Raw genomic sequence first — 71,699 nt, forward strand, 5'->3', positions numbered from 1 at the left:
GAGGGGAGAGGGTGAGACGGGGGGAGGAGGGGGTGAGACGGGGGGAGGAGAGGGTGAGACGGGGGAGGAGAGGGTGAGACGGGGGGAGGAGAGGGTGAGACGGGTGGAGTACAGGTCCTTAAGGGAGGGGAGAGGGTGAGACGGGGGGAGTACAGGTCCTTTATGGAGGGGGAGGGTGAGACGGGGGGAGTACAGGTCCTTTATGGAGGGGAGAGGGTGAGACGGGGGGAGTACAGGTCCTTAAGGGAGGGGAGAGGGTGAGACGGGGGGAGTACAGGTCCTTAAGGGAGGGGAGAGGGTGAGACGGGGGAGTACAGGTCCTTTATGGAGGGGAGAGGGTGAGACGGGGGAGTACAGGTCCTTTATGGAGGGGAGAGGGTGAGACGGGGGGAGTACAGGTCCTTAAGGGAGGGGAGAGGGTGAGACGGGGGGAGTACAGGTCCTTTATGGAGGGGAGGGGGTGAGACGGGGGGAGTACAGGTCCTAAAGGGAGGGGAGGGGGTGAGACGGGGGGAGTACAGGTCCCGGGTTCGATTCCCACCAGGACGGGGCCTTTCTGTTTGGAGTTTGCTTGTTCTCCCCGTGTCTGCGTCGGTTTCCTCCAGGTTCTCCGGTTTCCCCACCACTAAAAACATGTACAATAGGTGAATCCTCCAGCGAGCTGATCCTGACCTCCAGCCTGGCTCCACTGCTCCTCACGAGGCGCCTCCTCGAGGGGCGGGTTAAACGCTGAGGACACATTTCCCTACGGGGACAATGAAGAAACAAACAAATGTCCTTAATGGAGGGAGAGGCTCTGCAGATGTTCTCCGCTCCTCCTACTTTGAAATTCAAAGATAAATCCAAAACATCTGGCGTGTTTATAGGACGGCCTGTAGTAGAATAATATATAAAGTATATTATTAATATATAAAGATATGTAAAGGACGGTATCGGATCAGTATCGACCAGGATGAAGAGTCAAAGGGCAGATCAGGGCATACTTAATATAATGTTCCTCCTGCTGTTCCTCCTCCTCCTGCTCCTCCTCCTGCTGTTCCTCCTGCTGTTCCTCCTCCTGCTGTTCCTCCTGCTGTTCCTCCTGCTGTTCCTCCTGCTGTTCCTCCTCCTGCTGTTCCTCCTGCTGTTCCTCCTGCTGTTCCTCCTGCTGTTCCTCCTGCTGTTCCTCCTCCTGCTGTTCCTCCTGCTGTTCCTCCTGCTGTTCCTCCTGCTGTTCCTCCTGCTGTTCCTCCTCCTGCTGTTCCTCCTGCTGTTCCTCGTGCGTCGACTTTAGTTTGGCTTTAGCTCCGGCCCACAATAGCCGCGTGTCTCGGGGCGTTGTTGGTCCGGCCTGACCCACATTAGCTCCGTGTCTCCCTGTTCACTACACGTGGAATTCACAAAGGAGCTTTCTACAAACCCCAATCCAAAAGCTTCTGGAAACAAGGTGTGAAAATAGCAACAAAACTGAGACGAAAACAATGATGGAAATGTGACAAAAAAGTGACGAAAAATTGATTAAAAAATAGCAAAAATGTGACCAAAAAATGACAAAAAAATGGACAAAAAATCGATTAAAAAAGCTCACAAAAAATGACAAAAATGTGACAAAATTTGACAAAAAATTACAAAAAAATTACAAAAATTTGATAAAAAACTGACGAAAAAATGACAAAAATATAAAAGAAATTGATAAAAAAAATGACGAAAAAATTACAAAAATTTGATAAAAATTTGATAAAAATTTGACAAAAAATTTGACAAAAAATTTGATAAAAATTTGATAAAAATTTGACAAAAAATGAAAAAAAAATAAAGAAATTGATAAAAAATTGATTAAAAAAACCGGACAAAAATGTGATAAAAATTTGACGAAAAAAATGACGAAAAAAATGACAAGATATGGCAACTTTTGGAGGTTTTTAATGCAGGCGACGAGTTACCATAGACATGCACTAGCCTAGCACTAGCCCAGAACTAGCCTAGCACTAGCCCAGAACTAGCCTAGCACTAGCCCAGAACTAGCCTAGCACTAGCCTAGCACTAGCCTAACTCTCTCCGTATAATCCGCAAGTTTCTCTAGTGTTTTGAGTGACTAATCAGCAAACAAGAAAAACATCACAAACGATTCTTGATTTTCCTTCTGGTCTCGGGTCTGAAAGTGTGTTTGTGTTGCAGGCGGATCCGCAGTACGCCAGCTCTGTGGCCGAGAACCTCCGCAGCCTGTGAGTCTTTTACCCCAGATCCACACTTTGGTCAGGCTTTAAAGGGGGGGTATTATGTAAAATGTACTTTTTCAAGCTTTCCATCCTGTTATTCTGTCACTCCCTCATTAAAAACATGCCTGAAGTGTTGCCTTGGCACATTCACGTATTTCTGAGTAATCTGTAAAAACTCTGATGGCGGCCATTTTAGGGATAGGTTTGAGATGAGATGATTTTGAGGAATATTATGACCCAAATCAGAGATCAGACGCCTGTTACAATACATAGAAATGTGAAAAATACTGTCTTAGCAGAGCAGCCTTTAAGGTCATAATCGTAAAAGAATAATCATTGCAAAGGAAGACATGCTTTAACCCCTTAACTCCCACCTGAATCGAGCACATTTTCTCCAGTTTGGCTTTACCCCAATCCAAAAGCTTCCGGAAAAAAGGTGAGAAAATAGCAACAAAACTGAGACGAAACCAATGATATAAATGTGACAAAGAAGTGAGAAAACATTGATGAAAAAGTGACGAAAATGTCACAAAAATGTCACAAAAAATGACCAAAAATTTATTGAAAAAAAAATTGACGAAAAAATTACAAAAATGTGACAAAATGTTCAATTTTTTTTTTTTTTTTTAAATGATAAAAAATTGACAAAAAAAATTGCGAAAATGTTCCAAAAAACGAAAAAAATATATATATATATAAAAAATTGACGAAAAAATGAAAAAATGTGACACCAAATGACAAAAAAAATTACAAAAAAATGACAAAAATGTGACTAAAATGTGACAAAAAAATTGATAAAAAATGTACGAAAAAAAATTAAAAATGTGACCAAAAAAAATGACACAAATTTGATGAAATATTGATGATTTTTTTTTTTAATTGACAAAAAAAATTACAAAAATGTGATAAAAATTTGACAAAAAATGACTAAAAAGTTACAAAAATGAGTTGAATTCCCAACAAAAAAATGATGGAAAAAAACTCTGCTGACGTGAGGAAAAAGCTCCTCTCGGTTCAGGCGGGAGTTAAGAGGTTAAAACAGCCCAAACTCTCTTTGTGCTGTTTATTCTCTGAGATGAATCCAGGAAGTGACTCTGGCTCTTTCCCCACGCTCATTCACTCACACTCACATGTTTGGTATCCACGTGTAGCACGAAAGGCTGTGATCCAAATATGGTCATTTCCTTTGTGGGAGACAGTTTTGGAAAATAAATGTTGCAGATCTAATCCCTGATTTATTGAGCTTTAACTCAAAAAAGGAGGAATTAGATTTGTTTTCCTGCTAACTAGTTTCTCCCAAAACTGAACCAGATCCAAAATCCCTCTGAGCAAATTCTTATGTTACAAAACAAAACCACACATTTAAACCTGGCTCTGTTTTTGCAACACATTTTTCCTGTTAATTTAAAGCAGAAGTTTCACATTAATCTCACTGTGATGATCCTCTCTTTAAAAGTCCTGAATGTTCCTTAAATGTTCCTTAAATGTTCCTTAACCTCTTACCCGCCTTAATGCATTGTCCTCAGTTCAGCTTTACCCAAATCTTAAAGCTTCTCGATTGGAGAGCAACATCGTTTCTCATTTGAAAGCTAAGATTTACAAAACTGATCGGAATTGTTTTTTTTTTGGGGGGGGTCCAGTTTTTTCTTAGTTTTTTTTCTTAGATTTTATTTTCTTTTTTTCTTTATTTTTCTTTATTTTCTTTATTTTCTTGTTTTTCTTTGATTTTTTTTCTTGGGTTTTTTTTTCTTTGTTTTTCTTTTTTGTTGTTTTTTTCTGTTTTTTTTCTTTGATATTTTTTCTCTTATTTTTTCTTTGTTTTTTTTCTTTGTTTTTTTCTTGTTTTTTTTCTTTGTTTTTTTCTTTGTTTTTTTTCTTTGATTTTTTTTCTTTGATTTTTTTCTTGTTTTTTCTTTGTTTTTTTCTTTTTTGTTTTCTCACTTTTTTTCAAGTGCTTTTGTGCCTTTTTTGTGTCGCTTTTTTGCCGTGTTTTTGTCTCTATTTTTCACCTTTTTTCACTCACCTTTGTTTGTGTGTTTACTTTATGTGTCCTCTGCACGGCCCAACGCAGAGAACTTCTAGAATTCATTTGTTTAAATCCAAACTGGAGAAAAGTGCTGGGTTGAGGCGGTGATAAAAAGGATAAAAGCTCCTAAATGCTCCTGTGTCTCATCTCCGTTTCTCGTGTCTCTCGTCGACAGTTTCCCGGCGGAGATCCAGTCCGGTCTGCTGGAGGTGGTCTCTCCGTCCACTCACTTCTACCCGGACTTCTCCAAACTGCGGGAGTCGTTCGGCGACCCCAAGGAGAGGGTGAGGTGGGTCGAGAGCATGTGACCCGACGTGACCCCTGACCTCGGGGATCACGCGCCGCAGTCACGGGTTCGCTTTCAATAAGTGGATCTCTGTGTTTGGAGACTTTAACCCTGAGGTGTTTTTTTTACAAAGAAAAGAGAGTTTGTTTCTGAGCCAAAGCCTGAGCAGCAGCGCCCTCTGCTGACGGGAGGCAGTGTTACATGGAGCTCTTCTTCTTCTTCTTCTTCTTCTTCTTCTTCTTCTTCTTCTTCTTCTTCTTCTTCTTCTTCTTCTTCTTCTTCTTCTTCTTCTTCTTCTTCTTCTTCTTCTTCTTCTTCTTCTTAAAAAGCAGCGATAAACTTGTCTTTGTGATGATTTTACTTTAACCTCTTAACTCCCACCTGAACGGATCCCGTTTTCTCCAGTTTGGCTTTACCCTAATCAAAAAGCTTCTTGGGGAAAAAGCACCAAAATAGCCACAAAAAATTAGAAGAAAACAAGGATGTAAACGCAACAAAAACGTGACAAATATTCAACAAAAATGTGACAAAAATTCAACAAAAATTCAACAAAATAGCAACAAAAATGTGACAAACAATGATGGAAATGTGACAAAAACATTACAAAAATTTGACAAAATGTGACAAAAAAAATTACAAAAATGTGATGAAATTTAACAAAAAATGACAAAAAAAAGGACCAAAAAAACGACGAAAATTTGATAAAAAATGGATGAAAAATTGACCAAAAAAAATAAAAAATGTGATAAAAAATGTTTTTTTTATCTCGGTTCAGGTGGGAGTTAAGAGGTTAAATCTACTTGAATTTAGAGATTAAATCTATAGTTTGAGGAGATTTGGTCTGGCCAGATCCTGATCCAGATCCTGATCCTGATCCTGATCCTGATCCAGATCCAGATGATTGTGTGAAGTAACTGAGGTGTTTGTGCAGGTGGAGGACGAAGCAGAACATGGACTACAGCTTCCTCATGATGTACGCTCAGTCCAAAGGAACCTACTACGTCCAGGTCAGAGCTTTGTGTACATGTTGTCCTGGTTGTTTCTGTACGTTGTTTCTGTACGTTGTTCATGTACGTGTTACTTTCTCGTCTCCGCAGCTGGAGGACGACATCGTGGCTCGTCCAAACTACTTCACCACCATGAAGAACTTCGCGCTGCAGCAGCCGTCAGAGGAGTGGATGATCCTGGAGTTCTCCCAGCTCGGATTCATCGGTGAGACTTTGAGAGAGGAGAGAGAGAGGAGGAGAGAGAGGAGGAGAGAGAGGAGGAGAGAGGACAGAGGAGGAGAGAGGAGGAGAGAGGAGGAGGATAGGAGGACAGGTGGAGGAGATCTCCATGAGCACTCACTCTCTTGTTCCTGTAGGGAAGATGTTTAAGTCGGTGGACCTGCCGATGATCGTGGAGTTCATGCTGATGTTCTACAAGGACAAACCCATCGACTGGCTCCTGGACCACATCATGTGGGTCAAAGTCTGCAACCCTGAGAAGGACGCGGTGAGTCTCAGTCCGTCAGAACCACACTCAGGGTCTGCAGAGCTTCACCTTCACCTTCACCTGTCCCTCAGAAACACTGCGACCGACAGAAGGCCAACCTGAGGATCCGCTTCAAACCCTCGCTGTTCCAGCACGTGGGCGTCCACTCCTCCCTGGCCGGGAAGATCCAGAAGCTCAAGGTACAGCTGGAGTGTTTATGTCAGGACCTGGACCTGCTCAGACCTGGTTCTGCTCAGACCTGGTTCTGCTCAGACCTGGTTCTGCTCAGACCTGGACCTGCTCAGACCTGGTTCTGCTCAGACCTGCTCAGACCTGGTTCTGCTCAGACCTGGACCTGCTCAGACCTGGACCTGCTCAGACCTGGACCTGCTCAGACCTGGACCTGCTCAGACCTGGTTCTGCTCAGACCTGGACCTGCTCAGACCTGGACCTGCTCAGACCTGGACCTGCTCAGACCTGGACCTGCTCAGACCTGGTTGTGTTTCAGGACAAGGACTTCGGGAAGCAGAACCTGCACAAAGGCCACATAAACCCGGCGGCCGAGTTGAGCTCCAGCCTGAAGACCTACCAGCACTTCACCCTGGAGAAGGCCTACCAGGGCGAGGACTTCTTCTGGGCCTTCACGCCCGTGTCCGGGGACTTCATCCGCATGCGCTTCTTCACGCCTGTGCGCGTCGAGAGGTTTGTGCCGTGACTCCGCCCCCTCTGATACATGACTCCACCCCCTCTGATCCCTGACTCCTCCCCCTCTGCTCCACGACTCCGCCCCCTCTGCTCCACGACTCCACCCCCTCTGCTCCATGACTCCACCCCCTCTGATCCCTGACTCCGCCCCCTCTGATCCCTCAGACCAGGATGAATCCCCTGGCACATTTCCTCCAGTTAGGCTTTACCCAAATCTAAAAATAGCAACAAAAATAAGACAAAAAAGCAGGAAAACAGAGAAATAGATAAAAGAAAAAAGGGAAAAAAGGAAACGTTGATGGTTTTTTTCTTTTCTTTTTGCCATTTTTTTGTCTTATTTTTTCATTTTTTTCTTGTATTTTCGACACTTTTTTCTTTTATATTTGACACTTTTTTCTTTTATTTTTGACACTTTTTTCTTGTATTTTTGACACTTTTTTCTTGTATTTTTGACACTTTTTTTCTTTTATTTTTGACACTTTTTTCTTTTATTTTTGACTCTTTTTTTCTTTTATTTTTGACACTTTTTTCTTTTATTTTTGACAATTTTTTCTTTGATTTTCGACACTTTTTTCTCATATTTTTGACACTTTTTTCTTGTATTTTTGACACTTTTTTCTTGTATTTTTGACACTTTTTTCTTTTATTTTTGACACTTTTTTCTTGTATTTTTGACACTTTTTTCTCGTAATTTTGACACTTTTTTCTTGTATTTTTGACACTTTTTTCTTGTATTTTTTTCACTTTTTTTCTTGTATTTTTTACACTTTTTTCTTGTATTTTTGACACTTTTTTCTTGTATTTTTGACACTTTTTTCTTTTATTTTTGACACTTTTTTCTTGTATTTTTTTCACTTTTTTCTTGTATTTTTTACACTTTTTTCTTTTATTTTTGACACTTTTTTTCTTTTATTTTTGACACTTTTTTCTTGTATTTTTGACACTTTTTTCTTTTATTTTTGACACTTTTTTTCTTTTATTTTTGACAATTTTTTCTTTTATTTTTGACACTTTTTTCTTTTATTTTTGACATTTTATTCTCGTATTTTGACATTTTTTTGACGCTTTCTTTTATTTTCCCTATAAAAAAAGAGAAAAAAGAGGAAAAAGAGGAAAAGCAAAAAAAAAAAGGTACAAAACGGTAAAAGAGTCACTGAGCTCAGAGGACATGAGGTCACTCTTACACCTGAAACACGGCATTACCCAAATCTAAAAACCTCATGAAAGAAATGTCAGAATAAAAACAAAAAAACAAGGTTGAAAGTGAAACAAAAAACGGCAACAAAGCGAGAAAAGGATTCATGCAGGTCTTAGCTTTCAAATGAGACGCTCCACAGGCCTCTCTCTGTAGATTTGGGTAAAGCCGGACTGTGGTGTTTTGCAGGTTCTTCTTCCGCAGTGGGAACATCGAGCATCCGGGAGACAAACTCTTCAACACCACGGTGGAGGTGCTGCCCTTCGACGTGAGTTAAACTCCGCATGTGGCGCCCCCTGGTGTCGTGAGTCTGTTCTCCGCATGTGGCGCCCCCTGGTGTCGTGAGTCTGTTCTCCACATGTGGCGCCCCCTGGTGTCGTGAGTCTGTTCTCCGCATGTGGCGCCCCCTGGTGTCGTGAGTCTGTTCTCCGCATGTGGCGCCCCCTGGTGTCTCCGCATGTGGCGCCCCCTGGTGTCGTGAGTCTGTTCTCTGCATGTGGCGCCCCCTGGTGTCGTGAGTCTGTTCTCCGCATGTGGCGCCCCCTGGTGTCGTGAGTCTGTTCTCCACATGTGGCGCCCCCTGGTGTCGTGAGTCTGTTCTCCGCATGTGGCGCCCCCTGGTGTCTCCGCATGTGGCGCCCCCTGGTGTCGTGAGTCTGTTCTCCGCATGTGGTGCCCCCTGGTGTCGTGAGTCTGTTCTCCGCATGTGGCGCCCCCTGGTGTCGTGAGTCTGTTCTCTGCATGTGGCGCCCCCTGGTGTCTCCGCATGTGGCGCCCCCTGGTGTCCGCCGGAGTCATTGTCATGTGATCATGTGATGTCGTGCAGAACCTTCAGGCTGAGAAAGAGGCGTTAACGGACGGGAAGGAGAAATCACCAAAGTACCAGCGCACAGAGGACGGCTTCTACAGGATAGGTCAGTACTGCAGTACTTTTACACACAGTACTACAGTGCCTCTCGAAAGTATTCATACACCTTGAACTTTTGCACATTTTGTCACGTTTACAACCCTAAACATAAAGATTTTATTTTGATTTTTTTACTGAACGTCCACACACAAGTAACAGACGACTGTGAAGTGAAAGCAAAATGATACATGATTCTGTTGTTTTTCAATAAATAGAAAAGTGAAAAGTGGGGCGTGCATAAGTATCATACAGTATTTTCTGAGTGCATTAAATCGCCTTTAAAACATTCCTAATGACTCCAGAATGTTCACACCTTGGCCTAACGGTTAAATAGAGGCACCTGTGTGTAATCTACTCTCAGTATAATTTCAGCTGTTCTTTCAGGCCCTCAGAGCTGTGGTCACTAAACAACATCATGAAGGTCAAGGAGCACCAGAGAGGTCAGGGATAAAGCTGTGGAGAAGTTTAAAGTAGCGTTAAGTTATACAAAGATTTCCCAAGATTTGAACATCTCCCGGAGCAACTGTTCAATCCATCATTCAGAAATGGAAAGAGTAAAACACCACTGCAGACTTACCAAGGCGTGGTCGTCCACCTAAAATATCAGAGCGAACAAGGAGAACACTGGTCAGAAATACAACCAAGTGTCCCATGATAACTCTGGAGGAGCTGAAGTCGTACACTATAAGTCGTATCTACACAAATCTGGCCTTCATGGACGAGTGGAAGAAGAAAGACATTATCGAAAGGAGGCCATAAGAAATCCAATATGGAGGACACAGCTCCATGTGGAAGAAGGAGCTTTGGTCAGAGGAGAGAAACGTTATGTATGGAGCAAACCTGACACTGCTCATGGTCCTGAGTGCACCATCCCCAGTGTCAGATATACGGGGGGGGAGCATCATGCTGTGGGGCTGCTTTTCCTCAGCGGGGACTGGGGAGATTGTAAGAATAGTTGTGAAGACGGAGCCAAATACAGAGACATTTTGGAGGAAAACCTGCTGGAGTCAGAAAGAGAACTGAGGCTGGGGCGGAGCTTCACCTTCAGCAGGACAATGACCCTAAACACAAAGCTAAATCTACAATGGAATGGTTCAATAAAAACATATTAATGTGTTAGAATGGCCCAGTCAAAGTCCTGACCTAAATCCTATTGAAAATCTGTGGAAAGATCTGAAAACTGCTATTCACAAACGCTCTCCTTCTAATGTGACAGAGCTTGAGTTGTTTTGTAAAGAGGAATGGGCTAAAATGTCAGTCTCTACATGTGCAAATCTTGTAGAGTCAAACCCCAAAAGACTTGTGCTGTTATTACAGTAAAAGTAGGTTCCACAAAGTATTCATTCATCTGTATGAATACTTATGCAAGCCCCACTTTTCACTTTTCTATTTTTTGAAAAATAACAGAATCATGTATCATTTTGCTTTCACTTCACAGTTGTCTGTTACTTGTGTGTGAACGTTCAGTAAAAAAATCAAAATCAAATCTTTATGTTTAGGGTCGTAAACATGACAAAATGTGCAAAAGTTCAAGGTGTATGAATACTTTCGAGAGGCTCTGTATGTAAACCAGCGACAGCCCGGCTCACGCTGCTCTTGTATTATGTTCCTGTACGATGTTCCTGTACGATGTTCCTATACGATGTTCCTGTACGATGTTCCTGTACGATGTTCCTGTACGATGTTCCTATACGATGTTCCTGTACGATGTTCCTGTACGTTGTTCCTCTGCTTCAGCCTGGTTCCATAACGGCGTGTGTGAGGGCGAGGTGGAGCCGTCCTTCGGGCCCCTGGAGGCCGTCAGGCTGACGGTCGTCACCGACTCCCCGGTCTGGGTCATCCTCAGCGAGGTACGAGAACACAGACTTACCCTCCACTGCTCAGCTTTATCCAAATCTACAAGCTTCTCCACTGGAGCTCACAGCCTACAGTCCAGATCAACGCCTCATTTGAAAGCTAAGACTTAAACGGATCTTTTTCCTGGCATTGTTGCCGTGTTTTCATCCATTTTTGACGTTTTTTTTTCTTTTCTTTTTGCCATTTTTTTCTCTTATTTTTGACGTTTTTTTCTCGTATTTTTGACACTTTTTTCATTTATTTTTGACACTTTTTTCTCATATTTTTGACACTTTTTTCTCGTATTTTTGACATTTTTTTCTTGTATTTTTGACATTTTTTTCTCGTATTTTGACACTTTTTTCATTTATTTTTGATGTTTTTTTCTCGTATTTTTTACGTTTTTTTCTTGTATTTTTGACATTTTTTTCTCGTATTTTGACACTTTTTTCATTTATTTTTGACGTTTTTTTCTCGTATTTTTTACGTTTTTTTCTCGTATTTTTGACATTTTTTTCTCGTATTTTTGACACTTTTTTCATTTATTTTTGACACTTTTTTCTCGTATTTTTGACACTTTTTTCTCGTATTTTTTACGTTTTTTTCTCGTATTTTGACACTTTTTTCATTTATTTTTGACGTTTTTTTCTCGTATTTTTTACGTTTTTTTCTCGTATTTTTGACATTTTTTTCTCGTATTTTTGACACTTTTTTCATTTATTTTTGACACTTTTTTCTTGAATTTTTGACACTATTTCGTGACGTTTTGTTGCATCTTCGTCACACATTTTTCCCTCTGTCATCGTTTTGCTTCGTTTTCATCCTTGTTTTTCCGCTTTTTCAAGAAGCTTTTAGATTTGGGTAAAGCCAAACTGGCGTGAATGTGCTCGGTTAAGGCGGAGGTGAAGAGCTTAAGCTGGACTTTGTTTTTTAACCTGACACGTGTTTGTGTTTTTCCCAGATTTTCATTAAAAAGGCCGAATGAAGAAGCCCCGCCCCTTTTCCCCTGTTTTTATGAAGATTACCTCAGAGACTCTCACAGAGCTCCGCCCACTGGTCACTCTGCGCCGCTGCAGCCGCCGGGTCACGGGCAGAAGGAGGAGGAGGAGGGAGACGTTTTAAAGCAGAACTCTGTAGCTCCATCACGGCTTCATCACCTCACGAGGAGCTGTGGAGCCTCGTCCTCAGGCCTCCTCAGAAACATCACCTGACGAGGAGCTGTGGAGCCTCGACCTCAGGCCTCCTCAGAAACATCACCTTCACCAGACAGTAGGTTCAGCCCCGGCCGACGCTGCAGGAGACGTTCTTCTCGTTTCTCCATGACGATTTACCCCCAAAATACTTTTTCTGTGGATAAAACCTCTTAACTCCCGCCTGAACCGAGAGTGTTTTCTCCAGTTCAGCTTTACCCAAATCCTGTAGGCCAGTGTGACGCCTCATTTGAAAGACCTACAAAACTAAATGGATCTTTTTCCTCACATCAGATTTTTTTTTCATCACTTTTTTTGCTGGGCAGTCGACTCATTTTTGCCAAATTTTCGTGATTTTTTTGTCCATTTTTTGTCACTTAAAAAAAAAAAAATCTAAATTTTTTGTCACTTTTTCGTCCATTTTTTCTCCATTTTTCGTCAAATTTTTCTATTTTTTGGTCCCTTTTTTGGGCACTTTTTCGTCAAATTATTCACATTTTTTTTCAAATTTTTTGTCACATATTCGTCCATTTTTTCTCAATTTTTCGTCAAAAATTTCTCATTTTTCGTCAAATTTTCCTTTTTTTTTGTCCAGTTTTTCATCACTTTTTTTGCTGGGCAGTCGTCTCATTTTTGTCAAATTTTCGTGATTTTTGGTCACATTTTTGTGACTTTTTTGTCAATGTTTTCTCACTTTTTTCACATTTCCATCCTTGTTTTCGTCTCAATCCAAAAGCTTCTGGAAAAAAGCTGTGAAAATAGTGACAAAACTGAGACGAAAACAATGATGGAAATGTGACAAAAATGTCACGAAAATGTCACAAGAAAATGACAAAAATATAACAAAAAATTGACAAAAAAATTACAAAATGTGATTAAAAAAATTGATGAAAAAATGACAAAAAGTTACAAAAATGAGCTGAATACCCAACAAAAAAATGATGGAAAAAAAGTCAGAAAAATCTGATGACGTGAGGAAAAAGATCCTCTCGGTTCTGGCGGGAGTTAAGAGGTTAAATCATGTGAAGATCAAGTCTATAATCTCACAGCAAATTAAAAACGTTATATTTTCAAAATAAAATGGGCTGTAACAATGTGGAAAATACTGTGTTTCAAAAGAAAGATCTAGTAAAATATAATTCATCCACGACACAAACCTGCCGACCCCCACGCTAATGGAGTCACGAAGAAGCTAACAGGCTAACGGGCTAAGCTAACTGTGGGCTAGCGCCGCTTAAACAGTATTTACAGCCAAGTACAATATCCCTCTGTCCCGTTGTCTTTTGTCAGCGTAGGATTCACTCTCACGGACATTAATGAGTAAAAAACACAACATGTACAATGCCTGCAGTCCCACTTACGGCCACTAGGGGCATTAGTTACTTAGTTCTGCTTTAATTTCCAAGTAACAATCGAGTTAATAAATGATTTGTGTTTGTTTTCCGCCTGCAGCGTCTGGCCTGAGGTAAAGTAGCAAAACGTGAGCTTTAAAACGAGTCTCGCCCTGGTCTCCCAGAATCCTTCACTTCTGGCCCCGCCTCCTCCGCACATGAACTACTGACGCTCCTCCCGAGGCCTTTCTCTGCTGCGCTCTCTCACTTTTCTACTAAACTACGGAAACACGCGTGGACAAACGCAGCGAGCGAGTGTCTTTCCCCTGTAGCGCCCCCTGCTGGAGCCTGAGTGCGTCTGTACAGTTTTTATTTGAAAGCACTGGATCGATGCTGTTTCTGTTTTAGGATTTCAATTTGGTCCAATGGTTGTAATAAAGAATATTATTTAAATCACGGCGGCCGTCGAGTCTTTCTGTCGTTTTAGGAACATGTTTTAAAATCACATCTGTTTCTTTCTCGTCCGGGGAGAATGATCTGGAGAAGTGAGGAATCAAAGTTATACAAATCACGTAGATAAAGTAATATTTATATAGTTCAACAAAGTGAAATATGCTTCAGTTTATTTAGTGATACAAATGTGTCTTTGTATCAAGTAAAACACATTTTCACTTTGTCAGGTACCGAGAGTTAGTCAATAAAATAATAATCATAATAATAATTAAAAATAAAAATAATAAAATAATAATACAAAAATATTACAAATAATAATAACAACAATTAAATAAATAAAAACATTAAATTAAAAATTAATAATAAAAAAATATTACAAAATAAAAGTAACAAAAAATAATAAACAAATAATTAAAATAATAATAATAATAAAAATAATAGTAAAATAATAATAAAAAATATTACAAAATAATAAAGAAGTTAAAAAATAATAATAAAAATAATAAACAAATAATACAAATATAAATAACAAATCAAAAAATTAATTAAATTAAAAATTAATTAGAAAAAATATTACAAAATAATAATAAAGAAGTTTAAATAAAATAATAATAAAAATAATAAACAAATAATAATAATAATAACAATTAAATAAATAAATAAATAAAATTAAAAATTAATAAAAAAATATTACAAAATAAAAACAAAGTAACAAAAAATAATAAAAATAATTACATTTAAAAATAATAGTAAAAAAAACCCAATTAGAAAATAAAGAAGTTAAAAAATAATAATAAAAATAATAAACAAATCATACAAATATAAATAATAACAAATACAAAAATTAATTAAATTAAAAATTAATTAAAAAAATATTTAAAAAAAAATAATAATTACAAAATAATAATAATAATTCATAAAAAAAAATAAAAAAATAGTAATACAAAAATACAAAATAATAATTGCGTTTTTGTCACATTTTTGTTGAATTTCTGTCATTTTTTTGTTGAATTTTTGTCACATTTTTGTTGCGTTTACATCCTTGTTTTCTTCTCATTTTTTGTGGCTGTTTTGGTGCTTTTTTTCAAAAAAGTGACAAAAATTCAACAAAAATGTGACAAAAATTCAACAAAAATGTGACAAAAACTCGACAAAAAAGTGACAAAAATTCAACAATAAAATGACAAAAATTCAACAAAAAAATGACAAAAATTTAACAAAAATGTGACAAAAACTCGACAAAAAAATGACAAAAATTCAACAAAAATGTGACAAAAACTCGACAAAAATGTGACAAAAATTCACACAAAAAAATGACAAAAATTCAACAAAAAATGACAAAAAATTCACCAAAAAGTGACAAAAATTCAACAAAAATTCACAAAAAAATGACAAAAATTAAACAAAAATTAAACAAAAATTTAGCCAAAAAGTGACAAAAATTCAACAAAAATGTGACCAGTTTTGTGGGTCTTAGCTTTCAAATGAGGTGTTACACAGGCCTATATAATGGCCAAAGAGGACAGAATGTATTTGGTGTTAAGAGGTTAATCCCTGTCAAACAAGGATCAGGGAAACATTTTACTTGTAGGACTTCTTTGTAAACACGTTCCTCTCCCGTAGATCAGTATCGGCGCCTGCTCCGATAATCGGCGCTTCGCTTTCACACATAACATGTTTTTACAGCCGTTTATTTCACGCTCTGGGACAAAACTCCATTCATCTATCTGACAGCTCCGCTCTCCACCCTCCCTCCGCCAATCCCCGTTCACTTCCTGTGCCACTCCGGCCAATCAGCGCCGTCCACGAGGGTCAGCTCCGGGGGGCGGGCCCAGCGCTGCTTAACGGACGGCTCGCTCTGTCCAATCAGCGGTTGACATTTGCCAGCACGCGTCCGCAGCTTCCCGGCTCCGGACCAATCGCAGCGGAGCGGAGGCGGGCCCTGTTCACCCCCACTGTAGCACCACGTGACCCCCCTCGGTAGTTCCCAGTCGTCTGTTCACGGAGAGTCGGAGGTGAGGAAAAACGCTCCCATTTCCCATTTTTTAACGCATGAATCTTACGCAAATGTTACGTTTCTCGTGGCGCCGGGCCTTCTGTAGACGTCCGCGCGGCAATGTCTCGGATTTGTTTCAAAATTCATTGTGAATTTGCCCGCGGACGCGCCGAAAGCGTGCGGGAGTGTTGGCGTAAGCGGCTAACTCGAGCTAATGAGCCCACAGGACCGCGATAAATCTCTAGATATGACGTTGTTGCTATAGTGACGCATTGGGGCTCGTGTCCAGCTCCGGCCGCCATGTTGTGATGGTCTGTCCGTGTCACAATCTCATCAAAACGCTTCATTTTTGGGTTTTATCTGAACTAGCGGCCATGTTTGAGGGAAAACATCCAAAAAAATAATAAAAAGTGAATAATAACAACTAAATATGTTTGAAACTGTTCGTCGACTGTAATATTTAGTCTTAATTTTAGTCAAAGTGATGTTTTTGACGAGTAACATTGGACTAAAACTAAATTTAAAGTTTCTCATAGGGCTGCTCGATTATTGAAAAAATAATAATCACGATTATTTTTGTCATAATTGAAATCACGATTATTCAAACGATTATTTGTTGCCTTTAAAAAAAATCCAGCAGAAAAAAAGACAAAAATCCAGCAAATAAGTGACAAAAATCCAGCAAAAAAATGACTAAAATCCATCAAAAAAGTGACAAAAATCCATTAAAAAAAAGACAAAAATCCATCAAAAAAGTGACAAAAATCCATCAAAAAAGGGACAAAAATCCAGCAAAAAAGTGACAAAAATCCATCAAAAAAATTACAAAAATCCAGCAAAAAAGTGACAAAAATCCATTAAAAAAAAAGACAAAAATCCAGCAGAAAAATGACAAAAATCCAGCAAAAAAAGTGACAAAAATCCATCAGAAAAGTGACAAAAATCCAGCAGAAAAATGACAAAAATCCAGCAGAAAAAAGTCAAAAAAATGACAAAAATCCAGCAGAAAAAAGACAAAAGTCCAGCAACCACCACCGGTATTATACATTCTTTTTCAGATTTTGCATATCTGGACTATTAAGTTATATATTGTATAGTAATAAGTGTTGCTTGTTCCATATTCAATGTTAAAGCAAATCCATATTAAAAGGTTCATTTGTTCAAGGGTGGCGACTTTGTTCAGGTTTTACATTTTGGCCCACTGTGTGTTGGAGTTTGACACCCCTGTTCTTACATTAGGACATGGCTGGAACATGTAGGGGGAGGAAAATACTTCATTTTAACATAAACTCCGTATAGTCCCTTTAAGTTTAGTCGACTAAAACTAGACTAAAATTGAAACTTTTTTTTTTGACTAAATCTCGACTAAAATTAAATTACATTTTAGTGAAAAGACTAAAACTAAAATAAAATATGTCGTCAAAATTAACACTGGTTTGAAATAATCAAAATAACAAGTAATAGGGCTGCTCGATTATTGAAAAAATAATAATCACGTTTTTTTTTGTCATAATTGAAATCACGATTGTTCAAACGATTATTTGTTGCCTTTAAAAAAAATCCAGCAAAAAAGTGACAAAAATCCATCAAAAAAGTGACAAAAATCCATCAAAAAAGTGACAAAAATCCATCAAAAAATTGACAAAAATCCATCAAAAAAGTGACAAAAATCCATCAAAAAAGTGACAAAAATCCAGCAGAAAAAAGACAAAAATCCATCAAAAAAGTGACAAAAATCCATCAAAAAAGTGACAAAAATCCAGCAGAAAAAAGACAAAAATCCATCAAAAAAGTGACAAAAATCCATCAAAAAAAGTGACAAAAATCCATCAAAAAAGTGACAAAAATCCAGCAGAAAAATTACAAAAATCCAGCAGAAAAAGACAAAAATCCAAAAATTACAAATTAGAAAGAAAAAATTGAAAAAAAAAAAATTATAATCGATTTTTTGCGATTATGCTAATTTTGTAATCGTTTACTGTTGTGATCGAAATCGTAATCAAATTTCGATTAATTGCACAATCCTAACAAGTAATAATAAATAAATATTATCGTCCCTCGCCGCCCGCCCGGCCTAAAGCCAGGGAGGACTTCGCTCTGTTTTGTCTCCTTCAATCTTAAGTTACAGTTTTGCTCCTGCCTTTGTTGTTGTTTTTGTTTGTTTCTTCCCCGGCGTCTTAGTTTAAAGCAGGGGGGGCAAGTCTGTGTCGTGGAGGCCGGTTTTCATCATTGCCCGATCACAGATGCCAATGTTTTACATTATATATGACGTAATGGGACGTTCTGTCAGGATTTCTTTAAAAAAAACAACAGTATAACGCCTCATTTGAAAGCTAAGGCCTACGAAGCTTTTTTGTCACATTTTTGAAGGTTTTTTTTTTTCATGTTTTGTCTTGTTTTCTCATCACTTTAGTCTCGCTCTTCAGTCACTCTTTTGTTCTATTATTGTTGCTTTTCTGGCAGGTTTTTGTCGCTCTTTTGTTGCGTTTTTGTAGGGCTGCTCGATTATTGAAAAAATAATAACGATTATTTTTGTCATAATTGAAATCACGATTATTCAAACGATTATTTGTTGCCTTTAAAAAAAAGTCTATCTTTATTTATTTATTAATGAAAACACTACACTACACTTACAGTACAAATGATTTCAAGTACGCCTTTATTAAAGAGAGGTCCCTGTTTCACACCTGCCCCCTGCTGGCCGGCCCTCACACCTGCGCAAGTAAACTGAGCAGCGCGGCCTGATGACATCATCACACAGCGCCGTTTGTTTTAATGTCAGACAAAAGCGTGAGCCATGGCACGAGAAAAGCGAAGGGAAGATAATCCCAGCGGCCTGAAATAATGCAAGTCTGCTTTGCAAAAAAAAAAAAAGGCCAAAGAAAGAAAATGAAAGAAGAAAAAAAAAAATTATAATAGATATTTTTGCGATTATGCTAATTGTGTAATCGTTTACTGTTGTAATCGAAATCGTAATCGAATTTCGATTAATTGCACAGCCCTATGTTTTTGTGTCTTTTTTGTCACGGTGTTGTGTTTTCATCCACATTCTCGACGCCATTTTGACGCTTTTTTTCAAGTAGCTTTTAGATTTGGGTAAAACCAAACTGGAGATAATGTGGGGGTTAAGAGGTTAAAAAACAGGAGATTCTTTAATCCAAAATGTATACGAGTAGTAACATTTTGTATTTATATTATACTGTTTTTACTCACTAACCACCAAAGCAAAAATGTGCTCATCTTCCCCCCGACTTTAGAAGCTATTTGATCTCTTATTTCCTCAATAATATTTATCAAAGTCATCTTGAGGGCCGGACGTTTAAGCCGGACGTTGCTTGTTTATAGTTTTTGCAATGCGATACCAGAGATTTTCACTTCGGTGCCAGACGAAGTGAAAATGTGCTCAGTTTTAGGTGACCTCATACAGAACTATTCACGCCATGTGCAAACTGATCGCTACGGCAACACCGTGAAAAATACGGCCTGGGTGTGATTGACTTATTTGATCGGCACAACCACGTGGACTTTCGCGCCAAACTATTTCAATTTCCGTAAAACTAAAATGTGTGCTCTCCATGTAATTCCAAGTGTTTACTATAATCCTGCTGAAGGAGCCAAGTGCAGTGGTTGATATTCATATTTTTCAGTGTAATTATATCCTAACACAGATGAATGGATTACAAAATGGCCACAGTGTGTGTTTATTTAAAAAAAAATCATTAAAGAAAATGTCTTCCATTGTTTTTACATTACTTTCCATTCCATTCGGCTCACGGGACAGTCCCAAGATGGCCGCCGCTTTAGCCGCGCTGACGGTTGGAGCGTCTTATCTTGCGTGTGATGCTAGCGCTGTGTAATAAACCCCCGGTTGAAGTTAGCTGCCGAAATTAGCCACGTTTTCTTGAGCAAACCTGAACTAACAAACGGTACGAGTGTATTTGTGTCGGTTTAGTTCACACAGCTCAAACCTTCCGCTGTTTTTGTGTCGCTAAAGTAACGACGTGAAGCGTGAGGAGCGCGTGCAAGGCTAACCGTGAGCGGCTAAAGGCTTTTGGAGGTGAATCGCGTCGCCTCGGTTCGCGCAGGCGGTCGATGAGTAACAGAGGAGCGGGTTGTTGAGTGAGAGACGCCGCGGACACCGGTCCTAATCCGCTCTCACGCTGCCGTCTCGGCGCGTTGCAAATTAACTCCGCCGGATTCCTCAATGTAAATAAATGTCCCGAAGGTGTGGCGTCTTCCCAGCCCCCAGAACCCAGAACCTCCCCCCCCCCAGACCGGAGGATTCTCAGGATTAAAGCGTGTCGAATGTGCCACACGTGTTGTTAACCTCTTAGCACCCAGTCTGTCCTCTTTGGCTATTATATAGGCCTGTGTAACACCTCATCTGAAAGCTAAGACCCACAAAACTGATCTTTTTCCTCGCGTTGTTGCTGTGTGGTGTCACCTTTTTTATGTATTTTTTTTAGTTTAGAGCTTAGAGTTTTTGTAATTTTTTAGTTGAGTTTTTGTCACATATTTGTTGAATTTTTGTTACATTTTTGTTGAATTTTTGTAATTTTTTGGAAAGTTTTTGTCACATTTTTAGTGAATTTTTGTCACATTTTTAGTGATTTTTTGTAATTTTTTTGCTGAGTTTTTGTCACATATGTTAATTTTTTTTAATTTTTTAGTTGAGTTTTTGTCACATTTTTAGTGATTTTTTGTAATTTTTTTGCTGAGTTTTTGTCACATTTTTGTTGAATTTTTGCCACATTTTTGTTTAATTTTTGTCACATTTGTAGTGATTTTTTGTAATTTTTTAGTTTAATTTTTGTCACATTTTTAGGGATTTTTTGTAATTTTTTAGTTTAATTTTTGTCACATTTTTAGTGATTTTTTTGTTTAATTTTTGTCACATTTTTAGTGATTTTTTGTAATTTTTTAGTTATATTTTTGTCACATTTTTAGTGATTTTTTTGTAATTTTTTTGTTTAATTTTTGTCACATTTTTAGTGATTTTTTGTAATTTTTTAGTTATATTTTTGTCACATTTTTAGTGATTTTTTTGTAATTTTTTTGTTTAATTTTTGTCACATTTTTAGTGATTTTTTGTAATTTTTTAGTTATATTTTTGTCACATTTTTAGTGATTTTTTTGTAATTTTTTTGTTTAATTTTTGTCACATTTGTAGTGATTTTTTGTAATTTTTTAGTTTAATTTTTGTCACATTTTTAGGGATTTTTTGTAATTTTTTAGTTTAATTTTTGTCACATTTTTAGTGATTTTTTTGTTTAATTTTTGTCACATTTTTAGTGATTTTTTGTAATTTTTTAGTTATATTTTTGTCACATTTTTAGTGATTTTTTTGTAATTTTTTTGTTTAATTTTTGTCACATTTTTAGTGATTTTTTGTAATTTTTTAGTTATATTTTTGTCACATTTTTAGTGATTTTTTTGTAATTTTTTTGTTTAATTTTTGTCACATTTTTAGTGATTTTTTGTAATTTTTTAGTTATATTTTTGTCACATTTTTAGTGATTTTTTTGTAATTTTTTTGTTTAATTTTTGTCACATTTTTAGTGATTTTTTGTAATTTTTTAGTTATATTTTTGTCACATTTTTAGTGATTTTTTTGTAATTTTTTTGTTTAATTTTTGTCACATTTTTAGTGATTTTTTGTTGTTTTTCAGTTGAGTTTTTGTCTCATTTTTGCTGAATTTTTGTCACATTTTTATTTAGTTTTAGCCACACTTTTTTTGTTGCGTTTACATCCTTGTTTTCTTCTCATTTTTTGTGGCTGTTTTGATGCTTTTTTTCCCATTAAGCTTTTTGATTGGGGTAAAGCCAAACTGGAGAAAATGAGATCTGTTCAGGTGGGAGTTAAGAGGTTAAAGACGTTTTATTACTGGACGCGTTTTATTGCCGTACTATCTTTGATGCGCTTTAAATGTGTCCTGTATTTTTAGACCGACTGAAGCCAATTCGGTTTGAGCTGCTTTAGTTTCTACATAACTCTGCTCCAGGAATTCAACCCATGACCTCCTACCAGGGTTTCTATCCATCATGTACCATAACAGAGAAGAAATAATAAAAGCCAAAGTGAAGGCTTCAAACGTAACTGACAGAAACACTAAATTTGCACTAAATCCTAATGTTTTGATCTTTTATCCCACATGTGACTTTTGTTGTTATGGCGGCCATTTTGAATACCAAAGTAGAATTATGCAGTACTACAACATGTAGCAATATCTCTGCTCAGGATATAAAAGAAAGACGACTGACTGACAGAGGCTCAAGAAGACGTTAGCATGCTACCGGTTAGCATTTAGCCTCAACAGCTCAGCAAGAGAAAGCCCTGAACTCCAAACATCTAGCCTTGGATACAATCTGCTGTTACTGTTGTTTTGAAGCTGTTACTGTCGTTGAAGCTAAATGCTAGCCGGTAGCATGCTAGCGTGTTGAAAAGCTTAACCCCTTACCTCCCGAATCGAGCACATTTGCTCCAGTTTGGCTTTACCCCAGTCCAAAAAAGCTGTGAAAATGGCAACAAAACTGAGACGAAAACAATGATGGAAATGTGACAAAGAAGTGAGTAAACATTGACAAAAAAGTGACGAAAAATTGATGAAAAAGTGGCAAAAATGTCACAAGAAATTGACAATAAATTGCCGAACAAATGGACAAAAATTTGCCAAAAAATTACAAAAAAATCACAAAAAAATTAGAAAAATGTGACAAAAAAATTACAAAAAATTTACAAAAATGTGACAAAAATTTACAAAAAAATCACAAAAATGTGACAAAAAAATGACAAAATTACAAAAATGTGACATAAAATTACAAAAATGAGTTGAACACCCAACAAAAAAATGATGGGAAAAAAATCTGACGTGAGGAAAAAGATCTTCTCGGTTCAGGCGGGAGTTAAGAGGTTAAACACTGACTCAGACTCTGTTGACATGTCAAACAGTAAAAATCACAGGGAAAGGTGTTCATTTAGTCTTCAGAGTGAAGCAGATCTTTACGTGCGTCTCTGGGGCCGTGTTTATCTTCTTGAGCAGTGATTACGAGTTCATAAAAAAGCCATTGTCGATCAGTGGTCTTCTTTTATATCCTGAGTAGAGATATTGTTACATGTTGTCGTACTGCATAAATGTACTTCAGTATTCAAAATGGCCGCCGGAACTATGCGTGATGTCATTGGAAACATTTCCAATGACAATGGGTTTTGTGTGATAAACCTCTGATGGAGCGATATCATTTTATAATTTTTATATCACCGGACTCGCTGATATAGTTTTTGTTTCCTCTGTATGTTCTGACTGTAGAACACGAACAGAAGCTTAAAAAGTAAAATGACATGGATGTAAAACTGCATGAGTGGATCATATATGAGCCGTTAAAAAGAAAGAATCAAATATCACTCCATCTTCCCAATAGGCGTAACTGGGACTTTGAAGTGATCAATTATATCGTCAAATATCTTTTTTTATATTGTGATTTTGATTTTCGGCGATATCGCCCTGCCAGACGGGGCCTTTCGTGTCTGCGTAGGTTTCCTCCGGTTTCCCCTACCACTTAAAACATGTACAATAGGCCAGTATGAATGTAAAGGAGTGAGTGGTTGGAGGATGAAAACGCAACAAAAAAGTGATGAGATGAAAACGTGGCGACAACAACGCAACCCAACAGTTACAGTTTTGCGGGCCTTAGCTTTCAACTCTCCAATCAGAAGCTTTTAGATTTGGGTAAAGCGGAACTGGGGATAATGTGCCCAATTGAAGCAATAAATCATCTGCAAAAAATAATTCTCCCTATTTTTTCCCCCAATTTGTTCTTTTTTTTCATTTTTGGCCCAATATTTTCTCGTTTTTCATTTTTTTTTTACTTTATTTTTGCTCATTTTTTAATACTAATATTTTATCCTATTTCTCCCCATTTTTCAAAATTTCCCTCTATTTTTGCTTCATTTCTTTTTATCCTCTGATTCCTCCCCACATTTCCCGACACTGGAGCTTCACATGTTCCTCTCATGGATCTGGTTTTCTAACAGTAGCCGCCGGCGGTACAGCGCGGGCCACGCCCTCCTCTAACCACTCTGCCACCGCGGCGCCTCATTGCGCCTCTAACCACTCTGCCACCGCGGCGCCTCATTGCGCTCGGCGTCGTGAAGATGAGACGATACGAGATGGAGCTCCAGAAAACCCGATTAGAAACGGCTCGAAAAGCAGCGCCTGAAGATGAAGCGATATCTCCATCTTTATTAGAAACAGAGACGGCCCTTCGGACTCCGTCGCCCACAATGCACCAGGAGAGACTTCATCGAGAGCCAGAAAGCAATAATGTGAGGGAGATCTGTGGGTTTGCATCGGGTTCATCTCTGACGGCAAAATGTGAGGGAAGAATAAGGAAACGTGTGAATAAATGGGGATAAAATAAGGGAAACATCTGAACGGATCCCATTTTCTCCAGTTTGGCTTTACCCGAATCAAAAAGCTTCTTAGGAAAAATGCACCAAAATAGACACAAAATAATGAGAAGAAAACAAGGATGGAAACGCAACAAAAGAGTGACAAAAATTCCCCAAAAAATGTGACAAAAATTCAACAAAAATTCAACAAAAATTCAACAGAAATTGAACAAAAATGTGACAAAAATTCAACAAAAATGTGACAAAAAAGTGACAAAAATTGAACAAAAAAGTGACAAAAATTCAACAAAAATGTGACAAAAATTCAACAAAAAAGTGACAAAAATTCAACAAAAAAGTGACAAAAATTCAACAAAAATGTGACACAAATTCAACAAAAATGTGACAAAAATTCAACAAAAAAGTGACAAAAATTCAACAAAAATGTGACAAAAATTCAACAAAAATGTGACAAAAATTCAACAAAAAAATGACGAAAATTCAACAAAAATGTGACAAAAATTCAACAAAAAAGTGACAAAAATTCAACAAAAATGTGACAAATTCAACAAAAATACAACAAAAATTGAACAAAAAATCAACAAAAATTCAACAAAAATGTGACAAAAATTCAACAAAAAAGTGACAAAAATTCAACAAAAATTCAACAAAAATGTGACAAAAAATCGATAAAAATTTAACACAAAAGTGACAAAAATGTGACAAAAATTCAACAAAAATGTGACAAAAATTCAACAAAAATGTGACAAAAATTCAACAAAAATGTGACAAAAAATCAACAAAAATTCAACAAAAATGTGACAAAAAATCGATAAAAATTTAACACAAAAGTGACAAAAATGTGACAAAAATTCAACAAAAATGTGACACAAATTCAACAAAAATGTGACAAAAATTCAACAAAAATGTGACAAATAAATGACAAAAATTCGAAAAATGTGACCAAAAAAAAAAACATACAAAAGGTGACACAACACAGCAACATCGCGAGGAAAAAGATCAGTTTTGTGGGTCTTAGCTTTCAAATGAGGCGTTACACAGGCCTATATAGCAGCCAAAGAGGCCAGAATGCATTTGGTTTACGCGGGGGGTCAGAGGTTAAGCAAAATATTTGTGATAAAAAAACTGAAGAAAAAATAAGAAAAAAAAAAGGAAAAATTGGGCACTTTTTTGTGTGAAATAAATCAAACTTTGAACATTTAGGGTTTAAAATGATTTATTTGAGCTGAAACAAAAGAGTGACTTCCTTTAATGACAGATATGTGTGTTTTGGTTCCTGTTCTCGATGCCGGGAGGACCTAAACCTTCTTCTAAATCAGCCCTGTGCCCCTCGTACAGCAGCGCCCCCTGCTGTCCCAACACTGACACGTTTAGAAGCTTCACACACAGACCTGACGCTTTCACACAGATGTTAGTGCAGATCGGCCTGTTTCAGATACTTATACTGAAACCTTTACTGTGATACATGTTTAACTGTTTGAAAGATTAATACAATTACATCAGATTAAACTAGTTCAAGTATCGGCCCAAATATCGACCGGGCCGACCCGCTCATATCGGTATCGGACCAAATAATCCATATCGGTCGGGCCGTATTGAGTTTGCATTTCTGCCTCATCGAACTAATGTGTAGCAACAAGCAAACGACTCCAGACCCGAGGCCTCGTCCCGGTCCTGGTCCTGTCCTGGTCCTGTCCCGGTCCTGTCCTGGCTCTAATCGAGTAAAGGTCTTGACTCTAATGAACCTCATAACAAAGACTAAAGTTGTGAAATAATCCAGAGACATTTCCATCAGATCAGTGACTCGTCGGAGCAGGATCCACACGGGTGGTTTCCGTTTGGGAGCGGCCTGACGGCGCGGGACGGGTGGTTTCCGTTTGGGACCGGCCTGACGGCGCGGGGCGGGTGGTTTCCGTTTGGGACCGGCCTGACGGCGCGGGGCGGGTGGTTTCCGTTTGGGACCGGCCTGACGGCGCGGGGCGGGTGGTTTCCGTTTGGGACCGGCCTGACGGCGCGGGGCAGGTGGTTTCCGTTTGGGACCGGCCTGACGGCGCGGGGCGGGTGGTTTCCGTTTGGGAGCGGCCTGACGGCGCGGGACGGGTGGTTTCCGTTTGGGAGCGGCCTGACGGCGCGGGACGGGTGGTTTCCGTTTGGGACCGGCCTGACGGCGCGGGACGGGTGGTTTCCGTTTGGGACCGGCCTGACGGCGCGGGGCGGGTGGTTTCCGTTTGGGACCGGCCTGACGGGGCGGGTGGTTTCCGTTTGGGACCGGCCTGACGGCGTGGGCCGGTCCGACCGGTCCAGCCTGTGGAGACACATGCCGTTCACAGGAGCACTTTCAGACGGGATTAGAATCTCACAGCACTTTGTCCAGGACAGAACCGGGCGATTTATTCCCCCATTTAAAACTAAATACTGTAAATATGTTTTGAATATATATATTTGGTGTATTTAATTATAGTGCATCAGCATAAACACAATCGCAAAGGCAAACACTTTCTCTGAAAAGTCTCCAAATTATTTATACTGTATTTGGATTGAGCAATAAAACAACAAAACATCAGAGGTAGGGCTGGGCACTGTTCGTTTTTTTCCGATACCACTACTTTAACGATTCCTGCTTTTCGGTACCGGTGCCTTAATGGTACTTTTTTCAATACCTGTGTTATTTTAATTGAGTTAAAATAATGTGTATAAAAAGTATGGTTCAGGAGGAAGAACAAACATCAGAAAACAGGAGCAGCAGCGTCGCCTGGAACAACATGTTTTTCTCAGAATTCCCACTAAAGCCGTGATAAAAAGAGAGTTCGGACGTTATTCCCTCCTGAGCTGCAGGAACAGACCAGATCCACATCAGGACCGTTTACTGAAGATACACTTTTCTAATCAATACCGCCCCCTACGGGAGCCTTTCGGTCGGTACCAAGTAGGAACCGTTTAACAGTACCCTGCCCTAATCAGTTCTGAGGACACTTGTGCAGAAAGATCTTCCTCTGAGCTCAGAGCAAAACCAACACAATTCTAAAAACACTTTTTTAAATCAAGTCGATTTTTCCCCAGCCCTGACAGTCGCCCAAAGCCCGTCACTCTCTCTGCTGGTAAGATACAAGTACAGACTGACAGAGGCGCCACTCATCATTCACCCTCACCTATTGTACATGTTTTAGTGCTGCGCAGACATGGGGCGAACATGCAAACTCCACAGAGAGGTCCCAGCTGGAGATCCTTATTTACAAAGTGGTTTAATGTTAATGTTATTACCATCTAATGGCTCTGGTTAAACGTCCTCGCGCCTTCGTGATTCCCGCTGCTTTATTGAAGATGTCGTCCTGACCGGGCGGGGGCGCCGTCGAAAGACTGGGAGGGGAAACACTGCTGTCCTCATGGGGAGACGTCGGGGCTCTCTGACCCTCCACCAGAGCCTCCGTCAGTGGGACTCCCTAAGTTCAGAACATCTCTGGGACAGTCCTGCTTCACCGGCACTGACTGAAACTCCCCTCTGGACTAAAACTGCAGCGTCTTTGAGCTCAAACACAGCTCTGGTTGAATTTTTGTCACATTTTTGGTGAATTTTTGTCACTTTTTTGGTGAATTTTTGTCACATTTTGGTTGAATTTTTGTAATTGTTTTGTTGAATTTTTGTCACTTTTTTGTTAAATTTTCGTCATTTTTTTGTTGAATTTTTGTCACATTTTTGGTGAATTTTTGTCACTTTTTTGGTGAATTTTTGTCATTTTTTTGTTGAATTTTTGTCACATTTTGGTTGATTTTTTGTAATTTTGTTGAATTTTTGTCACTTTTTTGTTAAATGTTCGTCATTTTTTTGTTGAATTTTTGTCACGTTTTTGGTGAATTTTTGTCACTTTTTTGGTGAATTTTTGTCATTTTTTTGGTGAATTTTTGTCACTTTTTTGTTGAATTTTTGTCACATTTTGGTTGAATTTTTGTAATTGTTTTGTTGAATTTTTGTCACATTTTTGTTAAATTTTCGTCATTTTTTTGTTGAATTTTTGTCACATTTTTGTTGAATTTTCGTCATTTTTTGGTTGAATTTTTGTCATTTTTTTGTTAAATTTTTGTCACATTTTTGTTGAATTTTTGTCACATTTTTGTTGAATTTTTGTCACATTTTTGTTGAATTTTCGTCATTTTTTGGTTGAATTTTTGTCATTTTTTGGTTGAATTTTTGTCACATTTTTGTTGAATTTTTGTCACATTTTTGTTGAATTTTTGTCACATTTTTGTTAAATTTTTGTCACATTTTTGTTGAATTTTTGTCACATTTTTGTGGAATTTTTGTCACATTTTTGTTGAATTTTTGTCATTTTTTTACCTCCTCTGAGCCGGTGCACTTTTAACTTTGGAAACCGGCGTCTGGTTCGTCCAGACTCAGGTTTTGTCCACATTCGAGTTCCTTTATATGAACTCCCTTTGACACTTGTTGGATGAGTCGGGCGTGTCGGTGCCGTAATCCAGACTTAATCAGATTAAGTCCGGCTCTCTCTGTGGATCTTCATCGTGCAAACCTGCTGCACTTTTCAAACTGCTTCATCTTTTCCATCTAATCGTCTGTTAAATGGATCTTCTTCGAGCTCGCTGACCCTCTGCTCTGCCTTCTGTCTCCTCTGATCCGTGGGTCGTGTTTAGTTAAAGAGTGGGTGCCAATAATCCCCGGTGTAATCTCATTAAAGCGGCAACAGTGCCCCCTTGAGGCCGGGGTTGCCCTGACGATGGTCCATGTTTAAAGAGCAGGACCTGTGGGAGAGAGTGCAGATACAAACAGGGAGGAACGAGAAGTTATATGAGGAGGAGACTAACAAACAGCAGGTCTGCACTGGGTTCCAAATGTCCCCAGGTTTTCAGTTTGTCCGCCATTTTGTTCCTGTGCAGAAATGTCTGGAGGTCGCCTGGTCGTGCTCCTGTCCCTGGGGCTGCTGTGCCTGTCCCTGTCCCGGGGCGTCTCCGCTCACACCGACGAGGAGGAGGACATCATGGACCCCAACGACGTGGACGTGGAGGACGAAGACCTGGAGCTGGCGCCGGACCAGGACCTGGACCAGGACGAGGAGGAGCCGGGCCCCACGGAGACCAAAGCCCCGCCCGTGCCGAAGGTAAGAGGGATCGAAAACCCCGTCCCCAAAGTAAGAGCGACCGAAAACCCGTAACCAGAGGAAGAGTTTTAAAACCCTGTCCCCAAAGTAGAGCTGCTCGATTATTGATTTTTGTCATAATTGAAATCACGATTATTCAAACGATTATTTGTTGCCTTTAAAAAAATCCATCAAAAAAGTGACAAAAATCCAGCAAAAAAAGGACAAAAAATCCATCAAAAAAATGACAAAAAAACATCAAAAAAGTGAGAAAAGTCCATCAAAAAAATGACAAAAAAACATCAATAAAGTGAGAAAAGTCCATAAAAAAAATGGCAAAAAAACATCAAAAAAGTGACAAAAATCCAGCAAAAAAGTGACACAAAAAACATCAAAAAAGTGACAAAAATCCATCAAAAAGTGACAAAAATCCAGCAAAAAAGTGACAAAAATCCAGCAAAAAAAGTGACAAAAATCCATCAAAAAAGTGACAAAAATCCAGCAAAAAAAGGACAAAAAAAATCAAAAAAGTGACAAAAATCCAGCAAAAAAAGTGACAAAAAATCAGCAAAAAAGTGACAAAAATCCAGCAAAAAAATGCCAAAAATCCAGCAAAAAAATGCCAAAAATCCAGCAAAAAAAGACAAAAATCCAGCAAAAAAATGACAAAAAAACATCAAAAAAGTGACAAAAAGCCAGCAAAAAAGTGTCAAAAATCAAAAAATTAAAAAATAGAAAAAAAAAACAAATTGAAAGGAAAAAAAATAATAATAAGCGATTTTTTTGCAATTATGCTAATTTTGTAATCGTTTACTGTTGTAATCGTAATCATATTTCGATTAATTGCACAGCCCTACCCCAAAGGAAGAGTTTCCAAACCCTGTCCCCAAAGTAAGAGTTTCCAAACCCTGTCCCCAAAGTAAGAGTTTAAACCCCTGTCCCCAAAGTAAGAGTTTCAAAACCCTGTCCCCAAAGTAAGAGTTTCAAACCCTGTCCCCAAAGTAAGAGTTTCAAACCCTGTCCCCAAAGTAAGAGTTTCAAACCCTGTCCCCAAAGTAAGAGTTTCCAAACCCTGTCCCCAAAGTAAGAGTTTCAAACCCTGTCCCCAAAGTAAGAGTTTCAAACCCTGTCCCCAAAGTAAGAGTTTCAAACCCTGTCCCCAAAGTAAGAGTTTCAAATCCTGTCCCCAAAGGAAGAGTTTCTAAACCCTGTCCCCAAAGTAAGAGTTTCAAACCCTGTCCCCAAAGTAAGACTTTCAAACCCTGTCCCCAAAGTAAGAGTTTCAAACCCTGTCCCCAAAGTAAGAGTTTCAAACCCTGTCCCCAAAGTAAGAGTTTCAAACCCTGTCCCCAAAGTAAGAGTTTCAAACCCTGTCCCCAAAGTAAGAGTTTCAAACCCTGTCCCCAAAGGAAGACTTTCAAACCCTGTCCCCAAAGTAAGAGTTTCAAACCCTGTCCCCAAAGTAAGAGTTTCCAAACCCTGTCCCCAAAGTAAGAGTTTCAAACCCTGTCCCCAAAGTAAGAGTTTCCAAACCCTGTCCCCAAAGGAAGAGTTCCAAACCCTGTCCCTAAAGTAAGAGTTTCAAACCCTGTCCCCAAAGTAAGAGTTTCAAACCCTGTCCCCAAAGTAAGAGTTTCAAACCCTGTCCCCAAAGTAAGAGTTTCAAACCCTGTCCCCAAAGTAAGAGTTTCAAAACCCTGTCCCCAAAGTAAGAGTTTCAAACCCCTGTCCCCAAAGTAAGAGTTCCAAACCCTGTCCCCAAAGTAACAGTTTCAAACCCTGTCCCTAAAGTAAGAGTTCCAAACCCTGTCCCCAAAGGAAGAGTTTCAAACCCTGTCCCCAAAGTAAGAGTTTCAAACCCTGTCCCCAAAGTAAGAGTTTCAAACCCTGTCCCTAAAGTAAGAGTTCCAAACCCTGTCCCCAAAGTAAGAGTTTCAAACCCTGTCCCCAAAGGAAGAGTTTCAAACCCCTGTCCCCAAAGTAAGAGTTTCTAAACCCCTGTCCCCAAAGTAAGAGTTTCAAACCCTGTCCCCAAAGTAAGAGTTTCAAACCCTGTCCCCAAAGTAAGAGTTTCAAACCCTGTCCCCAAAGTAAGAGTTTCAAACCCTGTCCCCAAAGTAAGAGTTTCAAACCCTGTCCCCAAAGTAACAGTTTCAAACCCTGTCCCTAAAGTAAGAGTTTCAAACCCTGTCCCCAAAGTAAGAGTTTCAAACCCTGTCCCTAAAGTAAGAGTTTCAAACCCTGTCCCCAAAGTAAGAGTTCCAAACCCTGTCCCCAAAGGAAGAGTTTCAAACCCTGTCCCCAAAGTAAGAGTTTCAAACCCTGTCCCCAAAGTAAGAGTTTCAAACCCTGTCCCTAAAGTAAGAGTTTCAAACCCTGTCCCTAAAGTAAGAGTTTCAAACCCTGTCCCCAAAGGAAGAGTTTCAAACCCTGTCCCCAAAGTAAGAGTTTCAAACCCTGTCCCCAAAGTAAGAGTTTCTAAACCCTGTCCCCAAAGTAAGAGTTTCAAACCCTGTCCCCAAAGTAAGAGTTTCCAAACCCTGTCCCCAAAGTAAGAGTTCCAAACCCTGTCCCCAAAGTAAGAGTTTCAAACCCTGTCCCCAAAGTAAGAGTTTCCAAACCCTGTCCCCAAAGTAAGAGTTCCAAACCCTGTCCCCAAAGTAAGAGTTTCAAACCCTGTCCCCAAAGTAAGAGTTTCAAACCCTGTCCCCAAAGTAAGAGTTTCAAACCCTGTCCCCAAAGTAAGAGTTCCAAACCCTGTCCCCAAAGTAAGAGTTTCTAAACCCCTGTCCCCAAAGTAAGAGTTTCAAACCCTGTCCCCAAAGTAAGAGTTTCTAAAACCCTGTCCCCAAAGTAAGAGTTTCAAACCCTGTCCCCAAAGTAAGAGTTCCAAACCCTGTCCCCAAAGTAAGAGTTTCTAAACCCCTGTCCCCAAAGTAAGAGTTCCAAACCCTGTCCCCAAAGTAAGAGTTTCTAAACCCCTGTCCCCAAAGTAAGAGTTCCAAACCCTGTCCCCAAAGTAAGAGTTTCTAAACCCCTGTCCCCAAAGTAAGAGTTTCCAAACCCTGTCCCCAAAGTAAGAGTTTCTAAACCCCTGTCCCCAAAGTAAGAGTTTCTAAACCCCTGTCCCCAAAGTAAGAGTTTCTAAACCCTGTCCCCAAAGTAAGAGTTCCAAACCCTGTCCCCAAAGTAAGAGTTTCTAAACCCCTGTCCCCAAAGTAAGAGTTTCTAAACCCTGTCCCCAAAGTAAGAGTTCCAAACCCTCACCGATCCCCTGTTCTCTTGCTGATCCGGTCTTCGTGCAGGTGACGTACAAGGCTCCGGAGCCCAGAGGAGAACACTACTTCGCCGAGTCCTTCGACAGAGACACAATGGACGGGTGAGACGCGGATCCTTTAAAACCACCGCCTCAAGACGGTTCTGTGTGGTTCCTAATATACATGTTTTCTGTTCGCAGTTGGGTCATGTCCATCGCCAAGAAGGAAGACACTGATGAAGACATCGCCAAATACGACGGTGAGAGCGATTCCTTTACAAAAGCAGGAAAGGAAAAGGATTATTGGGGAAATTTAGAGAAAAATAGGCGGAAAATTCGGGAGAAGATACAAAAGAAATGGCGGGAGAATGGGAAAAAAGTTGAATAAAATTGGAAGTAAAAATGTGTGGGAAATTAACCTCTTAACTCCCGCCTGAACCGAGAGGATCTTTTTCCTCACGTCGTCAGATTTTTTTGTTGGATATTCAACTCATTTTCAATTGTCATTTTTTATTCACATTTTTTTCATTTTTTTTTTTTTTTCATTTTTTCGTACATTTTTTATCAAATTTTTTTGTCAATTTTTTTTCATTTTTTCGTCAATTTGTTATCAAATTTTTGTCATATTTTTGTCACATTTTTATTATTTTTTTGTCAAATTTGTGTCACATTTTTATCAAGTTTTTGCCATTTTTTCGTACATTTTTTAATCAAATTTTTGTCACATTTTTGTCATTTTTTTTTGTCAATTTTTGTCATTTTTTGTCATTTTTTTATCACATTTTTGTCAATTTTTTATCAATTTTTTGTCATATTTTTATTATTTTATCAAATTTGTGTCACATTTTTTATCAAATTTTTGTCATTTTTTCATCAATTTTTCGTCACTTTTTTGTCAATGTTTTCTCACTTTTTTGTCACATTTCCATCATTGTTTTCGTCTCAGTTTCGTTTCACAGCTTTTTTCCAGAAGCTTTTGGATTGGGGTAAAGCCAAACCGGTTCAGGTGGGAGTTAAGGGGTTAAGAAACATTTGGGGGAAAGTGTTCTAAGTGTTAAACGTGTAATATTACCTATATTTCCTATACATATCTCTTTGAAGAAGGACTCCAGGAAGATTAAACCTCCGTGATTGAATCTTCTTGCATTAACGATAATCTGGCCTAGTATAGTTCAGAGTTGCAGATGTTGCAGATGTTTGGCTGTCAGTTTCCTCCTGTGATGGTCTGTGTTTGCGCTGCAGGTAAATGGGCGGTGGAGGAGATGAGAGACTCTAAACTTCCCGGAGACAAAGGTTTGGTTCTGAAGTCCAGGGCGAAACATCACGCCATCTCCGCCCAGCTCCTGCGGCCGTTCAGCTTCACCACCAAACCCCTCATCGTCCAGTAAGACTTCTGTGTTTCTACCCGGTCAGCGCTAAGGACTATTTCTGTTTCCTCCGTTAGCATCGCGTTAGCTGCAGCGCTCAGGACTATTGCTGTTTCCTCCGTTAGCATCGCGTTAGCTGCAGCGCTCAGGACTATTGCTGTTTCCTCCGTTAGCATCGCGTTAGCTGCAGCGCTCAGGACTATTGCTGTTTCCTCCGTTAGCATCGCGTTAGCTGCAGCGCTCAGGACTATTGCTGTTTCCTCCGTTAGCATCGCGTTAGCTGCAGTGCTACACCCTGACCACAGGAACTTTCCTCCGGATTCACACGTCTCGGCTCCACAGATGAAGCTGAGCCTGAGCTGCTTGTTGAGAGTCCTTTGCGTCTCACTTTTGGAGGCTTATGTTTACAAAAACGTGCCAAAGAAATTACAAAAATGTGACAAAAAATTACAAAATGTGTCGACAAAATTACAAAAATGTGATAAAAATTTGACCAAAAAAGTGACAAAAATTTGATAAAAAATTGACGAAAAAATTACAAAAATGTGATAAAAATGTGACAAAAAAATGATCAAAATGTAACAAAAAAAATACAAAATTTGATTAAAAAAATTTATAAAAAATGAAAAATAAATGACAAAAATGTGACAAAAAATATGACAAAAATTAAAAAAATGTGACAAAAAATGTGACAAAAAAATTACAAAAAATGTGCCAAAAATGTGATAAAAAATTGAAGAAAAATTACAAATATGTGATAAAAATTTGACAAAAAAATGACAATGTGACAAAAAAATGACAAAAAATGTATTAAAAAATTTGACAAAAAATGAGTGTGACAAAATGTAACAAAAAAATTACAAAAAATATGACAAAAATGTGACAAAAAATTACAAAATGTGACAAAAAAATTACAAAAATTTGATAAAAATTTGACCAAAAAAATTACAAAAATGTGATAAAAATGTGACAAAAAAATTATCAAAATGTAACAAAAAAAATTAAAATTTGATTAAAATTTTTTATAAAAAATGAAAAATAAATGACAAAAATGTGACCAAAAAAATGACAAATGTGACCAAAAATTTGACAAAAAAATGACAAAAAATTGACAAAAAAATGACAAAAAATGTGATAAAAAATTGACGAAAAATTACAAATATATGATAAAAATTGGACAAAAAAATGACAATGTGACAAAAAAATGATCAAAATGTAACTAAAAAAACAAAATTAAAAAAAAAATTATAAAAAAATTTATTAAAAAAAAAAGACGAAAAAATGACAAAAAATGTATTTAAAAATTGGACAAAAAATGACAAAAGTGTGACAAAATGTAACAAAAAAATTACAAAAAATATCGGCATCGGCTTTTGAAAAACCCACATCGGTCGTTTTTTTGTCGTGATTTCGTTGCTTTTGTCATCCTCGTTTTCGCCGCTGTTCTGCTGCTTTTTGTTCCAGAAGCTTTTAGATTTGGGTAAAGCCAAAACTAAAGCGAAAGTGCTCGGTTCAGGCGGGGATAAACAATATAAACTCTTCCCTCCAGGTATGAGGTGAACTTCCAGTCTGGGATCGACTGCGGCGGCGCCTACGTCAAACTTCTCACCCAGACCCCGGACCTGGACCTGGTACTGCCCTTTTGTTTTGAAGCGAGTGGCGCTGTGGGATTGTGGGTAACGTAGTCTCCTCTGTGCCCAGGCCCAGTTCGTGGACAAGACCCCGTACACCATCATGTTCGGGCCCGACAAATGCGGCGAGGACTACAAGCTGCACTTCATCTTCCGCCACAAGAACCCCAAGACGGGCGAGGTGGAGGAGAAGCACGCCAAGAAACCGGACGCAGACCTGAGGACCTACTACACGGACAAGAAGACCCACCTGTACACGCTCGGTACGGCACACGCAGGTCTTTACCGAGGCCCTGACCCGGACTGAACCGTGACCCGTGTCTCCACAGTGCTGAACCCCGATAACTCGTTCGAGGTGCTGGTGGACCAGACGGTGGTGAACAGCGGGAACCTGCTGACGGACATGACGCCCGCGGTGAACCCCGCCGCGGAGATCGAGGACCCCGACGACCACAAGCCCGAGGACTGGGACGAGAGGGCCAAGATCCAGGACCCGGACGCCGCCAAGCCCGAGGACTGGTGAGTTAACCGGGCTGAGTTAACCGGACTGAGAGTTAAACTGAGAGTTAACCAGACTGAGAGTTAACCCGACCTGAGAGTTAAACAGACTGAGAGTTAAACAGACTGAGAGTTAACCAGACTGAGAGTTAACCAGAGAGTTAACCCGAGAGTTAACCCGAGTAAATCCGAGAGTGAACCCGAGTATAGTGCTGGGTACCGTTAAACAATACCAGTCTTGTATCAGGAAAAAAAACAGGTTAAAGTTCTATTGGTATTGAAAAAAATGTAGATCTTTATATTCAACTTTTGGTGCTGTTGGTCAAAACTTTAAAAAAAATAGGGAAACTCAAGTTGAAAAAATATTGGGGAAAAAATAAATAAATATTTGAGAACAAACATGGGGAGAAAATGGGGGGAAATTGATGAACAAAAAAAGAAAAAAAACATGGAAAACTGGAAACAAAATGAATGAAATGGGGAAAAACTGGGGAAATGTAAGGAAGAATAAACAAAATCATGGTTAAAAATTGGACATAAAGTAAGAAAAACTTGCAGAAAAACTTTACTTCTTGTCCGTTTCACCTCCAACAAATGATACAAATGCAAAACAAATGAAAAGGACAAAAGTAAACGAGCGTGTGTTTCAGGGACGAGGACGCGCCGGCTCAGATCGCAGACGAGGCGGCGGTGAAACCCGAGGGCTGGCTGGACGACGAGCCGGAATACATCGGAGACCCGGACGCTCTCAAGCCCGACGACTGGTACATAACATCTATAATAGAAAACGCAATCTCAATGGCCGCCGCCTGGGCGCCGCCATGTTTATTTCCCATACCGACTTTGAAGCTAAGCAGGGAAGGGCCTGGTTAGAACTGCGATGGGAGACCGTTTGGGAACACCAGGAAGCCTGGCGACAGTACTGAGTGTGTGGTTGGTGGTGCTGCTGTCCGAGGACAACCCGCTGTCACAAAAACGCGAGTGCACGAGATCTGACTGCCGTGCGTGTGCGCGCATCCAAACAGGGCGATGTGTGTGTGTGTGTGTGTGCGTGTGTGCGTGCGTGTGTATGTGTGCGCGCGCATCCAAACAGGGCGGTGTGTGCGAGCCTCTAATCACACGCGCTGCTCCGACTGATTTATCCTCCGTGTGAGTAAAAGCGAAAATGAAACTACCACTTAACAGCGCATGGCCTGCACTGCGTAGTTTTTTTTCCGTTTTTTTTTACGTTGCTGCTGTACCATTTGTTTTCTATTTTGCTTTCACGTATTGTGAGCCCAGAGGTACATTTTATTCTAAAGCAGCTTTGAAAGCATTGCCAATTTTATTGTAAGGTTATAAATACTGTCTAACAACGATCATTAGGCTATTTCAGTTCAAAACCTACTCATTATTTTTTTTATTGTGCACTACCGTGATGCACCAAACCACCGGTCCTGCACCGTGAACCAAACCGTTAGAGCTGAACCCCTAATATTTATCCATAATTATCCCACTGTTCAATTCCCTGAGTTTAGCGAACATATTGTGGTTGTAGTTTATAAGAAAGGAGTCCGGCTGCATCAAACACTCCAATTGCAGATTGTTTGAAATTGTTTTTTGCCTTCATTCTTTTACACATTTGTAGTGGCCATAGTTTTTGGAATGGGTTGGGAACCACTGGTTTACAGCTGAACTGTGTGACGGGTTGGACATTTCTTTGTAATCACTCATAATCTCAGAATATCAAATGTGGAGACTAGCGAGGCCTGGCTGAAGGCCGGGTCTCAGCTAGTATATATATATAATGTTCCTGTTGGTTTTCACGTTGGCTTCTTATGAATTTACACCCACAGTCTCAGTTTTCGTGACGTTTCGAGCCTTTTTCGTCCCCGCTCTTTAGGGACGAGGACATGGACGGCGAGTGGGAGGCGCCCCAGGTCCCCAACCCCAAATGTGAGTCTGCGCCGGGCTGCGGCGAGTGGAAGAGGCCCATGGTGGACAACCCCAACTACAAAGGCAAATGGAAGCCTCCGATGATCGACAACCCCAACTACCAGGTAATAACCCCCAACTATCAGGTAATAACCCCCAACTACCAGGTAATAACCTCTAACTATCAGGTCACATGTTGAGTTATAGTTTTTGCTGAAATTGACCTCTATCCCGCTCTCTGACCTCTTGTTGTCCCGCTCTCTTACCTATTCTTGTCCCGCCCTCTGACCTCTGACCTCTGTCCTCCTGCAGGGCGTGTGGAAGCCCCGTAAGATCCCCAACCCTGCGTTCTTCGAGGACCTGCAGCCCTTCAGGATGAGCTCCTTCAGCGCCGTGGGCCTGGAGCTCTGGTCCATGACCTCCGACATCTTCTTCGACAACTTCTTCATCACGGACGAGCGCACCACCGCCGAGCGCTGGGCGTCCGAAGGATGGGCCCTGAAGAAGTCCGCGGAGAGCGCCGCCGAGGTCAGAGTTCAGAGACAACTTTATGTTCAGACACAAATGTTCTTCACAGTCAGAACAATCACTGTTTAACCCCTTAACTCACTCCTGAACCGAGCACATTTTCTCCAGTTTGGCTTTACCCCAATCCAAAAGTGAGACGAAAACAATGATGGAAATGTCATTAAAATGTCACAAGAAATCGACAAAAATGTGACAAAAAAATGACAAAAATGTGACAAAAAAATGACAAAAATGTGACAAAAAAATGACAAAAATGTGACAAAAAAATTGACAAAAATGTGACAAAAAAAAGACAAAAATGTGACAAAACTTTGACAAAAGATTTGAGTAAAAAAAAATGGACGAAAAAATGACAAAGTTACAAAAATTAGTTAATTACCCAAGAAAAAAATGATGAAAAAAAATCTGATGACGTGAGGAAAAAGATCTCAGCCCAAACTTCAACTCATCCAACTACGGTTTGAGACAGTTTGGAAATGTTTTGGAACAACCTGGAAAAGTTTTTAAAATTTAAAATTAATTCAAGCTTTGAAAATTGTGAAAAAGTTTGGAAAATAAAATAAAAAATGAGTTTTTCAATTATAATTTTTTTTGAAAAGTTTAGAAAAATAAAAATAGAAAATTACCAAAAAAGTTTACAAAAAATTCTAAAAGTTTAGAAAAATGTGTTATATTTTTCCAAAAGTTTCAAAAATTTTAAAGCTATTAAAAGTTTTCATACTTTTGGAACAGTTTGGTCTTTCCCATGCTGATTCAGTCACAAATACGTGATGTTTTGGAAATTGGAAATTATTAGAATTTTTTGAATATTTCGGAAAAAAAAGCTTTGGAAAAAATGTAATAAATGTAGAATTTTGGGAGATTTTTTATTTTTTTAATAAAAAGAAAAAGTCTTTGAAATAAATACATTTCCAAGTGAAAAAAGTTTGGAACATATATAAAAAAAAGAGAGAAATTGAAATGCTTTAGAAAATTGATTGTTGAATTTTTGAACATTTTAAACAAACTTGAAAAAGTTTAAAGTTATTAAAAGTTTTGATAATTTTGCAAAAAGTTTGTAAAATGTCCTCCAACATGTCTGCGTCTCCCTGGTCTTTCCCACGCTGATTCATTCACAAATACTGACCTGTTTGGTATCTACGTGTAGCAGTAAAGACGCTGTGATCCAAATATGGTCATTTCCTTTGTGGGAGACAGTTTGGAACATTTTGGAAAAGTTTTGAAAAATATATGAAGTTAATTGAATTTTTGGGAAATTTTGAAAAAAAAGCTTTGGAAAAAATTTAATCAATTTGGAATTTTTGGGGATTTTTTCTTTTTTAATAAAAAAAAAAAAGTATTTGAAATAAATGCATTTCCAAGTGAAAAAAGTTTGGAACATTTAAAAAAAAAAAGAAAATTTGAAATGTTTTAGAAAATTGATTCATGAATTAAAAAAAAATAAAAATCTATTTGAATTTTTGGAATATTTTGAAAAAAAGCTTTGGAAAAAATGTAAAATATAAATTAAATATAAATATAAAATAAATTTAGATTTTTTTTTGATTTATTTAAATTTAAAAAAAAGTCTTTGAAATAAATACATTTCCAGGTGAAAAAAAGTTTGGAACATTTACCAAAAAAAAATGAAAAATTGAAATGCTTTTGAAAATTGATTTTTGAATTTTTTTAAATGTAAAAAAACAATTGACAGTTTTGAAAATGTCAAAGTTACTGAAATTTTGAGAATTTTGTAATAATTTGTAAAATGTCCTCCAACATGTCTGAGTCTCCCTGGTCTTCCACACGCTGATTCATTCACAAATACTGACATGTTTGGTGTCCACGTGTAGCACAAAAGGCTGTGATCCAAATATGGTCATTTCCTTTGTGGGAGACAGTTTGGAACATTTTGGAAAAAATTTGAATTTTTGGGAAATTTTGAAAAAAAAAGCTTTGGAAAAAATTTAATCAATTTGGAATTTTGGGGGATTTTTTCTTTTAAATAAAAAAAAAAAAAAAGTGAAAAAAAGTTAACATTTAAAAAAAAAAAAATGCTTTAGAAAATTGATTTTTGAAAATGTAAAAAAAAATTGACAGTTTTGAAAATTTTAAAGTTCAAAGTTATTAAAATGTTGATAATTTTGTAACAGTTTGTAAAATGTCCTCCAACATGTCTGCGTCTCCCTGGTCTTCCCCACGCTGATTCATTCACAAATACTGACATGTTTGGTATCCACGTGTAGCACAAAAGGCTGTGATCCAAATACGGTCATTTCCTTTGTGGGACAAATACACAGATTTATCACAGATCTAACTCCTCACACATTTACTGAGCTTTGAACCCAGAGTCTCCACACTGATGTTTCCACCTGCAGCGTCTCGCCTTAAACTCTCAGTATAATAATCATTATTATGGAACATTATTATGGAACATTATTATGGATCATTATTATGGATCATTATTATAGATCATTATTATGGATCATTATTATGGATCATTATTATGGATCTTTATTATGGATCATTATTATGGATCATTATTATGGATCATTATTATGGATCATTATTATGGATCTTTATTATGGATCATTATTATGGATCATTATTATGGATCATTATTATGGATCATTATTATGGATCATTATTATGGATCATTATTATGGATCATTTTTATGGATCATTATTCTGGACATGTATAAACCCCGGCTCTGGTTTCAGCCCGGTCTGGCCACTCAGATGCTCTCTGCAGCCGAGGAGCGGCCCTGGCTGTGGGTGGTTTACGTCCTGACGGTGGCGCTGCCCGTCGTCCTCATCATCGTCTTCTGCTGCACCGGGAAGGTATTTACAGCAGCATTACTCAAACACTCATCATGGTGTTAGATTTACAGTAGTTTATTGTTGATCTTCATTCTTTTCGTTGCTCAGATCATTATTATGTGAAGTGTCCTTAGCATTATTGTGCCTGATGTTAAAGCGGTGAATGTTTCTGCAGAAGAAGACTCCAGCGACCGACTACAAGAAAACCGACGAGCCTCAGCCGGACGTGAAGGACGACGAGGAGGAGAAGGAGGCGCCGGAGGAGGAGGAGGAGAAGAGCGGCCCAGGTAAGAAGCACTGCCTGTTCTGACGAGCTTCTGGAGGAGCCTCTGGAGGAGACTCTGGAGGAGCCTCTGGAGGAGCCTCTGGAGGAGCCTCTGGAGGAGCCTCTGGAGGAGCCTCTGGAGGAGCCTCTGCAGGAGCCTCTGGAGGAGCCTCTGGAGGAGCCTCTGCAGGAGCCTCTGCAGGAGCCTCTGGAGGAGCCTCTGGAGGAGCCTCTGGAGGAGCCTCTGGAGGAGCCTCTGGAGGAGCCTCTGTAGGAGCCTCTAGAGGAACTCCTGAGTCTGTGACGCTCACTCTGCGCCGTACGTTTCAGCGGACGAGGCGGAGGAGGCGGCGACGGCGGCGGCTGAAGCTGATGAAGCTGAAGGAGATGATGGAGCTGACGGAGCTGACGGAGCTGACGGAGCAGAGGACGAGGAAAAGGAAGAGGAGCCGGAGAAAGACGCAGAAGACGATGAGGTAAAGTTTAATCCAAGTCAGTTTTATGAGACATTAACGTCGCGTCTGCTGCGATTAGAGCAAAAAACTACAGATTATCTCAAAACGTCCTGAACAAACGGCAAAAGGGCAGAAAAAAAATCGACTTTTTTCCAAATAGAATTATAATTTGTCTATTTTTTCCTAATTTTTTTCTATTTTTTCCAAAAATATGATTTTTTTTCTACTTTTTTCCAAACATTTATGTAAAAAAAAAAATCACATAAGGTCAATTTTTTTTTCTTAATGTTTTTTTCCAATTTTAAAAAAAAAATGATGTTATTTTTTTTCACATAAAAAGTAAAAAAAAAAAGGCCAAATATCTTTCTACTTTTTTCCAAAAAAATATTTAATTTTCATTTCACATAAAAAAGTTTTTAAAAAAAATCCTAATTTTGTTCTACTTTTTTCCAAACATTTATGTAAAAAAAAAAATTCACATAAGGTAAAAAAAAAAAATCCTATTTTCTTTTTAACTTTTTTCCATTTTTTTTTCACCTAAAAAAAGCCCAAAAAAAATTTAATTTATGGAATTTTTTTTTCACAGTCAATTTTTTTGTTTTCCTAATTTTTTTTCTACTTTTTTCCAAAAATGTTTTTTTTTTTTTTCACATAAAAAAAAAGTCTATTTTTTTTTCCAATTTTTTCCGAAGTAAAAAAGACACAACAATTCTGTGTTACTTTTTCCCCATTTTTTTCGACTTTATTCCATTTTTTTCTCTCAATATTCTACTTTAAAAAAATATATATACATTTTTTTTATTCATTTAGCTTTTTCACTTTTTTTGACTTTGTAGATAAACTCAATGTGTAGTTTTATTTTTACGAACGGACAGTTCTCAGGGCGCTCTCTCCTCAGGACAGTTCTCAGGGCGCTCTCTCCTCAGGACAGTTCTCAGGGCGCTCTCTCCTCTGGACAGTTCTCAGGGCGCTCTCTCCTCAGGACAGTTCTCAGGGCGCTCTCTCCTCAGGACAGTTCTCAGGGCGCTCTCTCCTCTGGACAGTTCTCAGGGCGCTCTCTCCTCAGGACAGTTTTCAGGGCGCTCTCTCCTCAGGACAGTTTTCAGGGCGCTCTCTCCTCAGGACAGTTTTCAGGGCGTGGCTTATGTTTTGTTTGTTTATTTCTTACAGGCAAAGTAATTGAGGATGTTACTAACAGGTAAAGTCAGGACGATCAGTAAACTTTAAATCAGATGAAAAGTACTTGTTACTAATCTTCCTCTGATCGTGTTTGGTGATTTCTTTCTTTGGGAAAATCAGGGCTCGTTTACATTTGATTTTTCTCATAATGTGGATCGAGTTTCCTTCGTGAAATGTCGTGACTCTGATTAAACCTGGAGGCTTGTGTTAAAGTCCAGGTGGTTCCCGAGGAGGAGGAGGAGCCACTGGACTCCAAACCCGGGTTTAAAACAGAGACATGACGAGGGTTTAAGCGACTCTGGGATTTCCCCGGGTTTAACTTTCTCTGCTGAGGGAAAACACTGAGACACGGCAGCGTTTATGGAGATACAGCGAGAACCAGATGTTTACAGACACCAGACACGCCCAAAGTCCGGCCCAGCGAGGAAAAAACAAAGTCACAACAAAGTGAATCTCAAAGGCAGAGCTGCAGAGGAACCAGCTCAGTTACTCCACTTCTCCCGAACTCTAACTAAAACGTTTGACCCGAGTGTTACAGTTTAAAGGCAAAGCTCCTTTTATCGATTTGTATTTGAAATAACCTTTAAAAAGTCTCCTGATCTTTAAAGAAAACTGCTCATGAATGTCTCATAATGTAGCTACAATCAGGCCCTTTAAGGAAACATAAGCCTTTATTTAAAAAGTCTTATTTCTGTTTTAGATTTTCCTCGTCTGCTCTGAAGTAAAACCTCTTAATAATCATAGATACAGACGCGTCTCGTCATAGAAGGGGGCGTGGCTTCGCCGAGGGGGAAAATAGAATCTTTAGAGAAACACAATTTTTCCCTCTTTTTAGCCATTTCCTGGTGGAAAATGAACTTATTTATCACATAAATAAAGTCAAGTGTAAATCGGGCCCATATGGATATTTTCTCACAGCAGATTGTTCAGTAGAAGTGAAAAAACGGCAGTTGTAGCAAGCGCGAGCTAACCGCTAGCATTAGCCCGATGCTAACATGTAGCATCAAGTTAGCATTCTCCGTTATTCATGTATTTATGGGCTGTTGAACCACTTTGCTCCTCCCCATGTCTTTGTTTCGTTATTTAGTAGAAAACTATGTTCATATTTTAGCATTTGTTAAAGTAGTTTTTGAATAATTAGAGAAAATAAAAAAAAATACAAATTGTTTTCCCCCTTAACTGTTTTACAACATGACCATATATGGGCGATTCCAGAGATGCCGTCTGTATCTATGGCCTTTTCAGAAGTGTTTTAGTTTTATAGATACAGACGGCATCTCTGGAATCGCCCATATATGGTCATGTTTGAAAACAGTTAAGGGGGAAAACAATTTTTTATTTTTTTTTATTTTCTCTAATTATTCAAAAACTACTTTAACAAATGCTGAATTATGAATATAGTTTCTACTAAATAACGAAACAAAGACATGGGGAGGAGCAAAGAGGTTCAACAGCCCATAAATACATGAATAACAGAGAATGCTAACTTGATGCTACATGTTAGCATCGGGCTAATGCTAAAGGTTAGCTAGCGCTAGCTACAACTGCCGTTTTTTCACTTCTACTGAACAATCTGCTGTGAGAAAATATCCACATGGGCCTGATTTACACTTGACTTTATTTATGTGATAAATAAGTTCATATTCCACCAGAAAATGGATAAAAAGAGGGAAAAATTGTGTTTCTCTAAAGATTCTATTTTCCCCCTCGGCGAAGCCACGCCCCCTTCTATGACGAGATGCGTCTGTATCTGTCGTCTTCATGCCTCTGCTGTGATTGACGACCGTCTCCATGGAGACTCAAGGGAAAGGGGCGGAGTTAAATGGTCGGCTCAGAGCAGAGTGAGAGAAAGAAAACTCCAACACTTTAGTGAAGCAGAGATGGTCAGAAAGTCTCTGCTTCTCCTCAGAGCGTCTGAAGCGTGAGGGACACGGAGCGGCCGACGCCATTTTACCATCAAAAGTGCATTTGCGGAGGCCTGAACCGAGCACGTTTTCTCTAGTTTGGCTTCACCCCAATCCAAAAGCTTCTGGAAAAAAGCTGTGAAAATAGCGACAGAACTGAGATGAAAACAATGATGGAAATGTGACAAAAAAGGGAGAAAACATTGTCAAAAAAGTGACGAAAAATTGATGAAAAATGTGACAAAAAATTTGACAAAAATTTGACCAAAAAAAAGACAAAAAAATGATTAAAAAATTGACAAAAAAAGACAAAAATGTGATAAAAATTTGACAAAAAAACGGAAAAAAAAATTGATAAAAAAAATGAAGAAAAAAAATGATTAAAATTTTACCAAAAAATGAAAAAAAAATTGTTACAAAATGGACGAAAAAACGACAAAAATGTGACATAAATGACAAAAAAATGACAAAAAAGTTACAAAATTTGTCGAATAACCAACAATAAAATGATGGAATAAAAATCTGACTTGAGGAAAAAGATCCTCTCGGTTCAGGCGGGAGTTAAGAGGTTAAACTGAACTCCGTGATCTCCAGGTTCTGAGCTTCAAAACAACAAACAGCATGTCCATGTTAACTTGAGCCAAAACAGGTATCGGCTCAGTATCGGATATTTGTAGCCGATACCCGCTATTGTATTTTTCCCTGTATTAAATCGGTGCATCTCTTTCTTCTAGCATTTATCAAATATAAATAATGACCTATGTGTCTTTTTCTGAAGTGTCTGTGAACATCTGTTTCCTGCTGCACCTTCTGGTCATGATACAAGTGTGACCTCTGAACCCTGAGCCGATGTATCGTCTCGTTCCTGGACTCGTGTTTGTTTAAAGTGTTTTGAATCGTTTGTCTTTGTCTGTGTTCAGAAACAGGAGGAGGACACTCTGCGGAGATCCCCCCGATACAGACGACCCCGAAAGGACTAAACGAACTCCTCCCTCTCTCCTTCTCTCTCTAAAAAACAAACCCCGAAAACAAACGCCACCCTGACCCCGCCCCCCCTCCTCTCTCTCCGAGGGCATTGGACGAGCCGCAGGAAGCCCCTCCTCTTCTGCTCCGATCGAGCCGCCGGATTGGACGAAGCGCCCGGGACCCGAGAGAGATTCGAGAAACTGTATCATTCCGTAAAAAAAAAACAAAAAAAACAAAATCATGGAGAAACCGCCGTCCGTCACCGCTAAGCTAACACGAGCTACGGCTACGCTAACGCCGTGGGAAACCTAGCAGACGCACAATTTAAACCTACTAATAAATGTGCGACGTAAACTCTTTAACGGTGTCTAGATCTTTTTGTAAAAATCATGAGTAAATAGTTCGTAATCGTTGCTGATTCTGAAAAATGTGCCCGAACGCCGACGACTCGCCGGAACCTCGGAAACAAGCCCCGCCTCTTCAGGAAGTAGGAAGTAAAAACACACGAGGACAGAGCTCAAACCACGGCCTCAGGTCAAACTAGAATCAAAACTTCACCTGCTTCATATTCGATGTTTAACTGACTCAAAATCAAGGAGTCACTTCCTGTTTCGATCCAGCCCGCCAAAATTAAAGCTGTTAATAGTTCGACAGAAGGAAAGTGGAGTTAACCTCTTAACTCCCGCCTGAACCGAGAGCGTTTTCTCTAGTTCAGCTTTACCCAAATCCTGTAGGCCAGTGGAACGCCTCATTTGAAAGCTAAGACCTACAAAACTCATCTGAATGGATCTTTTTCCTCATGTCATCAGATTTTTTTCCATCTTTTTGGGGGGGTTTTCAACTCATTTTTGTCCCTTTTTTTTTCCTTTATTTTTTTTCATTTTTTGTTATTTTTTTTGTCTTTTTTTGTCTTTATTTTGTTATTTTTTATTTAAATTTTTTGTTATTTTTTTGGTCAATTTTTTGTCTTTTTTTTGTCTTTTTTTTTTTACTTTTTTGTAATTTTTAGTCATTTTTTTTTTACTTTTTTGGTCTTTTTGTTTCATTTTTTTTTTCATTTTTTTTTCATTTTTTTTTCATTTTTTTGTCTTTTTTTGTCTTTTTTTTCTTCATTTTTTTGTCATTTTTTTCTTCATTTTTTTGTCATTTTTTGTCTTTTTTTTGTTACATGGCTAAAGCCGCCTGTAGCAAACCGGCTAATGCTACCACAGTTAGCACACGCCATGCTAACGCTATATGAAACCTTCAAACCAGATCTAATTAAAAACATGTGACTGGTTTTGTTTGTTTTATCATTCGCTGCTCCTCCACCGGGGGGCGCCATTACTGTCGTCCTCTCACATACGAACTCGCAGCAGCCTCCGTAAGATGGTGCTTTTACTGTGGCGTGCTGGAAGGAAACAGGAAGTCAACTGTTCAGGGCCTGGGCCTGTTTTGAGGTGAAGGATCCGAGAGTAAGATCTTTATTAAAGGTGAAGGATCCGAGAGAGAGATCTTTATTAAAGGTGAAGGATCCGAGAGTAAGATCTTTATTAAAGGTGAAGGATCGAGATCTTTATTAAAGGTGAAGGATCCGAGAGTAAGATCTTTATTAAAGGTGAAGGATCTAGATCTTTATTAAAGGTGAAGGATCTAGATCTTTATTAAAGGTGAAGGATCTAGAGCTTTATTAAAGGTGAAGGATCTAGATCTTTATTAAAGGTGAAGGATCCGAGAGAGAGATCTTTATTAAAGGTGAAGGATCCGAGAGTGAGATCTTTATTAAAGGTGAAGGATCTGAGAGAACTTTAATACTTCAGGGCGAGTCGTTGGCGTTCCTTTAAAATGTCCTAATAACCTTTTTTTATATATCGTCCCTCTGTGTTTCCGTCGTCTTTATCCGTGGCTGAAACGCTCCCGTAACATACCAGAAACTCCGAATACTGTGCACTGATTGGTGGACGGGCGGTGGGTAGGTTTGTAGATTTAAGATAATTATTAATGAAATGTTTTTTGGAAAGATTTTTTTTCGTTTTCGTCGTAGCCTCGAAGCTTTTTCTGTGTTTTTTTTTTTTAACACTTTTTTTTTTGTCTCGTCTTTTGGAATATTCACGTTTTTTTTGTGGTTTTTTCTCCTTTTTTTTTATTTGAAAGTAGTTCCGGCCTGTTCGCGTGCGGAGGGATATCGTCGTCTCTCGCCGCCTGTGGCTTCGCTCTCGTCTCATCTCTGCTGTTCGACTTTTCTGATTCTTTTTTTTTACTTTTTTGTTTTTTTTTTGTTCCTTTTTTGGGGGGAAACGTGTGACGCTGAGAAACTGTGACCGAGGCGGAGTGTGCATGGGACAGACTGGTGAATTTGATGAATAAAGACTTAAATAATAAAGTTTAACGGAGCGAAGAGTGGCTTTTTTTCATTTGGCACCACACACACGGATACAGACTCGCCCATATATGGACATGATCGACCATATATGGACATGATCGCCCATATATGGAAACAGTTTAACCTCTGAACTCCCACCGGAACATGTTTTCTCCAAATCTGAAAGCTTCTGCAAAACGGCGACAAAAAACGAGAAGAAAATGAGGATGACAAATTGACAAAAATGGCAAAAATACAGCAAAAAAGTGACAAAAATACAGCAAAAAAGACAAATCCAGAAAAAAAAGTGACAAAAATACAGCAAAAAAGTGACAAAAATCCAGAAAAAAAGACAAAAAATCCAGAAAAAAGAAAAAAAAAAGTGACAAAAATCCAGGGAAGAAAATGACAAAAATCCAGCAAAAAAGTGACAAAAATCCAGAAAAAAAAGTGACAAAAATCCAGCAAAAAAGTACAAAAATCCAGAAAAAAAAGTGACAAAAATCCAGGAAAAAAAGACAAAAAATCCAGAAAAAAGAAAAAAAAAGTGACAAAAATACAGAACAAAAATGGCTAAAATCGAGTGAAAACTGACAAAAATACAGATTTTTTTTTTTGCAAAAATACAGCTAAAAAGAAACAAAAAGTGACAAAAATCCAGGGGGAAAAATGACAAAAATCCAGAAAAAAAAGACAAAAAATCCAGAAAAAAAGTGACAAAAATCCAGAATATTTTTTGCAAAAATACAGCTAAAAAGAAAAAAAAAATGACAAAAATACAGCTAAAAAGTGACAAAAATCCAGCAAAAAAGAAAAAAAAATGACAAAAATCCAGGAAAAAAAGAAAAAAAATCCAGAAAAAAGAAAAAAAAGTGACAAAAATACAGAAAAAAAATGGAAAAGTGACTAAATTCCAGCAAAAAATGTGACCGAAATGCATCAAAAAAGTAGCAAAAGTCCCATAAAAAAGTGACAAAAACACATAAGGGAAATAGAAAGTGACGACAATGGCAAAGAGGAGAGAATGCGTTTGGTTTTGGCGGGTGGTAAGAGGTTAAGGGGAAACAATTTGGAGAAAAATCTAAACTTTCTCTAATTATTCAAAAACTACTTTAACAAACACTGAATTATGAATATAGTTTCTACTAAATAAAGTAACGTACTAAAATAACGTTCAAAACATTTTACTAATCGAGTTCATCAAGTTGATCGATTAATCGTCGCAGCCTTAATCGTTCCTATGGAAACCGCTGCAGTGGAGGGACATAGACCTTATTTAAAGGGACTATACGGAGTTTAAAAATGTTAAATGAAGTATTTTCCTCCATGTCCTCGTGTGTAGAATGAGCTCGGACCTGTTTCACCACAACGGCCTCTGAATCTGTCACTCAGAAAGCTGTTACTCCGGGTCTGAAGTGACGTCATGCACGAGCTTAATACAGAAGCTGCAGTTACACGTCTGACCTGAGGGGGCAGCAGTGAGCAGAAAATGACTAACTTGCATCCAGCCCCTTTAACTGTTATTTAAACTGCAAAAAGTGAATATCAAGCATTGGCTTAAATGTCTTGAATTGAGGAAATGTTTCTTGTTTAAAGCAGTTTTTATCTCATTTAGACTTTTTTCCTTTTGCTCTTTTGAGGACGTTTGTGACGAGTTCTAGGGTAAATCTCACTTGAAATAAGAAAGTAAAATTGCCAATGAGATGAGACCAATGTTCTTTCCCCATTGGCAAAGGAAATTACTTGAAATAAGGACAAAATGTATTGAAACGAGTCAGAAACGTCTCAAAACAAGTGAAATAATCCGGGTCAGGAGCTCACCTACAGCTTTCACAGTCAAAACATCTCAAATTGAGAGTTTTATACTCATCTACTTCATTACTTTTGGCAGCGTAACTGTTGCTGCACAATCACACTTGTGGAGTTGCAGGACTTCTCGTTGCTGCACAATCTGCCTTTAAATATCTGTCTTTTGGAAATAAAGGCTTTAAAAACAAAAAAAACTACATTTTTTGTCAATAATCCTGAAGCGTGAGCGTTTAAATGTAATAAAAGGAGCTGAGGAAAGAGTCGTCTGCTCTTTAGTTACGTAATGTTATGCCAGACAAAGTTTACCAGCCAATCAGAACCGAGTATTCACCCAGACCATGGTATAAAGAGCCTAATACACGGCCACCAGGGGGAGCTGTTTCCTCAGTGTTGAGCCCTGACCATAGACTGTATATTAATAGACGTCTCCTCCTCACTCCTCCCCGTTTACCATAATGACCAGGGTCGAGGGTGAAGTCATGGCGGATTTACAGACTCCGCCTCCCCAGCTCTGACGAAGCATGTTCCTAAAAAGGGCATAAGGGCGGGATCTTCACCGTAGACTCCGCCCTTGTGTGACGTGTAGCTCACGCTGCTCCAATGCTAACAGTCCGACCCTCATTAAGCACCAGATTTCAGAAATTGGTTTCATATATTGTGACTAACCCAGCGTTATCTCAGGAGGAAGATCTGGCCGAGTCTAGAGTTGGAAACATTGAAACCAGGCGTTAAAGTTGTTTTTAAGGCGTCTAAACTCCAATGCTTTTCAATGGGGGCCTAGTGGCGATATGGAGGTACTACAGCAATGGCGGCCCCCGGTGTCGTGGTCATAAAGCAGAGCAGCAGCGCCCACTGGCCCTGACAAATGCTATCGAAAGCTCTTCCATTGTTCTCCTGACGTGTCCGTGATCCTGAGGTTCTGACTCTGGTTTGGAACATTTCATCCCCAGAACGAGAAATGATCATCACCCCCCCAACCCCCCCCCCCCAATGCAATCTTTAACTGTCCATTCCCCCAAAAGGGGGCGCTGCTCAGCAAACTTGCACCTTTAACAAATGCTGAGTGATGGATATAGTTTTGTACTAAATGAAGATATGAGTGTTTTAATGTGAACAATAACTCCAGTAATTTAACCTCTTAACTCCCGCCTGAACCGAGAGCATTTTCTCCAGTTCAGCTTTACCCAAATCCTGTAGGCCAGTGTAACGCCTCATTTGAAAGACCTACAAAACTCATCTAAATGGATCTTTTTCCTCACGGGTATTCAACTCATTTTTGTAACTTTTTTGTCATTTTTTGTCACATTTTTGTCATTTTTTGTCACATTTCCATCATTGTTTTCGTCTCAGTTCTGTTGCTTTTTTCCACATCTTTTTTCCAGAAGCTTTTGGATTGGGGTAAAGCCAAACTGGAGAAACTGTGCTCGGTTCAGGCTCACACAGAATCACACAGGAGTTTCCTCACGGCTGCACCGAACATCAATGCAATAAAACAGAGCAGGAAATAAGACGACGTGAAGTTCAGGGGAATGAAGTCTCCAGGCAAACGTAAAGTCCAGGTAAGCGTCGGCGAGGAGAGACTCAAACGCCCACAGGGAGAACCACAGAAGGAGAGATCCACCCCCATGGACGGACAGGCCCCACGTGTCCGTCTCCGGGTCGTGGGGGCCGCCCCTATAGCGCCCCCTGCAGGTGGTGGGTCAACAGAAGGACGGCCTCATGGTTCTCGTTTCTGTTTGGACATTTTTAAGACAGTATTTCTCACATTTTTACACAACTTAACCCTTTAAGTGAACACAGTTTCTCCAGTTCGACCTTTCCCAGATCTAAAAAGCTTCTGCTCGCGACAAAAAAATGAGGAAAAAGCATCAAAAAAAGTGACAAGCACAACAAAAAAGTGAAGGAAACGTGAGGAAAAATCATAGATCAGTGTTGATGATCTTAGCTTTCAAATGAGGGACTATACAGAGTTTAAACAAAAAAATGACAAAAAAAGACAAAAATGTGACAAAAAATGTACGAAAAAATGACAAAAATGTGACAAAAATGTGACAAAAAATGACAAAAAAATGACAAAAATGTGACAAAAATGTGATAAAAATGTGACAAAAAATGACAAAAATGTGACAAAAATGTGACAAAAATTTGATAAACATTTGATAAAAATGTGACAAAAAATGACAAAAAAATGACAAAAAAATGACAAAAAAATGACAAAAAAATGACAAAAAAATGACAAAAATGTGACAAAAATGTGATAAAAATGTGACAAAAATGTGACAAAAATGTGACAAAAATGTGACAAAAATGTGACAAAAAATGACCAAAAATGTGATTAAAAAATGACAAAAAAAATGACAAAAATTTGATAAAAATTTGATAAAAATGTGACAAAAAATGACAAAAAATGACCAAAAAATGACAAAAAAATGACAAAAAATGACAAAAAAATGTCAAAAAAATGACAAAAATGTGATAAAAAATGTACGAAAAAATGACAAAAATGTGACAAAAATGTGACAAAAATGTGACAAAAAATGACAAAAAAATGACAAAAATGTGACAAAAATGTGATAAAAATGTGTCAAAAAATGACAAAAATGTGACAAAAATGTGACAAAAATTTGATAAACATTTGATAAAAATGTGACAAAAAATGACAAAAAAATGACAAAAAAATGACAAAAAAATGACAAAAATGTGACAAAAATGTGATAAAAATGTGACAAAAATGTGACAAAAATGTGACAAAAATGTGACAAAAAATGACCAAAAATGTGATTAAAAAATGACAAAAAAATGACAAAAATTTGATAAAAATTTGATAAAAATGTGACAAAAAATGACAAAAAATGACCAAAAAATGACAAAAAAAATGACAAAAAATGACAAAAAAATGTCAAAAAAATGACAAAAATGTGATAAAAAAATGTACGAAAAAATGACAAAAATGTGACAAAAATGTGACAAAAATGTGACAAAAAATGACAAAAAAATGACCAAAATGTGACAAAAATGTGATAAAAATGTGACAAAAAATGACAAAAATGTGACAAAAATGTGACAAAAATTTGATAAACATTTGATAAAAATGTGACAAAAAATGACAAAAAAATGACAAAAAAATGACAAAAAAATGACAAAAAAATGACAAAAATGTGACAAAAATGTGATAAAAATGTGACAAAAATGTGACAAAAATGTGACAAAAAATGACCAAAAATGTGATTAAAAAATGACAAAAAAAATGACAAAAATGTGACAAAAATGTGATAAAAATGTGACAAAAAATGACAAAAATGACCAAAAATGTGACAAAAATTTGATAAACATTTGATAAAAATGTGACAAAAAATGACAAAAAAATGACAAAAAAATGACAAAAAAATGACAAAAAAGTGACAAAAATGTGACAAAAATGTGACAAAAATGTGACAAAAATGTGACAAAAATGTGACAAAAAATGACCAAAAATGTGATTAAAAAATGACAAAAAAAATGACAAAAATTTGATAAAAATTTGATAAAAATGTGACAAAAAATGACAAAAAATGACCAAAAAATGTCAAAAAAAATGACAAAAAATGTGATAAAAAATGTACGAAAAAATGACAAGAAATGACAAAAATGTGACTAAAATGAGTTGAATACCCAGCAAAAAAATAATGGAAAAATGCGATGACGTGAGGAAAAAGCTCCTCTCGGTTCAGGCGGGAGTTAAGAGGTTAAAACACAAGCTTGGATTCCGTGGCCATGAGACCGTTGGAAGAGTTCAAAAGTTAAAAAGGGGAGGTCCTATAGAAAAACTGTTTGTTTCTTAAATTGCTCGTCAGGTCCCCCTTAAATCCCCCATAGTCCCAGGCTGAGTCCCAAGAGTCCCAACACCAGTTCAAACTTTACACAACATGGTCAAGTATCGAGGCGTAAAGAGCCTGAGAATGGATTCAGTTATTGCGAGATCGACACAGTTTGTTTATGAGACGTGGACATTGTTCTTTTGACCTTCCTTTTCTGAGACTGAAGCAAACAGCAGCAAAACACCTGTGGAAATCAACTTCTCTCTTTGTTCTTCCCTTTTCTCGGTGTCCTCACCTTCGATTGCAGCTCAGTCTCTGTGTCCAAACATCCAGAGGGACAAGAGGACTCAACTCTCTCTCTTCTTCTTCTTCTTCTTCTTCTTCTTCTTCATATGGACCACAATGCACTGGGAGAGTCGGACAGGTCTTACAGTTAAGTTCTCCTTCCTCTGCCCTCGTGCACGACGGCGCTTCAGACCCGAAGTCACAGCTGTCTGAGTTTTGGAGGCCGTTGTGGTGAACAGGTCTGAGCTCATTCCACACATCAGGACATGGAGGAACATGTTTAAACTCTGTATAGTCCCTTTAAATAAAAAAAAGGAAAACATTGACAAAACAAATTGACAAAAATGTGACTAAAATGAGTTGAATACCCAGCAAATAATAAAAATGTGACAAAAAAATGACAAAAATGTGATAAAAATGTGACAAAAAAAATGACAAAAATGTGATAAAAATGTGATAAAAATGTGACAAAAAATGACAAAAATGTGATAAAAATGTGACAAAAAATGACAAAAAAATGACAAAAATGTGATAAAAATGTGATAAAAATGCGACAAAAAATGTGACAAAAAAATGACAAAAATGTGATAAAAATGTGACAAAAAATGACAAAAAATGACAAAAAAATTACAAAAATGTGATAAAAATGTGACAAAAAAATGACAAAAAAATGACAAAAATGTGATAAAAATGACAAAAAAAATGACAAAAAAATGAGAAAAATGTGATAAAAATGTGACAAAAAAATGACAAAAATGTGATAAAAATGTGATAAAAATGTGATAAAAATGTGACAAAAAATGACAAAAAAATGACAAAAATGTGATAAAAATGACAAAAAAAATGACAAAAAAAGGACAAAAAAATGACAAAAATGTGATAAAAATGTGACAAAAAAAATGACAAAAATGTGATAAAAATGTGATAAAAATGTGACAAAAAATGACAAAAATGTGATAAAAATGTGACAAAAAATGACAAAAAAATGACAAAAATGTGATAAAAATGTGATAAAAATGCGACAAAAAATGTGACAAAAAAATGACAAAAATGTGATAAAAATGTGACAAAAAATGACAAAAAATGACAAAAAAATTACAAAAATGTGATAAAAATGTGACAAAAAAATGACAAAAAAATGACAAAAATGTGATAAAAATGACACAAAAAATGACAAAAAAATGAGAAAAATGTGATAAAAATGTGACAAAAAAATGACAAAAATGTGATAAAAATGTGATAAAAATGTGATAAAAATGTGACAAAAAAATGACAAAAAAATGACAAAAATGTGATAAAAATGACAAAAAAAATGACAAAAAAATGAGAAAAATGTGATAAAAATGTGACAAAAAAATGACAAAAATGTGATAAAAATGTGATAAAAATGTGATAAAAATGTGACAAAAAATGACAAAAAAATGACAAAAATGTGATAAAAATGACAAAAAAAATGACAAAAAAAGGACAAAAAAATGACAAAAATGTGATAAAAATGTGACAAAAAAAATGACAAAAATGTGATAAAAATGTGATAAAAATGCGACAAAAAATGACAAAAATGTGATAAAAATGTGACAAAAAATGACAAAAATGTGATAAAAATGTGATAAAAATGCGACAAAAAATGTGACAAAAAAATGACAAAAATGTGATAAAAATGTGACAAAAAATGACAAAAAATGACAAAAAAATTACAAAAATGTGATAAAAATGTGAAAAAAAAATGACAAAAAAATGACAAAAATGTGATAAAAATGACAAAAAAAATGACAAAAAAATGAGAAAAATGTGATAAAAATGTGACAAAAAAATGACAAAAATGTGATAAAAATGTGATAAAAATGTGATAAAAATGTGACAAAAAATGACAAAAAAATGACAAAAATGTGATAAAAATGACAAAAAAAATGACAAAAAAAGGACAAAAAAATGACAAAAATGTGACAAAAATGTGACAAAAATGTGACAAAAAAATGAGAAAAATGTGATAAAAATGTGACAAAAAATGACAAAAAAATTACAAAAATGTGATAAAAATGTGACAAAAAAATGACAAAAAAATGAGAAAAATGTGATAAAAATGTGACCAAAAAATGACAAAAAAATGAGAAAAATGTGATAAAAATGTGACAAAAAATGACAAAAAAATGACAAAAATGTGATAAAAATGACAAAAAAAATGACAAAAAAAGGACAAAAAAATGACAAAAATGTGATAAAAATGTGACAAAAATGTGACAAAAATGTGATAAAAATGTAATAAAAAATTTACCAAAAAAAATGACAAAAATTGACAAAAATGTGACTAAAATGAGTTGAATACCCAGCAAAAAAATGATGGAAATAAAAATGTGATGACGTGAGGAAAAAGCTCCTCTCGGTTCAGGCGGGAGTTAAGAGGTTAAAACACAAGCTTGGATTCCGTGGCCATGAGACCGTTGGAAGAGTTAAAAAGTTAAAAAGGGGAGGTCGTATAGAAAAATTGAAAATTCCTGTTCGTTTCTAAAATAGCTTGTCAGGTCCCCCTTAAATCCCCCACAGACCCAGGCTGAGTGACACAGCCAGAGTCCAGTGTGATCAGACCCAGCTTTCTGTAATGCTCAGCTGCTATTTCTGCAGCTGGAGAATGATGCTCATACATCTCGGCTTTCTAGACAGTTCACCATGTTTTTCCAATCCCACATAGCAGCACTGAGCAGAACTCCAATCCAGATCCGATGTAGGCCTTGTACATGCGCAGCAGTAGTTCAGTACTTCTCGGTGGCTGCTTTGTCTTAAGAAGTCTCAGAACAAAAACGTCCTCACGAGCTGCTTTGCAAGTCTCCTCGATGTGACGCTTAAATGTGAGGTCACTCATGAGGACGACCCCCAGATGTTTAGTCTCATAATTCAGAGCAGCCATAGCTAAAGCTGGATGTGCACTGGAAACTGTGACTATTGTGTCGTCTGCATCTGCTGCTGGAATAACATTAACAATGTGTACGGGTTAGTAATGCAATCTCCAATACAGTCGACAACTGCATGGGTGTGCCACAGGGCTCTGTCCTGGGACCCCTGCTATTCACTCTATATACTAATGACATGCCAGACGCCTGCCTATCTGCAGCATGTCAAATGTATGCAGATGACACGCTCATCTATCTGCAAGACCAAAAGCCAAGCTGCAAAGGAGCTTCAGCTGCGAAGGAGCTTCAGCTGCGAAGGAGCTTCAGCTGCGAAGGAGCTTCAGCTGCGAAGGAGCTTCAGCTGCGAAGGAGCTTCAGCTGCAAAGGAGCTTCAGCTGCAAAGGAGCTTCAGCCGCGAAGGAGCTTCAGCCGCGAAGGAGCTTCAGCCGCGAAGGAGCTTCAGCCGCGAAGGAGCTTCAGCCGCGAAGGAGCTTCAGCCGCGAAGGAGCTTCAGCCGCGAAGGAGCTTCAGCCGCGAAGGAGCTTCAGCCGCGAAGGAGCTTCAGCCGCGAAGGAGCTTCAGCTGCGAAGGAGCTTCAGCTGCGAAGGAGCTTCAGCTGCGAAGGAGCTTCAGCTGCGAAGGAGCTTCAGCTGCAAAGGAGCTTCAGCTGCAAAGGAGCTTCAGCCGCAAAGGAGCTTCAGCCGCGAAGGAGCTTCAGCCACGAAGGAGCTTCAGCTGCAGAGGAGCTTCAGCTGCAAAGTGTCTGTTCAGAGACGGCTAAACAATTCAGGTCTTTTTCTAAACATGGATAAAACGGTTTGTATTTTACTAAAGAACCTGAGCCGCCTGTTGATGCTGCAGGACACGCATTAGCAGTGGTTCAAGAATATAAATATTTAGGCTCGTTATTGATTCTAAACTCACATTCAAATCCCAAGCCAAAAAAGTAACAAATAAAATAAAATTTACTTTGGAAACTTTTAGACAAATACAGAATAATTTAACGGCAGATGCAGCAAAAACTCACTTTAGCGCCGTGATGATGTCACACATTCAAACTGTCTGACGAGCTGGAGTCAAACAAGTAAAACAACACGACAGTCAGTGCAGAGAAGCTTCACTCGAGGTTCTGGATCAGAAGCTTCACTCTTACATCACTGCCAGGTTCTCTCAGAACATCATTGTTTAGTTTGGAGAACATGATACGGTTTCACGACATTGTATTTGGTTTATAGAAAACTGGCCCCGCCCCCTCTGCAGGATCATCCACCTCACAGACAGGGGGGGCACACGAGCCCGAAGCAGAGGAGGCTGTGCTGGTCCTGTTTCAGTGAGGGCGGCTCACACCTGGAACATCAGGAACATCAGGAACATCAGGAACATCCCAACACTGAGAGCCTTCACTAGATCAGTCAAACTCCTGGACAAACCTGCAGTCACAGTGTGAACATGGAGCTGTTTACCAAGAGTGTTTAAAATCTCTCATTTGTCTGTGTCGTCTTGTTTTTAAAGTCTTTTTATGAACCACTTGATCTTGTCTTTTGTTCGTGTCTGTCGTGCTCGTTGTTCTGAAGACCTGCCCTGTGGCAACTCAGGCATATTTACATGTGGACTTTGGGGACTTGTGTTGATTAATATGCACTGTCCCATCTTAAATAAATAAATAAACACTTTGGGGCAATAACACAGAGCTGTCTTCTAAAACAGTCAGTAGGTCATTTAGAAATAATATGAACAGAGTTGGAGCAATCACGCTTCCCTGGGGTGCTCCGGATTGCACTGGTAAAGGTGAAGAAAAGCAATGCCCTATTCTGGTCTGCTGAAGCATTGCTGAAGTCCAAGAATGTTTCCTTCGGTTCTACAGCCGTTACCCAGGTGTGGTCGTCCAGTGCCAGTTGATCTAGTGTAGAATGTTTGGGTAACTGATTTTTAGAAATCAATGAATTTTCCAATAAGAATGTCATCAGCCTGTCATTTACAACACTCTCAAGAATGTTCCCAACACAAGATGTTTTTTTATTTTTTTTATTCATTCATTCACCTCAGACATAGACACAGTCACAGTATACATTGAATAAAACAAAAACATAAATAACACAACAATACCAAAATCACAATACATTTCACAGACAGATGCTTCCAGACTAAGACAAGACAAAGACAAGACAAACAAGACATACAAGTCCTTGACATATTTTCATAAATTCCATATTATTTTTTACATTATATTTTACATTATATTTTATATTTTACATTTTACAGTGGCTCTCAAAAAATGGGCACTCCACCAGTCTTCCTTTATTCTGTTCAACCTTATACACATTTTTAGATTTTAGATTAAGATTGTTGATCTAAATTTGTAGGAATTTGGGATGGTAGTCCTGGGGCAACTGGTTTGTTGCAGGTTTGATTTAAAACCCACACCCGTCCCACTAGCGCTTCAAAGTTTGAGAACCACTGAATGAACATGAAAAGACATTAATTACATTGTGTACATTAGGAGATTAAAAATGTTAGTACACATCAGTCCCATACCCATTCCACTTTTTGTCATGTACATTTATTTTATTTTTGTTTATTGCTATAATCTTTTCGATTGTATACTGTTGATGTATTTTTTTCCTTAAGTGTGCTAGACAAAGATCTGCCTTGGATTTACACTTAAAAATAAGAACACAAGATGTTAGTGATGTTGGTCTGTAGCTGGATCTGCCCGATCTCCTTTGTGCTTATAAACCGGTGTCACAGGGGCAGATTTCCACATCTGAGGGATTTTAGAACTGCAGTTTAAACAGATAAGTCAGCACAGGCGTCAGTTCACGGGCACAATAGTGGACAGTCACACACTCCTCATAAACACTGGAGGTAAATATATGATTCAGAATGTCATGTGATAACTCAGGTATTTTTTCATGACAGTCTGAACGTTCGTACAGCTCAGAAAGCAAACCCCAATAGTGTTTTGTTGTGTCTAATACGAGTTATCTCAGCACGCAGGGCATTTCATGTAAATCACGTTCACTCTTCGATGTCTTACAGTGTGACCAGTGTGCACGTGTTGATGCTTTTAGCCTCATGAAGTCAGAGGAAATGAAAGGCAGTTTCATGATGATCCGTGTGGGTCTTTGGCGTGAGCTGTACATCCAACATGGCGGCGCTCCCGGGTCTGGACCAGACGAGTGACGTTGGGGAAGACGGCGTTTACTGTGCAGGTGTTTTCTGTTCTTTTTTTAACCGTCCCTTTCTGAGACTGAAGCAAACAGCAGGAAAACCACTGTGGAAATCAACTTCTCTGTTTGTTCTTCCCTTTTCTCTGTGTCCTCACCTTCGATTGCAGCTCAGTCTCTGTGGCTTTGTTTTGATCAACTTCTGTCACGTCCAAAGATCCAGAGTTAGAGTTCAGACGCCCCCCCCCCCCCCCCCCCTCCCCCTCCTCACACCCCCCCCCCCCCCTCCTCACAGCCCATAATGTGGCAAAAATCACAAGTTCAACTGATCAGACTTTTAAATAAATAAAAGCTTCTCTTATGAGTTTACAAAGTCATTCAGATTCAAATATGTCGTATTTACATGATGTTATTTAGCTTCTTCAAACTCACAGTGAGAACTTCTCCTCATAATAAACTCATATTAAGTCTCCCTGACACTTTCTGTGTCATTAATAAACGTCTATGACGATCACGTTGTTCAAATGAACCTTAGGTCCTAAATAAACACAGGACTGTAGTTGTTTGGTTTGTTGCTCGTGGGACGGCTCTCAGTGTAACACACACCTGTTAAGTGTGGTGTGGTACATATATATATATATATATATATATATATATATATATATATATATATATATATATATATATATATATATTGCATATAACAAACGTTTTCACTTTGTCATCCCAGAGTGTTTTGTGCAGATCGGTGAGAAACTTATTCAGTTAAAGAAGTTTCATCAAAAGATGAAAACAGGAAACTAATAAGCCCTGGTTCAAACGTGACGCAGAAAAAGAGGAAGTGACTGAACTTAAAAGAGCAGAGACTGTGAGAAAACGCTCAGACTCAGACTCTTCCTCCTGAGATCATCAGACTCTTCCTCCTGAGATCATCAGACTCTTCCTCCTGAGATCATCAGACTCTTCCTCCTGAGATCATCAGACTCTTCCTCCTGAGATCATCAGACTCTTCCTCCTGAGATCATCAGACTCTTCCTCCTGAGATCATCAGACTCTTCCTCCTGAGATCATCACCCGCAGGTCTGCTCAGGTCACACTCACTCTAGACCAGGCTTAGTCCCGGTTTAGTCCTAGTTTAGACCAGGTTTAGTCCAGGTTTAGTCCTAGTTTAGACCAGGTTTACTTGATCAGACTTCATTATTCTCAGAGAGATCTATTACTTTTCTATAACCAGGAGAATCCCACAGAGTAAGAGCCTCTTTCTCAGAGTCGAGCCTATTGTACATGTTTGTGTCCATGCATCTGAGCTTCTCCACAGTTTTCCACAGTCTCCTGGTGTTCACGTTCTTCTCTCTGGTCTCCACAGAGAACATGCGTCTCCTGTGTTAAAGTTCTTCTCTCTGGTCTCCACAGAGAACATGCGTCTCCTGTGTTCACGTTCTTCTCTCTGGTCTCCACAGAGAACATGCCTCTCCTGTGTTCACGTTCTTCTCTCTGGTCTCCACAGAGAACATGCGTCTCCTGTGTTAAAGTTCTTCTCTCTGGTCTCCACAGAGAACATGCGTCTCCTGTGTTCACGTTCTTCTCTCTGGTCTCCACAGAGAACATGCGTCTCCTGTGTTCACGTTCTTCTCTCTGGTCTCCACAGAGAACATGCCTCTCCTGTGTTCACGTTCTTCTCTCTGGTCTCCACAGAGAACATGCGTCTCCTGGTGTTCACGTTCTTCTCTCTGGTCTCCACAGAGAACATGCGTCTCCTGTGTTAACGTTCTTCTCTCTGGTCTCCACAGAGAACATGCGTCTCCTGGTGTTCACGTTCTTCTCTCTGGTCTCCACAGAGAACATGCCTCTCCTGTGTTAACGTTCTTCTCTCTGGTCTCCACAGAGAACATGCGTCTCCTGTGTTAACGTTCTTCTCTCTGGTCTCCACAGAGAACATGCGTCTCCTGTGTTAACGTTCTTCTCTCTGGTCTCCACAGAGAACATGCGTCTCCTGTGTTCACGTTCTTCTCTCTGGTCTCCACAGAGAACATGCGTCTCCTGTGTTCACGTTCTTCTCTCTGGTCTCCACAGTGAACATGTGTCTCCTGGTGTTCACGTTCTTCTCTCTGGTCTCCTCAGAGAACATGCGTCTCCTGTGTTCACGTTCTTCTCTCTGGTCTCCACAGAGAACATGCGTCTCCTGTGTTCACGTTCTTCTCTCTGGTCTCCACAGAGAACATGCGTCTCCTGTGTTCACGTTCTTCTCTCTGGTCTCCACAGAGAACATGCGTCTCCTGTGTTCACGTTCTTCTCTCTGGTCTCCACACAGAACATGCCTCTCCTCCTGCTCCTCCTGGTGTCGTCTCTGGCCGTTCCTCCAGTGTTCTCCCAGACCTACCAGAAGTTTGTGAAGCAGCACACCTACAGCGGGAACACCTTAGTGGACTGCACCCGCGAGCTGAATCCCATCCTAAAGTCTCTCAACAAGCCGTGCAAGCCCTGCAACAGCTTCATCCTGGGAGACGGCACCTACAGCACCGACATGAACGACGTGGATAAGGTACAGTCACCAAACACTCTCAGAGTCATGCTCTGAATCATCTGGCATGTTCAGTTTACCAGAAAACAGCTTTGTTCACCTTGTGGAAGTTCTAAAAATGACACCCTAGAGACGAGCGTCAGATTCAGTGACACCGAGCAGAAGCTCCAGGTTCTTCTGTCCCGAGCTCAGAGCTTACAGAGCCTCATACAGGTGGTGTCCTTCACTCAGTCACCTGAGCATTCTTTAACATGAAGAAACATCTTCATGACCTTTGACCTGTGGTTCCTTTAGGGTCAGATCCAGGTCTTTTCTGCCGTCGCTCCCGTGTCTGAGGACGGATCAAACAGACACTCCAGTGTTGGGGGCGGGGCCTATTTTATACGTTTTTCATTTTATTTAATAATTGTAATAATTATGATAGTTAGCATCAGAGGTCTCTATGCTAAAGTGGCTATGATAGTTAGCATCAGAGGTCCCTATGCTAAAGTGGCTATGATAGTTAGCATCAGAGGTCCCTATGCTAAAGTGGCTATGATAGTTAGCATCAGAGGTCCCTATGCTAAAGTGACTATGATAGTTAGCATCAGAGGTCCCTATGCTAAAGTGGCTATGATAGTTAGCATCAGAGGTCCCTATGCTAAAGTGGCTATGATAGTTAGCACCAGAGGTCACTATGCTAAAGTGGCTATGATAGTTAGCATCAGAGGTCCCTATGCTAAAGTGGCTATGATAGTTAGCATCAGAGGTCCCTATGCTAAAGTGACTGATAGTTAGCATCAGAGGTCCCTATGCTAAAGTGACTGATAGTTAGCATCAGAGGTCCCTATGCTAAAGTGACTGATAGTTAGCATCAGAGGTCCCTATGCTAAAGTGGCTATGATAGTTAGCATCAGAGGTCCCTATGCTAAAGTGACTGATAGTTAGCATCAGAGGTCCCTATGCTAAAGTGGCTATGATAGTTAGCACCAGAGGTCCCTATGCTAAAGTGGCTATGATAGTTAGCATCAGAGGTCCCTATGCTAAAGTGGCTATGATAGTTAGCATCACAGGTCCCTATGCTAAAGTGGCTATGATAGTTAGCACCAGAGGTCCCTATGCTAAAGTGGCTATGATAGTTAGCACCAGAGGTCCCTATGCTAAAGTGGCTATGATAGTTAGCATCAGAGGTCCCTATGCTAAAGTGGCTATGATAGTTAGCATCAGAGGTCCCTATGCTAAAGTGGCTATGATAGTTAGCACCAGAGGTCCCTATGCTAAAGTGGCTATGATAGTTAGCATCAGAGGTCCCTATGCTAAAGTGGCTATGATAGTTAGCATCAGAGGTCCCTATGCTAAAGTGGCTATGATAGTTAGCACCAGAGGTCCCTATGCTAAAGTGGCTATGATAGTTAGCATCAGAGGTCCCTATGCTAAAGTGGCTATGATAGTTAGCACCAGAGGTCCCTATGCTAAAGTGGCTATGATAGTTAGCACCAGAGGTCCCTATGCTAAAGTGGCTATGATAGTTAGCACCAGAGGTCCCTATGCTAAAGTGGCTATGATAGTTAGCATCAGAGGTCCCTATGCTAAAGTGGCTATGATAGTTAGCATCAGAGGTCCCTATGCTAAAGTGGCTATGATAGTTAGCACCAGAGGTCCCTATGCTAAAGTGGCTATGATAGTTAGCATCAGAGGTCCCTATGCTAAAGTGGCTATGATAGTTAGCATCAGAGGTCCCTATGCTAAAGTGGCTATGATAGTTAGCATCAGAGGTCCCTATGCTAAAGTGGCTATGATAGTTAGCATCAGAGGTCCCTATGCTAAAGTGGCTATGATAGTTAGCACCAGAGGTCCCTATGCTAAAGTGGCTATGATAGTTAGCATCAGAGGTCCCTATGCTAAAGTGGCTATGATAGTTAGCATCAGAGGTCCCTATGCTAAAGTGGCTATGATAGTTAGCATCAGAGGTCCCTATGCTAAAGTGGCTATGATAGTTAGCATCACAGGTCCCTATGCTAAAGTGGCTATGATAGTTAGCACCAGAGGTCCCTATGCTAAAGTGGCTATGATAGTTAGCACCAGAGGTCCCTATGCTAAAGTGGCTATGATAGTTAGCATCAGAGGTCCCTATGCTAAAGTGGCTATGATAGTTAGCATCAGAGGTCCCTATGCTAAAGTGGCTATGATAGTTAGCACCAGAGGTCCCTATGCTAAAGTGGCTATGATAGTTAGCATCAGAGGTCCCTATGCTAAAGTGGCTATGATAGTTAGCATCAGAGGTCCCTATGCTAAAGTGGCTATGATAGTTAGCACCAGAGGTCCCTATGCTAAAGTGGCTATGATAGTTAGCATCAGAGGTCCCTATGCTAAAGTGGCTATGATAGTTAGCACCAGAGGTCCCTATGCTAAAGTGGCTATGATAGTTAGCACCAGAGGTCCCTATGCTAAAGTGGCTATGATAGTTAGCACCAGAGGTCCCTATGCTAAAGTGGCTATGATAGTTAGCATCAGAGGTCCCTATGCTAAAGTGGCTATGATAGTTAGCATCAGAGGTCCCTATGCTAAAGTGGCTATGATAGTTAGCACCAGAGGTCCCTATGCTAAAGTGGCTATGATAGTTAGCATCAGAGGTCCCTATGCTAAAGTGGCTATGATAGTTAGCATCAGAGGTCCCTATGCTAAAGTGGCTATGATAGTTAGCATCAGAGGTCCCTATGCTAAAGTGGCTATGATAGTTAGCACCAGAGGTCCCTATGCTAAAGTGGCTATGATAGTTAGCACCAGAGGTCCCTATGCTAAAGTGGCTATGATAGTTAGCATCAGAGGTCCCTATGCTAAAGTGGCTATGATAGTTAGCATCAGAGGTCCCTATGCTAAAGTGGCTATGATAGTTAGCATCAGAGGTCCCTATGCTAAAGTGGCTATGATAGTTAGCATCAGAGGTCCCTATGCTAAAGTGGCTATGATAGTTAGCACCAGAGGTCCCTATGCTAAAGTGGCTATGATAGTTAGCATCAGAGGTCCCTATGCTAAAGTGGCTATGATAGTTAGCATCAGAGGTCCCTATGCTAAAGTGGCTATGATAGTTAGCATCAGAGGTCCCTATGCTAAAGTGGCTATGATAGTTAGCATCAGAGGTCCCTATGCTAAAGTGGCTATGATAGTTAGCATCAGAGGTCCCTATGCTAAAGTGGCTATGATAGTTAGCATCAGAGGTCCCTATGCTAAAGTGGCTATGATAGTTAGCACCAGAGGTCCCTATGCTAAAGTGGCTATGATAGTTAGCATCAGAGGTCCCTATGCTAAAGTGGCTATGATAGTTAGCATCAGAGGTCCCTATGCTAAAGTGGCTATGATAGTTAGCATCAGAGGTCCCTATGCTAAAGTGGCTATGATAGTTAGCATCAGAGGTCCCTATGCTAAAGTGGCTATGATAGTTAGCATCAGAGGTCCCTATGCTAAAGTGGCTATGATAGTTAGCATCAGAGGTCGCTATGCTAAAGTGGCTATGATAGTTAGCATCAGAGGTCCCTATGCTAAAGTGGCTATGATAGTTAGCACCAGAGGTCCCTATGCTAAAGTGGCTATGATAGTTAGCATCAGAGGTCCCTATGCTAAAGTGGCTATGATAGTTAGCATCAGAGGTCCCTATGCTAAAGTGGCTATGATAGTTAGCATCAGAGGTCCCTATGCTAAAGTGGCTATGATAGTTAGCACCAGAGGTCACTATGCTAAAGTGGCTATGATAGTTAGCACCAGAGGTCACTATGCTAAAGAGGCTATGATAGTTAGCATCAGAGGTCCCTATGCTAAAGTGGCTATGATAGTTAGCACCAGAGGTCCCTATGCTAAAGTGGCTATGATAGTTAGCATCAGAGGTCCCTATGCTAAAGTGGCTATGATAGTTAGCATCAGAGGTCCCTATGCTAAAGTGGCTATGATAGTTAGCATCAGAGGTCGCTATGCTAAAGTGGCTATGATAGTTAGCATCAGAGGTCCCTATGCTAAAGTGGCTATGATAGTTAGCACCAGAGGTCCCTATGCTAAAGTGGCTATGATAGTTAGCATCAGAGGTCCCTATGCTAAAGTGGCTATGATAGTTAGCATCAGAGGTCCCTATGCTAAAGTGGCTATGATAGTTAGCATCAGAGGTCCCTATGCTAAAGTGGCTATGATAGTTAGCACCAGAGGTCACTATGCTAAAGTGGCTATGATAGTTAGCACCAGAGGTCACTATGCTAAAGAGGCTATGATAGTTAGCATCAGAGGTCCCTATGCTAAAGTGGCTATGATAGTTAGCACCAGAGGTCCCTATGCTAAAGTGGCTATGATAGTTAGCACCAGAGGTCCCTATGCTAAAGTGGCTATGATAGTTAGCATCAGAGGTCCCTATGCTAAAGTGGCTATGATAGTTAGCATCAGAGGTCCCTATGCTAAAGTGGCTATGATAGTTAGCATCAGAGGTCCCTATGCTAAAGTGGCTATGATAGTTAGCATCAGAGGTCCCTATGCTAAAGTGGCTATGATAGTTAGCATCAGAGGTCCCTATGCTAAAGTGGCTATGATAGTTAGCACCAGAGGTCCCTATGCTAGGGTGGCTATGATAGTTAGCACCAGAGGTCCCTATGCTAAAGTGGCTATGATAGTTAGCACCAGAGGTCCCTATGCTAAAGTGGCTATGATAGTTAGCATCAGAGGTCCCTATGCTAAAGTGGCTATGATAGTTAGCATCAGAGGTCCCTATGCTAAAGTGGCTATGATAGTTAGCACCAGAGGTCCCTATGCTAAAGTGGCTATGATAGTTAGCATCAGAGGTCCCTATGCTAAAGTGGCTATGATAGTTAGCATCAGAGGTCCCTATGCTAAAGTGGCTATGATAGTTAGCATCAGAGGTCCCTATGCTAAAGTGGCTATGATAGTTAGCATCAGAGGTCCCTATGCTAAAGTGGCTATGATAGTTAGCATCAGAGGTCCCTATGCTAAAGTGGCTGTACCGTGTGACTGAGAATGACTGTTTTTTGTGTCCAGATCTGCAACGGCGGTGGCACCAAGAAGCCCAACACCAACCTGTACGTGAGCAACAGGAGCTTTCATGTGCTGAAGTGCAAACGTGACAACAACAAGTCTGGAGCTCAGCCGCCGAACTGCGTCTACAAGAAGGTGGGGAGCAAAGACGTCCAGACCATGAAGATCACTGTGGCCTGCGTAAACAAGCTCCCCGTGCACTTTCAAGGCTGCTAAAGCAAAACCTCTACAAAGATCTGAACGACTGTGTTTGGAGCAGCACTCAGTAACTGTATTTGCATTTTCTGCTATCAGAGCGCCCCCTGTAGGTCAAAGTGTAGCCCGAAACTGGACGGGCCACTCAAGAGGGTTTCTGAAAGTCTCCAGTTCCAAAGTTTGGTTTGGTTTTAACCCCTTAACTCCCGCCTGAACCGAGCACATTTTCTCCAGTTTGGCTTTACCCCAATCCAAAAGCTTCTGGGAAAAAGCTGTGAAAATAGCGACAAAACTGAGACGGAAATGTGACAAAAAATTGACAAAATAGTGACAAAAAAGTGACAAAAATGTGATAAAAGGTTGACGAAAAAATTACAAAAATTTGACAAAATGTGACAAAAGACAAAAAAATGATAAAAAAAATTCACAAAAAAGAAACATTTGATAAAAAATTGACAAAAAAATGACAAAAATTTGATAAAAATGTGACCAAAAAATGACAAAATAACAAAAATTTGATAAAAAAATTGACAAAAAAATTGACAAAAAAATGACAAAAAATGTATTAAAAATTGACAAAAAAAAGGACAAAAATTTGATAAAACGTTGATGAAAAAATGACAAAAATTTGACAAAATTTGACACAAAAATGACACAAATTTGATAAAAATGTGACCAAAAAATGACAATGTGACAAAATGTGATAAAAATGACAAAATAACAAAAATTTGAGAAAAAAAATGACGAAAAAATGACAAAAATGTGACAATGAGTTGAATACCCAACAAAAAAATGATGGAAAAAAAATCAGATGACGTGAGGACAAAGCTCCTCTCGGTTCAGGCGGGGGTAAAGAGGTTAAGGGAAACACTTTGCATTTCAATTCCAGGTTTGGGGCCAAATTGCTTTAACATAACATAAATTTGGAAGTAAAAAAAAATTCAATGAAAAGCATTGGATTCCGTTTGTGTGAAGAAACTCCTAAAGGTTTAGTGGATCTGATGACCTGATCTTAAACCCGCCCCTAATCTCTTATTTGTTACTGACTCCTGCTTTAAACTCACAGCTCTGGTCTGGAGGATTTCTCTGCTCTTTCACGTCTTTCTTCTTCTGCCTGATCCTGATGAATAAAGCAAACAGCATGAAAACGTGTCCGACTCGTTTGTTTTGTGACTCTCTGACCCACATGAAGAAGAAGTCACAAAGAAGTCCTTTAAAACCTGCAGTAAATGTTCCACATGTTCATTTTTCATTCACAAATGTAAACATTTAAGAAGCTGTGTTATATTTTACAGATCTTTTGATATTTACATATGAGGCTCTTTAACCTCTTAACTCCCGCCTGAACCGAGAGCATTTTCTCCAGTTCAGCTTTACCCAAATCCTGTAGGCCAGAGTAACGCCTCATTTGAAAGCTAAGATCTACAAAACTAAATTGATCTTTTCCTCACATCAGATTTTTTTCATCACTTGTTTTGTTGGGCAGTCGTCTCATTTCTGTCAAATCTTCGTGCCTTTTTGTCACTCAAATTTTTCTCTTTTTTTTGTCCATTTTTTCTCATTTTTTCTAAATTTTTCGTCAAATATTTACATTTTTGTCATTTTTTCGTCGATTTTTTATCACATTTTTTTGTCATTTTTTGTTAATTTTTAGTAATTTTTTGTCACATTTTTTGGTCACATTTTTATCGTATTTTTGTCGATTTTTTGTCATTTTTTGTTAATTTGTCGTCATTTTTTTGTCACCTTTTTTTATTTTTTGTCACATTTTTTAAAAATTTTTGTCACATTTTTAGCGTATTTTTGTCGATTTTTTGTCACATTTTTTCATCCATTTTTTTAATCAAATTTCTGTCATTTTTTGTTACATTTTGTAATTTTTTCGTCATTTTTTTAATCAGATTTGTCATTTTTTGGTCAAATTTTTGATATTTTATTGTCAAATTTTTATCACATTTTTTCATCCATTTTTGGTCACTTTTTTGTCAATGTTGTCTCACTTCACATCCTTGTTTTCGTCTGTTTTGTTGCTATTTTCTCACCTTTTTTCCAGAAGCTTTTGGATTGGGGTAAAGCCAAACTGGAGAAAATGTGCTCGGTTTAGGCGGGAGTAAAGGGGTTAAAAACACTCCGAGTTTAAGTCGACTTATTTCACTTTAAGATCAACATTTGACCGGTTCTTGTTTTCAAACATTAAAACACAAGTTCACATAATTCAAACAATTCTGTGACATAAATGTAGTGCTGGAGAAGGCTCAGCACGGTGCTCACACTCTCCCCTCGTCAGTGTAATATAAACTCTGAAACAACGTGACAGAATGAGCTGGAATCAAAACTTAAAGGAATCATTTTTAAGTCGGTACGAAAGGTCAAAGACAGAAAAAACCTGCAGGATTCACAGATCTCCATTGAAATGACTGTTTTAGCCCAATTCATCAAATACTCCCAATAAAATATACTCCTTTTTTCAACATAAACATGGCCCATGAACTAAAGACAGAGCCACAATTTACTTCAAAAGTTCATTCTATGAGGAGAAATGCACTCGTTATATTCGACACTTCATCAGGCTGTGCAAAATAAACAGAAAATGTGCAAACAGTTCACACGTAAAAAAAATAGATGTATCTTATGTACAATAAGTAAAAGCAAAAGTCTTAAGGGGCAGAATTATAAACTATAAGAAAAAAAAAATACAATAAGATTAGAATAGACCATAAAAAGTAGAGCATCAAGGTCAGCATTAGTGCAGGTGGTCAGTCAGTGATGCTGATAAAGGGATTATTGCACTTCACAGTCTGAGCAGTTATAGCTGCAACGTTTTAGATTTGGTTAAAGCAAAACTGGAGAAAATGCACTTGGTAAAGGCGGGAGTTAAGAAGTTAAATGTTATTATAGTTAACCCCGTAACTCCCGCCTGAACCGAGCACATTTTCTCCAGTTTGGCTTTACCCCAATCCAAAAGCTTCTGGGAAAAAGGTGAGAAAATAGCAACAGAACTGAGACGAAAACAATGATGGAAATGTGACAAAAAAAGTGAGAAAACTTTGACAAAAAAGTGACATAAAAAATGACAAAAGAATGACAAAAAAAAGTGACGATAAAAATGACAAAAAAATGACAAAAAATTGACAAAAAATTGACAAAAAATGACAAAAAATGACAAAAAAATGTAACAAAAAAATGTAACAAAAAATGACAAAAAATTGACAAAAAATTGACAAAAAATGACAAAAAATGACAAAAAAAAGTGACGATAAAAATGACAAAAAAATGACAAAAAAGTGACGAAAAAATGACAAAAAAATGACGAAAAAATGACACAAAAAAAATTACATAAAAAAGACAAAAAATTGACAAAAAATGCGACAAAAACTCAACAAAAATGTGGCAAAAACTCAACAAAAGTGACCAAAAAAACAAACACAAAATGAGGCGACACAACACAGCAGCAACGTGAGGAAAAAGATCTTTTTTTTTTGGTCTTAGCTTTCAAATATGTTTCACAGGTCTATAACATGCTGATAAAGGGATTATTGCACTTCACAGTCTGAGCAGTGGGGATGAAGGACCTGCCACTGAGAGAGCTGCTCAGCTCCTCTACAGTCCAGAGCAGTGGGTGTGGGAGGAGTTGTCCATGATGGAGGTGAGCTTGGCTAACACCCTCCTGTCCTCCAGGGGGCAACACAGGACGGAGCTGGGCTGGGTCAGGCTAATGTAGAAAAGTGCCCAAAAAAATGACACAAAATTGACGAAAAATTGACCCAAAAAAATGAAAAAAATAAAATAAAAAGACACAAAAAAGACAAAAAAGTGACAAAATTATGACAA

The 71,699-nt window shown here is 38.7% G+C and overlaps 2 protein-coding genes across 2 annotated transcripts in view; both read left to right on the forward strand.

The window, feature by feature from the left end:
• Positions 1-11,760, forward strand: part of mgat4b (alpha-1,3-mannosyl-glycoprotein 4-beta-N-acetylglucosaminyltransferase B) — a 49,955-nt gene extending 38,195 nt beyond the window's left edge. Inside the window, exons 5-15 of the mRNA XM_079582317.1 lie at positions 2,158-2,204; positions 4,400-4,513; positions 5,442-5,517; positions 5,608-5,722; positions 5,874-6,004; positions 6,076-6,183; positions 6,492-6,685; positions 8,073-8,151; positions 8,710-8,797; positions 10,528-10,640; positions 11,588-11,760. Of these exons, the coding sequence (XP_079438443.1) occupies positions 2,158-2,204; positions 4,400-4,513; positions 5,442-5,517; positions 5,608-5,722; positions 5,874-6,004; positions 6,076-6,183; positions 6,492-6,685; positions 8,073-8,151; positions 8,710-8,797; positions 10,528-10,640; positions 11,588-11,611 (1,089 nt within the window). The 3' untranslated portion in view covers positions 11,612-11,760. The remainder of the gene's footprint in view (positions 1-2,157; positions 2,205-4,399; positions 4,514-5,441; positions 5,518-5,607; positions 5,723-5,873; positions 6,005-6,075; positions 6,184-6,491; positions 6,686-8,072; positions 8,152-8,709; positions 8,798-10,527; positions 10,641-11,587) is intronic.
• A 3,772-nt stretch (positions 11,761-15,532) lies between these two features.
• On the forward strand, positions 15,533-45,900 carry canx (calnexin). Its single transcript, XM_079582315.1, has 15 exons — positions 15,533-15,615; positions 28,897-29,117; positions 32,402-32,475; positions 32,554-32,612; positions 33,595-33,736; positions 35,269-35,350; positions 35,421-35,613; positions 35,680-35,869; positions 36,499-36,612; positions 37,731-37,887; positions 38,075-38,290; positions 40,991-41,110; positions 41,265-41,376; positions 41,685-41,830; positions 45,813-45,900. The coding sequence occupies exons 2-15, from the start codon at positions 28,899-28,901 to the stop codon at positions 45,870-45,872; spliced, it is 1,884 nt and encodes a 627-aa protein (XP_079438441.1). The 5' UTR covers positions 15,533-15,615; positions 28,897-28,898; the 3' UTR covers positions 45,873-45,900.
• Positions 45,901-71,699: the final 25,799 nt, after the last annotated feature.

This window comes from Gobius niger, assembly GCF_951799975.1.
Source record: "Gobius niger genome assembly, chromosome: 24".
Classification (NCBI taxonomy): Eukaryota; Metazoa; Chordata; class Actinopteri; order Gobiiformes; family Gobiidae; genus Gobius; species Gobius niger.

What these genes read in the sequence shown, in the direction of transcription:
- canx (XM_079582315.1), top strand. Translation starts at nt 28,899, where the DNA reads ATGTCTGGAGGTCGCCTGGTCGTGCTCCTGTCCCTGGGGCTGCTGTGC. An exon ending in AGACATCGCCAAATACGACG is followed by an intron (nt 32,613 to 33,594) that starts GTGAGAGCGATT and finishes TTTGCGCTGCAG; the next exon opens with GTAAATGGGCGGTGGAGGAG. An exon ending in AGACCCCGGACCTGGACCTG is followed by an intron (nt 35,351 to 35,420) that starts GTACTGCCCTTT and finishes CTCTGTGCCCAG; the next exon opens with GCCCAGTTCGTGGACAAGAC.